Source organism: Camelina sativa, chromosome 15 (assembly GCF_030686135.1).
Source record: "Camelina sativa cultivar CO46 ecotype springtype chromosome 15, ASM3068613v1".
Classification (NCBI taxonomy): Eukaryota; Viridiplantae; Streptophyta; class Magnoliopsida; order Brassicales; family Brassicaceae; genus Camelina; species Camelina sativa.
The window spans coordinates 8100920-8161867 of NC_141894.1; the positions used below are offsets into that span (position 1 = coordinate 8100920).

General features: G+C 34.1%; 11 protein-coding genes, 1 long non-coding RNA gene, 2 other non-coding genes and 6 pseudogenes across 21 annotated transcripts; 8 read left to right on the forward strand and 12 right to left on the reverse strand.

Moving 5' to 3' along the window:
- Window positions 1-1651: 1651 nt before the first annotated feature.
- On the reverse strand, window positions 1652-2262 carry LOC104746040 (S-protein homolog 2 pseudogene; annotated as a pseudogene). Its single transcript, XR_015582797.1, has one exon. The product of XR_015582797.1 is annotated as an S-protein homolog 2 pseudogene (transcript).
- A 3001-nt stretch (window positions 2263-5263) lies between these two features.
- On the reverse strand, window positions 5264-5861 carry LOC147926381 (S-protein homolog 2 pseudogene; annotated as a pseudogene). Its single transcript, XR_015582796.1, has one exon. The product of XR_015582796.1 is annotated as an S-protein homolog 2 pseudogene (transcript).
- A 2233-nt stretch (window positions 5862-8094) lies between these two features.
- On the reverse strand, window positions 8095-8544 carry LOC104748244 (S-protein homolog 2 pseudogene; annotated as a pseudogene).
- A 3218-nt stretch (window positions 8545-11762) lies between these two features.
- Window positions 11763-12826, reverse strand: LOC104746042 (bifunctional TENA-E protein). Its single transcript, XM_010467426.3, has 3 exons — window positions 12613-12826; window positions 12289-12506; window positions 11763-12214 (listed from the first exon to the last, which is right to left on the reverse strand). The coding sequence occupies exons 1-3, from the start codon at window positions 12793-12795 to the stop codon at window positions 11899-11901; spliced, it is 717 nt and encodes a 238-aa protein (XP_010465728.1). The 5' UTR covers window positions 12796-12826; the 3' UTR covers window positions 11763-11898.
- Window positions 12827-13036: 210 nt separating this feature from the next.
- Window positions 13037-15646, forward strand: LOC104746043 (ubiquitin-conjugating enzyme E2 32). Its single transcript, XM_010467428.3, has 5 exons — window positions 13037-13359; window positions 13807-13938; window positions 14041-14125; window positions 14311-14474; window positions 14921-15646. Exons 1-5 carry the CDS (start codon window positions 13249-13251, stop codon window positions 15356-15358), a joined length of 930 nt encoding a protein of 309 aa, XP_010465730.1. The 5' UTR covers window positions 13037-13248; the 3' UTR covers window positions 15359-15646.
- A 583-nt stretch (window positions 15647-16229) lies between these two features.
- LOC147926382 (B3 domain-containing protein At3g17010-like) lies at window positions 16230-18278 on the forward strand. The gene is made up of 4 exons (XM_087489519.1): window positions 16230-16435; window positions 17083-17374; window positions 17477-17805; window positions 17896-18278. The coding sequence occupies exons 1-4, from the start codon at window positions 16337-16339 to the stop codon at window positions 18160-18162; spliced, it is 987 nt and encodes a 328-aa protein (XP_087345645.1). The 5' UTR covers window positions 16230-16336; the 3' UTR covers window positions 18163-18278.
- Window positions 18279-18552: 274 nt separating this feature from the next.
- Window positions 18553-20293, reverse strand: LOC104746045 (universal stress protein PHOS32). The gene is made up of 3 exons (XM_010467430.3): window positions 19836-20293; window positions 19336-19445; window positions 18553-18907 (listed from the first exon to the last, which is right to left on the reverse strand). Exons 1-3 carry the CDS (start codon window positions 20017-20019, stop codon window positions 18710-18712), a joined length of 492 nt encoding a protein of 163 aa, XP_010465732.1. The 5' UTR covers window positions 20020-20293; the 3' UTR covers window positions 18553-18709.
- Window positions 20294-20380: 87 nt separating this feature from the next.
- On the reverse strand, window positions 20381-24796 carry LOC147926383 (uncharacterized). 2 transcript variants are annotated; one of them, XR_015582798.1, is made up of 13 exons: window positions 24391-24796; window positions 23891-24077; window positions 23736-23808; window positions 23474-23621; window positions 23273-23382; window positions 22825-22965; window positions 22614-22755; window positions 22387-22512; window positions 21640-21811; window positions 21467-21541; window positions 21167-21308; window positions 20773-21072; window positions 20381-20679 (listed from the first exon to the last, which is right to left on the reverse strand). XR_015582798.1 is itself a non-coding variant. In XM_087489517.1 (13 exons), exons 1-13 carry the CDS (start codon window positions 24658-24660, stop codon window positions 20530-20532), a joined length of 2028 nt encoding a protein of 675 aa, XP_087345643.1. In that variant the 5' UTR covers window positions 24661-24796; the 3' UTR covers window positions 20381-20529. The 2 variants fall into 2 exon arrangements, 1 of the variants encoding a protein (XP_087345643.1); XM_087489517.1 differs by having other exon boundaries at window positions 21640-21803.
- A 136-nt stretch (window positions 24797-24932) lies between these two features.
- On the reverse strand, window positions 24933-25913 carry LOC147926384 (protein high chlorophyll fluorescent 107-like). The gene is made up of 3 exons (XM_087489518.1): window positions 25769-25913; window positions 25444-25620; window positions 24933-25360 (listed from the first exon to the last, which is right to left on the reverse strand). The coding sequence occupies exons 1-3, from the start codon at window positions 25865-25867 to the stop codon at window positions 25034-25036; spliced, it is 603 nt and encodes a 200-aa protein (XP_087345644.1). The 5' UTR covers window positions 25868-25913; the 3' UTR covers window positions 24933-25033.
- LOC147926385 (protein high chlorophyll fluorescent 107-like) lies at window positions 25862-28203 on the reverse strand (annotated as a pseudogene). The gene is made up of 5 exons (XR_015582799.1): window positions 27474-28203; window positions 27207-27350; window positions 26809-27114; window positions 26482-26541; window positions 25862-26350 (listed from the first exon to the last, which is right to left on the reverse strand). The product of XR_015582799.1 is annotated as a protein high chlorophyll fluorescent 107-like (transcript).
- A 418-nt stretch (window positions 28204-28621) lies between these two features.
- LOC104746048 (putative pectinesterase 67) lies at window positions 28622-30382 on the reverse strand. The gene is made up of 5 exons (XM_010467433.3): window positions 30075-30382; window positions 29752-29914; window positions 29457-29663; window positions 29132-29379; window positions 28622-29045 (listed from the first exon to the last, which is right to left on the reverse strand). The coding sequence occupies exons 1-5, from the start codon at window positions 30323-30325 to the stop codon at window positions 28880-28882; spliced, it is 1035 nt and encodes a 344-aa protein (XP_010465735.2). The 5' UTR covers window positions 30326-30382; the 3' UTR covers window positions 28622-28879.
- Window positions 30383-31757: 1375 nt separating this feature from the next.
- On the reverse strand, window positions 31758-33578 carry LOC147926386 (uncharacterized). Its single transcript, XR_015581313.1, has 3 exons — window positions 33424-33578; window positions 33173-33327; window positions 31758-33072 (listed from the first exon to the last, which is right to left on the reverse strand). It is a non-coding gene; the product is annotated as an uncharacterized LOC147926386 (long non-coding RNA).
- Window positions 33579-36779: 3201 nt separating this feature from the next.
- Window positions 36780-39104, forward strand: LOC104746049 (peroxidase 29). Its single transcript, XM_010467434.3, has 3 exons — window positions 36780-37179; window positions 38214-38574; window positions 38646-39104. Exons 1-3 carry the CDS (start codon window positions 36925-36927, stop codon window positions 39056-39058), a joined length of 1029 nt encoding a protein of 342 aa, XP_010465736.1. The 5' UTR covers window positions 36780-36924; the 3' UTR covers window positions 39059-39104.
- A 1444-nt stretch (window positions 39105-40548) lies between these two features.
- Window positions 40549-42624, forward strand: LOC104748245 (putative 3'(2'),5'-bisphosphate nucleotidase, mitochondrial; the record flags this gene model as incomplete). Its single annotated transcript, XM_010469918.2, has 6 exons — window positions 40549-40728; window positions 41067-41126; window positions 41417-41757; window positions 41925-42003; window positions 42117-42167; window positions 42356-42624. Coding segments are annotated over 6 exons (861 nt in total), but the record flags the coding sequence as incomplete, so codon positions are not given.
- Window positions 42625-44608: 1984 nt separating this feature from the next.
- On the forward strand, window positions 44609-45181 carry LOC104748246 (S-protein homolog 2 pseudogene; annotated as a pseudogene). The gene has a single exon (XR_015583018.1). The product of XR_015583018.1 is annotated as an S-protein homolog 2 pseudogene (transcript).
- Window positions 45182-46348: 1167 nt separating this feature from the next.
- LOC104748247 (S-protein homolog 2 pseudogene) lies at window positions 46349-46789 on the forward strand (annotated as a pseudogene).
- Window positions 46790-48658: 1869 nt separating this feature from the next.
- LOC104781873 (putative protein phosphatase 2C 42) lies at window positions 48659-51618 on the forward strand. Its single transcript, XM_087488765.1, has 4 exons — window positions 48659-49374; window positions 49840-50207; window positions 50758-50994; window positions 51233-51618. Exons 1-4 carry the CDS (start codon window positions 49047-49049, stop codon window positions 51455-51457), a joined length of 1158 nt encoding a protein of 385 aa, XP_087344891.1. The 5' UTR covers window positions 48659-49046; the 3' UTR covers window positions 51458-51618.
- A 485-nt stretch (window positions 51619-52103) lies between these two features.
- On the reverse strand, window positions 52104-52196 carry LOC147926387 (small nucleolar RNA snoR118). Its single transcript, XR_015583350.1, has one exon. It is a non-coding gene; the product is annotated as a small nucleolar RNA snoR118 (small nucleolar RNA).
- Window positions 52197-52279: 83 nt separating this feature from the next.
- LOC147926388 (small nucleolar RNA R66) lies at window positions 52280-52356 on the reverse strand. Its single transcript, XR_015583338.1, has one exon. It is a non-coding gene; the product is annotated as a small nucleolar RNA R66 (small nucleolar RNA).
- Window positions 52357-58500: 6144 nt separating this feature from the next.
- On the forward strand, window positions 58501-59799 carry LOC104746051 (transcription factor bHLH147). 3 transcript variants are annotated; one of them, XM_087489340.1, is made up of 2 exons: window positions 58501-58665; window positions 58762-59799. In XM_087489340.1, the coding sequence occupies exon 2, from the start codon at window positions 58817-58819 to the stop codon at window positions 59531-59533; it is 717 nt and encodes a 238-aa protein (XP_087345466.1). In that variant the 5' UTR covers window positions 58501-58665; window positions 58762-58816; the 3' UTR covers window positions 59534-59799. The 3 variants fall into 3 exon arrangements, with proteins under 3 accessions (XP_087345466.1, XP_087345468.1, XP_087345467.1); XM_087489342.1 differs by having other exon boundaries at window positions 58503-58665; window positions 58792-59799; XM_087489341.1 differs by having other exon boundaries at window positions 58531-58665; window positions 58739-59799.
- Window positions 59800-60948: the final 1149 nt, after the last annotated feature.

A 60948-nucleotide genomic window follows, 5' to 3' on the forward strand; every position in this document is an offset into this window, starting at 1 on the left:
GCACCATCCATTGCTTCACCTATGTACCACCTTTGTAAACGCTCCACTGCATATATTGCAAGAGCTATTGTTGATCACTTGTTGATCGAGGATGTCGCGGAGCTTGTCTTCAAAAGCGCTTCCACCATGGTCCCAACAAATCTTTCAAGCTTTGCTAGCCTCCCAAAGACTTGCATCTTCTTGGATAACTCATGGAACCAATATCTCTATATGCTTTGTAACCTTGTTAAGCTTTGTAACTTTATTTGCTTCTCTTTGTATGAACTCTCCTCTTTGAGGATTTAAGTTTTAATGAAAACTTGTTTGACAAAAAAAAAAAAAAAAAAAAAAAAAAAAAGACATTTTAACCGAATCAAATGACCACAGTAAATAGTTTTGCTGTATTAATTTATTGTTAGATAAACGGAGAGGTAGACAAATACATAGCAAATGTTTTAGTAATTGTTTCAAAACAATTGAGAATCCCAAGGGGGACAATGATCAATTTTTCCAGTCTTTTCGTTGATTTGGCAAGGTCCTTCTGGGCGTAACTTCCATTCGCATCTTTTGCAACCACAATCTCCAGATTCAAAACTGCAAGCGTACTTGGTATCTCTAGAGACACTTGGTAAGAATTCGAACGACCACGTTCCACCTGGCATCATTATCCTAGTTTTAAAAGAACTTGTAGCCTTCATAGTCATCATCAATTCAAATTTATTTTAATAGATATATAAAATATATCTAAAATCAACTTATTTGTAAATACTCTCTAAACACAAGATATGCAAGAAAATATCTTTAAAAAGATTTATGTAAATATATTTTGTAATCATAAATAAAAATAATATATATTTATGAAAATAAACTATTTCATGAATTACGTTTGTTGTTTAAGAAAAATTATCAAAAACACATTTTTTAAAAACAAAAAAAAAGAAGTAAAAAAATTTCAATTTATATTTGTATTTCTAAATAGTAATTACCCTAAAATAAGTATTTAAAACTCTAAAATTCTATAATTACAATTAGTTGACTATATTGTGTTACTATATATTTATGCAAAATTAAATATTAATAAGTAGCTTTTTAATTTTTTTACTATGAACAAATTTTCTTCTTCAGAAAGAAATAAATTATAAGTCCAAAAATGTGAAAAAGCATAAAATTTAGTTATGTTCTTATCCAAAAATTTTGGACAATAAAAATTAGACAAGTTAATTATTTAAAAGAGAACATTTATGGGACATAAAAATTTTTACGGGTAGGGATGAGATGAAACAGGACGGGACATGACAAGACGGGATGGGACGAAATATCTTTGTCATTCTAAAATAGTTGCGTGTAGGTTATATACTTGCAATACTCCATACTAAAACCAAATTAATATCTGATATTTGAATTGAACACCTTTAAGCATAATGTTACCATTCAAAGGATTAACGATGTCTAAACAACATACTCATCTAATTTTAACACCATGTAAGTAAACTTAATATACTACTCAACACTATTTAAAATTATAAAAACTTAAATAAACCAAAACATTTTATGCATTCAAAATATACATAAATTAATTACAATATATGTCATCCTGTGTTGTAGCACGGAGTATTACCTAGTTATATATTAAAGAAAACTTCATCACGGTTGTGTGTTGGTAAAAATAAAATAAAAATAAGAGTGTTTTCATTAAAAAATAATATGAAATACTTTTATTGATTATATTGTATATTAGTGAAATACAAGTACACGACATTGTTAAAATGTTATCAAAGCAACTAAGAATTCCAAGGTTGACAAACATCATACATGTTAGTTTCTTTGTTTAATTTGCAAGCTCCATTTTTTTGGATCTTCCAATGGCAATTCCTACATCCAAACTTGGCGAATTCTCTGTCTCTGCTCTGTTTGTAGATATCGAAGTAATGCATCTCATGTTCCCATCCAAACCTGCAAAAAAACAAAGTGCCCCCAAAAATACTGGGTTTGAATTTAAACGACCATGTTTCATTTGGTGGCATAACCGAGACTCCAAAATCATCGCTTTTTGATTTACAATGATACCACAACAGCAAAGAACCACCAAGATCATTGTGTATAAACAATGTTGTCCTTGGGTTGTCGAAACCGGTTGTAGGAATCCTAGCATTTTGAGCGTCACATATCAATACTACATTAACACACATAGTCGTAATGATTAAGAGAGCCGCAAGTTCTAGTAGAGAACCCATTTTTTTTTTTTGTAATATGAAAAGTATTATATATGGATAACTACTCTTTCACTCAATATTCACTTATATATACATTTTTCAAGTACATTGGGAAAAAAAAACCTTGGAGTTTGTAGTTATTTTCAACCAATGCCATTGACATTAAATATTAAGTCTATAATTAATATCAAAACAAGATCCCTTTTTTCTTAAACAGATTTCCCTTTATTGTATATGGATGACTCTTTCACTATGGCCATGATTGAAAATGCATATGAAGGAGTTTTTTTTTAGTTTTATCATCCAATCAACATTTATTAAAAGAGCATATAAGAGAGCATTTAGAAGAGATGCTATCATATGTCATTTGAAATATTTGCCAAACATTTACCTTTAAAATACTAATATTATTAAAATAGTTTTATATAATTAATTTATTTTGTAAAAGTGTCAAAAAATTGTGATTTCATAAAACATTAATTTATTTGTGATAAGATAATATTTATCAGTAACTTATTAATGTTATTATTTAAAATAATATAATAATTTATTTAATACATTAAAAATATTAATATTAAAATATAAATGTAGATATAACTTTATAATATAGTATTATTTTATTTTATTTTAATGTTGGAGTTTGTGGTTATTTTCAACCACTGCCATTAACATTAAATATTAAGTAGATAATTAATATCAAAACAAGATCCCTTTCTCTTAATCAGATTTCCCTTTATTGTATATGGATGACTCTTTCACTATGACCTTGATTGAAAATGCATATGAAGGATATTTTTTTTAATGTTATCATCCAATCAACATTTATTAAAAGAGCATATAAGAGAGCATTTAGAAGCTACAGATGCTCTCATATGTCATTTGAAGCATTTGTCAAACATTTACCTCTAAAATACTAATATTATTAATATAGTTTTTTATATAATTAATTATTTTGTAAAAAGTGTCAAAAAATTGTGATTACATGAAACATTAATTTATTTGTTATAAGATAATAATATTTAATAACCCCTCTTAAGATTTCCGAAATCTAAATTTACATTAGACTGAAATTGGATTAACACCTTTGACAAAAAAAAAAAATTGGATTAACACATGATTCACCATTTGACCTTCAATTCAATTTAGTAAGATATTTCCGTAGTAAGCGTTTTTTTTTGTTCTTTAAAAAAAAAATTAATGCAATTTAGTGTTTTGTATAATATGAGTAAAAGTAAAACTTATGTATAAAAGGAAACTTTATCATGGTTAGTAATACTTGGATATACATTAGAGCCATTTCTGGTATCGATTATGATTTATTTCAATATATGAAATATATGATGTAGTCAATAGACATCCTACTATATTAATTGGGAAATACAAATATGAAACTAATCTTAAAATGTGTACAAAATTACATTCAATTGTCATTAGAAAATTTTAATTAAGCTTAATTAATTAATTTAAATAAATATAATTAATTAAAAAATAAAATAAAAACTCACAGATCAAATATAACAAAAAATCTAGAAAAAAAATATTTTCTCTCTCTAATAAATTATGGACGAAATTACTAAATATTTTTTTTAAAAAAATATATAAACTAATCAGAATTTTAAAAACTAAGATTTTATATCCAAATTTACAATATAATTATTTTTAATAACTAAATTTCGAAAATTTTGTTAAGATTTCAAATTATGATTCTCCTATCATCTTTATTTTATTTTATTTACAAATTGTTTGGAATTTTCATTTAATACGTATGATTAATAAAGTACAGAATTTTTTATGCATATGTTGTGATTTGAATTTTTAAAAACGAAGATATATTAATCAATCTATAAAAAATATATGTTTTAATTTCCACATTCGCGGGTTGGTAAAACTAAATTTATATAGATGATAAATTAATAATTTTTATTTACTCTCAATTATAAAATTAAAATTACTACTTTATATTTCACAAAATAATGATGCAAATACAACAAACAAACAATATAAAACTGTAATATACGACAAAAATAAAATACTATAATATTCCAAAATACTTAGTATTCAAATAGACTAATAGATTTACAGAAAAATTAAAAATAAATATTATCTCAAATAAAATAACTTTTTAAAAAATATATAACAATAACTTTTATTATTATATTATAATTTTTTAAAAAAATTTTGATCCGTGCTTAAAGCACGGGATATCTCCTAGTTATATATTAAAGAATAAAATAAAAGTAACAGTGTTTTCATTAAAAGAAAATACGAAATATTTTTATTGATTATTGTTTATTAGAGAAATACAAGTAGACGACATTGTTAAATTGTTATCAAAGCAACATCTCCTTCAATGATAGCAGTTTTAAGTCCCTTAATAAAAGCCAATGTTTCCATAAGCAGAGCAAAATCTTTTCTTTTTCAAAATGAAACTATCATGTTATAGCAATTTCACAGGATGCTTAACTTAAAGTATAGGCCTTTTTAGTTGTTTTAGTAATAAGAAATTTCAACAGCGTGCAAAGCAGCACCATGGCCGCCAACTCCAGCTCCGATGATGATCAAATCGTAATCGAAAGATTTGGGAGAGGCACCGTTACCATTACCATTACTTGAAGCAGAAGCAGAGACTTGGAATCCGCTACTCTGAGTTCGGTTACTGCGCAAAGACAACTGATTCGACGGAGAGAAACCAAACGCTTCACGCCGGAGTCCGCAGAAACGGAGATTCTTGGGCGTAGAGAAAACGGAAGCAGTTGATCCGAGCACGTGGTTCGGTCTTGTAAACGACGACGTCTGTGAGAACGAAAGCGTCATAGCTGATTGTATTGTAAGAGACAGAGAGAGAGATCTAACAGAGGAAGACGCAGATGACAGAATTAAACTCGGCGGAGACAGAGTGAGTGTAATAGCTAACAACGGAGGCGGAGTTTTCAAAGCGCCTTCGTTTGTTTTGTTTGTTTAACCACTTTTTTTTTGTACACGTGGCATTTACGACTTTGCTTTTCATTTTTTCACTTTTGTCAAACCTGATTTTAACTTTTAAGACATATTTTAACCGAATCAAAAGGCCATAGTAAATAGTTTTGCTTTGTTAATTTATTGATAGATAAACGGAGAGGTAGACAAATACATAGCAAATGTTTTAGTAATTGTTTCAAAACAATTGAGAATCCCAAGGGGGACAATGATCAATTTTTCCAGTCTTTTCGTTGATTTGGCAAGGTCCTTCTGGGCGTAACCTCCATTCGCATCTTTTGCAACCATGATCTCCAGATACTTGGTCTCTGCTTTGCCAGTAGATACGGAATAAATGGTACTCGAGTCTCCAGGTAAAACTGCAAGCGTACTTTGTATCTCCAGAAACACTTGGTAAGAATTCGAACGACCACGTTCCACCTGGCATCATTATCCGACTTTTAAAATCAACGTCTAGTGACATACAATGGAACACCATTGGCACTGAACCTCCGTTATGTAACACCACTGTTGTATTTGGGTTGTCAGAACTTGGTGGAGCCGGAGCCGGAGCCATGGTGTTTTGAGCGAGGGTCATCGTTACACTTGTTGCACACATAATGATTATGAAGGCTACAAGTTCTTTTAGAGAACCCATATTGTTTTGTGTTTTTTTTTTTTTTCGTTGCAATGTGAAAGTATTGTGTATGGGATATGGATGACTCTTTCACTCAATACATTTGTGTATTTATTACCAAATTTTATTAATTATATTTCCGTAGTAAGTTTTTTTTGTTGACTTTTTTTAAAAAAATGAATGCAATTTAGTGTTTTGGATAATATGAGTCAAAGTAAAACTAATATATAAAAGGAAACTTCATCATGGTTAATAATATAGTAGAATCTCTATAAATTAATATTCGGTAAATTAATAATCTTTATAAATTAATAAATTTTTCCGGTCCCAAGTTGGAACTAGTGTAATTTTGGATACTATTCGATAATATAATAAAATAATATTTTTTTTGAAACTCCTTTATAAATATATTGTCCTATCAATAATATATGTTAATAATTATATAAAATTATCTAAATATATGTATATATCTACACATTAATTTTTATTGAAGTTTATTTTTAATATTTTTACTATATAAAATTTTTTGAGTGCTATCTTCAAAACATGATAATTGTTATTTTCATTGTAATTGATTTTATAAAAATATTAGTTATAAAGATTAAATCTTATTTTTAATAATTTTTACCAAATTAGGAAAGTCTTTCTATAAATTAATAATTATTAATTATCGATAAATTAAAACCTATATAAATTAATAAAATTTCATGGTCCCAACTTTATTAATTTATAGAGGTTTTATTGTACTTGGATATACATTAGAGCCATGTCTAATATCGTTTATGATTTGTTTCAATATATGAAATATATGATGTTATATTAAAGGAAACCTCATCACGGCTAATAAGTGTTCGTAAAAATAAAACAAAAAATAACAGTGTTTTCATTGGAAAAAAAAGGGTGTCTTCTAGTTTTAGTACGTTTTTATAAAGTAATCTGTTTTTTAGTACGTATACTATTTATAATAGGGAAAGTGGGTGGTGTGAGATTGTGAGAGAGTGTGTGAACGTGAGTGTTTGTGTGAGTGTGGTGAGATGGTGAGAAACAGTTAGAGAGAGTGTGAGTGCGTGTGTGAGTGTGAGAGAGTGAAAGAGTGTGAGAGCGAGCGTGTGTGTTGTGAGACAAAAATTATTTTTTTTTAATATTTTATTTTAAATATATTTTATACTAAAACTAATATATGCAATGGTTTTGTACTCTGTACACATTATTAACTGTAGATGTTTGTACAGATGTTTATACACATTTTGTTTTAGTAATTTCAAATATATTTTCATATCAATAATGATATATACAATGTGGTTCTGTACAATCATATGTACATATTATTAAGATGTAATTTGTTTATTTTTAGGTTTTAGATATCTGTACAGATATGTGTAGAGTTAATAAGCTGTACAGATACAAAATTTGTTGTATTTAACATTATCAAATATATTTTCATATCAAGTGATATATGTAATGGTTGTGTATAAATATTTACACACATTATTAAGTGTACAGATGTAATTTGTTTATTTTTTAGGTTTTTAGATATCTGTACAGTTAATAGGCTGTACGGATATAAAATTTGTAAAAAATATTAAATATTATCAAATAAAATCATCAAACAAAATGCATATCAAATTATAAAGAAAAAAGTATAGATTTTTTGTATCTGAAAAAAAATTAGAAAAAAAAATTTATATAATCAAGTATTTGAGTAATTAAACATAAGGGGTATGCCATTTAAAAAAAAAAAAAAAAAAAACTTAAAGTCTCGCATTGCTACAGTGAGAGACCGACTATTTTTATAATTGTGAATAGGAAACATACTAATTTCTTTATTACTTCCCAAAAACGTACTAAAAACACAAATATCCCAAAAAAAAAACGGAAACGATATCAAATGTTGGTTTCAAAGAAAATGAAGTCTAAGTCAAATGCCCATTGAAAGACTCGGTTACGGAAGTCTTGGTATCCGATAGTAATAGTTTCAGAACTTGTGATGGAAGCAATAGGTTTAATCATGCTGTGTGTAATTTGGAGATCAAGCCAAAAAAGCTATCCACTCACCCTATTAGCATCAGAGCGAGATCAAGAATAAAGGAGGAAATTCACTTCTTTTGTGTATCTTTCTTACTATATGGTACATATATCTGCTTATGTAATAATTTGTTTTCAAAGTTTCTGTATGACTTTGTAATTTTGATTTGATATCAATGAAATTAGAAGGAAAAAGAAAAAAAGAAAAAAACGAAATACTTTTATTGATTGTTGTCTATGAGAGAACTACAAGAAGACGACATTGTTAAACTGTTATCAAAGCAACTAAGAATTCCAAGGATGACAAACATCATACAAATTAGTGTCTTTGTTTAATTTGCAAGCTCCATTTTTGTGGATCTTCCAATGACAATTTTTACATCCAAATTTGGCGAATTCTCTGTCTCTGCTCTGTTTGTAGATATCGAAATAATGCATCTCATGTTCCCATCCAAAACTGCAAAAAAATAAAGTGCCTCCAAAAATACTGGGTTTGAAATCAAACGACCACATTCCATTTGGTGGCATAGTCGAGACTCCAAAATCATCGTTTTTTGATTTACAATGATACCACAACAAAGGACCACCAAGATCATTATGTATAAACACTGTTGTTTTTGGGTTGTCGAAACCAGTTGTACGAACCCTAGTATTTTGAGCGCCATATATCAATACTACATTAACACAAATAGTCGTGATGATTAAGAGAGCAGCAAATTCTAGTAGAGAACCCATTTTTTTTTCTTTGTAATATGAAAAAGAATTGTATATGAATGTGGATGACTACTCTTTCACTCAATATTCACTTATATATACAATTTTTCAAGTACATTTGGAAAAAAACCTTGGAGTGTGTAGTTATTTACAACCACAGCCATTGATATTAAATATTAAAATTATAATTAATTTAATTAATATTAAAATTCTTTTAGTCAGATTTCCGGAGGAAGATCTCAGCCGATATTTTCCATCTCAACACGTTGATTTCAAATTACTTTCCTCCTACAATATATGTTAAAAATTCAAATTAAAGAAACAAATTTAAACGCCAAAAGATAATCAAATTCCTAGCATATCTGCATATTCCAAGAAAAAACAGATTATAGTGATTTTCTTTCTAATTAGTTACTTAATTGGATTTCTTTCTAATTATCTCTACACACTCACTTTCTTTTCATCCTTTCATAGCTTAATAATATTACTTCTACTTTAATTTTATCTGTATTTTTGAACCAAAAAAAAAATTACTTATACTTTCTTCACTAATATCGTTTGTGTTTTTTTTTTTTCTACCTTAGATTGTTCGATCCATGCATCTCTCGAAATAGATTTCTGTGATTATAATTGTCTTCTTTATATATCAAGATCAATATTTTCTAAACATATTTACATTGATTTAGTGACTCAATAGTCAATATAATCAGTTTTTAGCTAAATCTTCAAGTTAAATATGTTAGCTTTGATAATTATGATCGCTACTAACATTTTTTTCATTTATGTGATGTATAAGAATCAAGTTAAGAGAACCATAAACTTAAGATTTCCGAAATCTAAATTACATTTGACTGAAATTGGATTAACACATGATTCACCATTTGACCTTCAATTAATCTGCTGGGATGTGTATTTGTCTCAATTCACATTCCAATTATTATAAATCCTAGCTCGGGAATGTTTTTAGTTTGAATCAGAAACAACAAAAAGCCAAGAGAGCTTCATGCAATTGGAAAACGAAATTCAGATAACCAAAAGCTCACATCTGTAACTGTAAAAATTTAGAGTACAGACCTGAGAGATTGTGAAATGTTGGTTGGTCTTTGCTGGCGTAAAGAAGAACATCATCACCGACCTGATAACGGAGAAGAATATTAGTATGTGGTCTGTGATCAAATCAAATTTAATAATGAAACTAGATATTCACCGGCGGTACATACACCGAAGGGCTATTTTTTAAATAAAAATAAAATGTTATTTGTTTTATAGATTAACTATATATATAACTAATATTTAATTTGTATTTTTTAAAATGTACAACCTTACAAATATATATATATATATATTAGTTAGTGTAGAAAGTATTTTGTTTGAGGTTTATTGTTTTATATTATAGGAACTATAACATACAATTAAATAAGTTGTGATTTATAGAAGGAAAATACTGTGTGTGTTTATAGAATTAATTTCTATTGTTTGTAAAATTGGAAACTTAATATTAATTAAATTAATCATAAACTTAATACTTAATATTAAAGGGAGTGGCTCCTATTGTTTTGGAAATTTTATTAAGATGGAAAATCTTGTTTTCCAAAATTGAAATTTAATATTAATTAATTAAATGAAAAACAAATTAATAATTAATGTCAATGGCATGCTTGTAAATAGGTATAAACTTCATGATTTATTTTATAAATGTCTCCAAAAATGTATATATAGATGTTATGATGGTTATCTTTTATAATAGATGAAAAATATATAGTCAAAAGTATAATCTTTCTGTGTAAATATATTTCTCATAGCAATAAAGCCTAATAAGTCAGGCCCAATAAGCTTAATTGAGAACTACCGTCCCGTCGGGAGATCACTACTATAGTACATACTCTGTTGTTGTTATACGAGAACGACGATCTCATCTTTTTCTTTTCCCAAACGAGCCCGCCAGATATTTTTCTTTGAGCCTCCTCTGATTCACTTCTCGACCTAAATTTTTCTCGACTGATTCAGCGAAGATGAGTACTATGAAGTTTTGCCGCGAATGGTAAAAAAGAAAAAAGCACTCGGCTCTCATCTCGTTAATGTAGTTTTTTTTGGAATTGCACCGTACCTTACTTAGGTTGTTTTTGTGCATTTATTGAAGTTTTTGTTATGATGTTTTTGCTTCCTCTATCGAACCGTCCATGGTTGTTGATTTCGCCTTAAAAGCTCTAACCTTTGTTCGAATTTTGTTTATGGGGTCGTCTTTGATTGTTGTTTTCTGTTTTGATTTTTTCGTTCAGTAATAACATTCTGTATCCTAAGGAGGACAAGGAGCAGAAGATCCTCCTCTACGTTTGCCGTAATTGTGATCACCAGGTTTATAAAGCTTTTTTTTTGTGTGTGTGGAAAAATTAGGGTTTTTTAGCATTCAATGAAGTGCACATAATGTGAGTGGGACTTATTGCACAATTAAGAAACTTTAGTGATTTGGGATTCCTTAGTTTTCACCAACTTCTCTATTTATCTTACTCCTTTAATTAAGGCTTATCAAGCAAGTTCGTTCTTATGGTTTTAGCTTTCTAGTGTTGTGTTCTGTATGAATACTTTGAAGGGACTCTTTAGCTTGTGGAAAGGATTAGCTTATTGATGATAACACAAACTGCATGCGTGTAGTTATTGACATTTATTTAAGCTGCATTTTGTCATCTTGTTGTTACAAATTATTAGATTGGAATTGTCCTCAACGATCATAATTTATACTTTTTTGGGGGCACTGGCTTGCAGGAAGTAGCTGATAATAGCTGTGTGTACAGAAACGAGGTTCATCACTCTGTAAGTGAACGAACTCAGATCCTAACGGATGTGGCTTCTGACCCTACTCTTCCCAGAACCAAGGCTGTGCGTTGTGCCAAGTGTCAGCATAGCGAGGCCGTCTTCTTCCAGGTATAACTATCTTATTTCGATAACTATTGGTTATATGCTACATCTTCTCTGTTTGTTCCCCAAAACGTATTCTCAAATTTTGTCTACCGCCCGAGAATTTTAACATAGCTATCATTGAATGTGCAGGCTACGGCTAGAGGGGAAGAAGGAATGACATTGTTCTTTGTCTGCTGCAACCCGAATTGTGGTCATCCCTGGAGAGAGTAGATAGCTTTTATAGCTTCAATTGTTCAATCATCCACCTATGCTTTGATAAGTTCTTATGAGTTTAGGATATTGATGTTAAAAGTAGTTACCAGTAAGTGTAAGATGTGGAATGATGGGAACAGCGCTACTTAGTCGTGTTATGAAATCATAATCCCAACTCGTGTCACACCAAACATAAAGATTGAAACTTGTTTCTCTTTGGGAACTAAAAACAAACGAGAAAAAAAACTGAACCCAAAACATTAGCTAATCTCCTCCACGGCTCATCTCCCAGAACGCGACCTCGTATTCAAGAACACGTACAAGCACATCTTCAGCTTCAGCCAGAGCTTCACCAGAGGCATTCTCCAGACACCGTTCAGCAATGCTCTTGACAGAAGAACAATACTGTTTAAACCCATCATTGCCCCACCGATGACAAGCACCTGTAAGCTCCACAGGGGTTTTGTTCCCGTCTTCTAAACAGTGAGCAAAGCTCTCTTGATACACTGCTTCAGTTGCCCAGAAAGCTGTCATCATCACTGAATACTTCACCTCATTACTCATCAGAGCTTCCAGAAACCTTGAATAAACAAAGCGAAACTTACTAGTCTCTGATTTCAATTTCAACTCAGGCAACAATATAAAATTCAGTACCTGAGATATTCTTGATTAGCCTTTTGAGGCACAACGGTCGAGAAGTCAACATCCCATTTCGATGCTTCTGTTTTAAACCATTCGATTTCACCGTTCAACGATGCCATACCACCAAGAACCACTTCCATATCGGAACTCTCGCCGGATTCTTTACCGGCTCTGATCAACACACTCGCTACAAACGGCACGAATCCTCTCACGAACAGATAATCTTGCCCCTGCAACACACACACACACACACAAAACAACGTCGTTTCAATTCAAAGTCTTCAGATTCTTGCTTTGTTTTCATCAGTAAATTACTAACTACAGTAATAACAGTACCAGCCAAGTTCTGAAGGACGAGAGATCAACGGATCCGTCGCGGATCGAGACGACGAAGGCATGACGTGTAGCCGCCGTGTAAATCGAACGGTGCTTATCAATCCACGTGTCGATCACCCCTCTCTTCTCCATTTGCAATTGCTTCTTCTTCTTCTCACTTCTTACAAGAATCTTTAAAGTCATCGGTCATCTTTTGTCAACGTTTTGACTTTTTATTGTAGTCTGTAACGTGCACGTTTTAATGGGCTTTAAAGAAATGGCCCAAGGCCTATTAAAGTCTCCCACAACGATAAGTTAATGATTTCTTCTAAATCAACGGTGATTAAAGACACGCTGGCCTATTCGTAGATGACGTGAGAAAATCTGAACCGTTAAGATGCTTGGGATGACTAATAAGTTTACTATTCAGCAGACAGCAATGGTCACGTCACTTATCCTATAGTTAAAGAGTGTGTGACGTGGATAATATTATTTTTCTAATTATATACTTCTGTTTTATTGTAAATCAATCTCTCACCTCCTCGAAGCTGTGTCCGAATTCTTAACTTCGTGTATTTATTATTTTTATCTGTAAAGACGAATTGGGCCGAGCGACGGATTTGCACTTTTCCGGCGAGATCTGTTGGGCGAGATAAGATGGCGGATGAGAGGTATAACCGGAAGAATCCGGCTGTGAAGAGAATTTTGCAGGAGGTTAAGGAGATGCAAGCAAATCCTTCTGATGATTTTATGTCTCTCCCTCTTGAGGTAAACAACGTTTTCTTATACTCACCTTATCTCCGGTTCGAGAATTTTTTGAGATCGGAGATTTTTATTTTTTTCTTCTGGAGAGAAGATCCCCCTCTCTTGATTCAGTTTCGTTTGTGTTTCTAATTCGAGATTAGGTTAACTGGAATTAGAAATTTGTAAATCTGCTCTGAAGCTTGATTAACTTGTTAAGCCTCATTAATTAATGTTTCGCTTTCGTACTTGGATTTGTGTTTCTATAGATCTAGGTATGGTGTGTTTGTGCTGTTTTGTATCGTATCATTGTGTATCTGTCAAGACTCGAGAGTGATGTTGTTCTGTTGCAGCTGTCATGCTAGTTCTGTGATCGATATAGATTGTGTGTGCAAATGTTATAGCTTTTATTTACAAGTTTTTGTGTTATACCAAATAGTTTTTACATGATTCATTTTTCTGTTCTAACCTCAGGAGAATATCTTTGAATGGCAATTCGCTATCCGTGGTCCTGGTGATACTGAATTTGAGGGCGGGATTTATCATGGGAGGATTCAGCTGCCTGCAGATTACCCTTTCAAACCTCCTTCATTCATGTTATTGACTGTAAGGATCTTTTTACTCTTTCTTTTACTCATAAACACACACATGTTGCAAGGGTAAAGGGAGAGTCTTTATCTAATGAATCTCTTTACTTTTGTTTTTCAGCCTAATGGTCGCTTTGAAACCAATACCAAGATTTGTTTGAGCATTTCAAATTACCACCCCGAGCATTGGCAACCTTCATGGAGTGGTAAAGTCATGGACTTTTTATATTTTTCATTGATCCTTACACCAACACCATGTCACAAGATAACTTATATCTTAACTGTTATGTTTTTTTTTTATACAAGACTACATAACACTTGTAATTTACACCATGTTGAACTGTATATCATCTCTTTGCTCTTATGATTTAGCTTTTTTTTTTCTTTGCAGTTCGTACTGCTTTGGTGGCTCTCATTGCATTCATGCCCACAAGTCCCAATGGAGCACTGGGCTCTGTAGATTATCCAAAGGAGGAGAGGCGTACACTAGCCATTAAATCACGTGAGGCACCTCCCAAGTATGGCTCTCCTGAACGGCAAAAAATTATTGATGAGGTATAGTTACTCAATCCCCACTCGAACACCCTTTTAAGTCTTGTGCTTATGCTTAATATTCTGGTGAAATTATATGAATTTGGCTATATGTTACTGTTTCCCCATTGTAAACCTTAGGCATAACTGTTGGTCAAAATTTAGGCTTGCATATCTCTAGCGGTTAAGGTCTAATGTTTGCTCAAAGAGTATCTGCTTAGTTTTTACCGCATCACAGCTGCTATTGTCTGCATACAATAAAATGTGGTGCGATTCTACTTAACTAAACAAGTAGCACCATTTTACAGACTACTATTGGTTTTAGACAAAGATAGTGTTAGCTAACTCCTTTTGGTTTAAGCTCTTGACCCTTTCTTCATGTATTTTGATATGACTTAAGTTTCCATCCTAAAGTCCATCTTCAGTTTTAGAAACAACTGAACTAATCATGTCCTTTTTAATAATCGCAGATTCATCACTACATCCTTAGCAAAGCAACCGTGGTTCCAAAAGCCATTCCTCTTGAATGTAACCAAACACCGTCTACTGATACAGTAGCTCAGTCCCAAACTGAGCCACAGGAAGCCATAACGGTAGTGGAAGAGCTATCCATCGCTACAACAGACACCATAGTTGCTGATCAAATCATAGAAGAGACACCTGAAGCAGTCACTGCAGCAGCTAATGTGGTTCCTGCTGCAGCAGCATTAACAGCGGTTGAAGTTGCAGACAGAGCTTCTGTAAGTGGTGAGCAAACAACGGTAACCAGAAGAGCAGCTCAGAAGCCAGTCGATGACAGACTATTCACGTGGGCTGCGGTTGGGCTCACAATCGCAATCGTGGTTCTTCTCCTGAAGAAGTTCATACGATCAAGTGGTTACGGTGCTGGGTTTATAGATCAGTCCTGAACTCTATAATGAACATCGTCGATCTAAAGGTAAAAGTCAAAGTTGATCGATGGATGAAAACATGAAAAGTTAATCCTGCTTTTGGGAAAAGGTACCGGTGGTGTTTAATGTATAAATATGATTTAAAAGTGCATAAAATTGGGTATATATGTGTGAAAATCGTCTTGCAATTTAGTTGATAGATTCGATTATTAACTTGTGAGTCACAAGTTGTGACAAAGTTAACAACAATATGTATTTTCGATTTGGACACCAACTACTTTAAATTATACAGCAAGCTTTTTGTTATTTGAAATCTGAATTATTTAATGTAGTCAGTCTATTGTGTGTATTTTTTACATTATAAGTTACAGAAGGATACGGTGGTGTGATTGATAGAGTGATCTCATCATGTACCGTAGTATTCACTTTTCTGTTTAGAAAAAGCTTTAACTTTTGACCTTTGACTGTGTAATAAAAAATAAGTTACCGAAGGTTGAATGTAAATAAATGTTCGTAAAACAAAAAATCAAATAGAAATTAACAATATAGATATCATCATAGGTACTGTGACAGTACTACTGTGGCAAAAACAACACACAAAAGTAGTAAGTTTGAAGTCTACGTCCTTTCTCCCCAGAGATTCTCAGGTACTAAAACCAGCAAAAACACTGCTTTTGCGTGTCTGTGAAGACAGTTTTAAAACAGCTCTCTTGTCTCTTCTATCTTATTACCCTTTTAACAAAATATAACAGAAATAATCACTTGGGGGTAATACATGAATGCTTTTTTCATCATCAACACCTTTGTTTTGTAGTAAATGAAAACAAGGCAAACTATACATATATTACTGACTTTGACCATTCCTAATATCTAAGTGAGTGAGAGAAAGAGAGAGAGATAGAAAGAAGTTAGAAAGTGAAGAGGTTTTGAGAGAGAGAGAAAGAAGTCGAAAGTGAGGAGGTTTTGAGCGAGATAGAAGGAGAAGAGATAAGAGAGATGGGTTGGAACACTGGTTTTGATCTGATTAAACAAGAAAGGAAGAACTTGGGTTTCTTCAAGATCTTTCAGAGTGCAGATTTGTCATCTGAGTACATGGTAACTTTGTTCTCAACCTCATATCATGCTTTTAACGTTGTTCTTGATAGCTTTCTTTTTTCTGAAGGGTGGAATGTTTTTGTTCGTTGTGTTTAATGGGGTTTCCACGGTTTTAGTCTTTTGGTTTTCTCTTTTCTTTAAAAGGTTTTAAGTCTGTTTATCCTCTGGATCTCTGGATCTCTGGATCTTTACACTTACTGAGTTTGAAACGTTGAATCTGTTGGTTCTTTGGTGTTTAATGTTTAAATCTTCATGTTCTGTGTTTGTAAAGTTAAATCTTGTTTTAGGTTGGTAGAATCTTTGGGCTCTCTTTGTTTAAAACGTTGAATCTGTTGGTTTTCTGCTTGTTTAATGGTTCTTAACGTTAAATCTTTACTGCTTGAAAAGTTGAATCTTGTTATCTTTTTGGATATTTTCACTAGCTTTTCACGTTAAGTAAGTTTCTCTTGTTCACCTCTTCACTCAAAAACATAAACCTTGTTGCTTCTCTGTCTGTATGCTCAGATCTATCTTCTTTGCTTTTCTCTATGCAAAGATTGTTTTATGATAAGACTGAAAGAGTGAAACTTTGGCCTCTTAAATTGTTTATGTAATTTGACAAAAGGATTGAACTGTTAGTAACATTCTTCGTTGTATGGTCAAAACAGAGAGCGTTTCCATACAACTTCATGAGCAAAATCTCTAAGAAAGACTTCTTTTACAAGATGGTGATAAGAGCGCAGTGGGGAAAGTCTTGGAATGTAGTAGTCTCCAAGAACACGAGATACTACTACATCGAGAAGCGTGGATGGGATCAGTTTGTGAGTGACAACTCTTTGGGAAGAAACGAGTTTATTACTTTCATTCACAAAGGGAAGATGATCTTTAATGTCTACATCTACGAGCAGAACTGCATGGAGATCCTCATACCTCGAAATCTCCTGTCAATGGACTCTTCTAGTAAGCTTTTGTGCTTTGTAAATCACTGCTTTATGAAACAGAGAAGTTCAAGAAGAAGAAGAAGAAGAAGACTAAATATTTTTGCTTTGTTGATGAAAACAGGTGGAGAAGGACAACGCAGCTACAAAGATGTGAAGAAGGAAAATGAGGAAATGGATGAATCTCCTGGACGAGTTGAGATCAAGATAAGTAAGAAGAAAACTGAAGAGACCAAAACATCCAAGAAGAAGATGTTGAATAAGAAAGTGAAGAATGGTACGGAAAGAGGTGAGTCTTCGAGAGGAGTTGAGCTTAAAGCTATGAAGAAGAAAGGTGAGGCTTCCATATCATCAAAGACTAAGAAGAAGAGAAAGAGCAAGAGCAACAAAAAGGTCATTGATGGTGTTCCAGAATTCGAAATCACCATTAAGAAATCATACCTCAAGTTCCTGGTAAGATTTTAAAAACAAAAGACTTGAATGAACAATACTATACCACACAGTTTTATGTATTGATATGTGAATCTCTGATTTTTATTTCAGGCAATCCCAAAACAGTTTGTGGATGATCATCTCCCACAGAAGTCTAAGATGTTCACGATTCGTCACCCAAATGGGAAGTCATGGAAGGTGCTTTGTTTGGTGAGGGAGGTTCGGACAATCTTCTCAGGTGGATACTCGAAACTGGCTAGGGAGTTCCCTATATCGGTTGGTGACAAATGCAACTTCAAGCTCATCGACACCTTCGAGTTTGTGCTAGATATCCCCAAGAAGACTAGAGAGGAGACCACTCACTGCATGATCATTTGAGGAATGAATGTTTTTTAAGTGTCTTTTGCTTTCTTATCTATGGAGACTGTTAGATCACTTTTATGTATTTATGACGGTTAAGCTTATTCTGTTCTGCTTTGTGTGTTTGTTGTTTCCTTGAGAGTACTCTTTAGCTTATAATTTATGTTGAACTACGATGTGATGAATTCTTAGGATTATTATGCAAATCTATATCAATCTTTATGCTTCAATCGTTTCCTTCAGCAGAGACAAGTGAAGGCATGCTTTGTCTTTAACAAATTTAACAAAGTGTGTTGTTGTAATTTGTAAACTAAGGTTGTCACTGGTCAAGTGTGATTCGTTTCTCTTACAAAAACAGAAATCATTAATTCATTATAATGAGAAAAACACATTTGACATGATTGAATCTGGTTCAAAACTCAAAAGAGTCTGTATTTATTAGAAGATGAAATGTTTTTTACCCATACAGATGAACAATACACCAGTCACACAACAGTTAACAATACAAATTCCGACCATGAACACAAATATACGGTGGTTATTTAGAAGAGTTCTCCGACCAAACTCAGATGTGACCCTTCACAACGGTCACAGGGCATGCAACATTGTTCACCACATGGTTGCTCACGCTTCCCATGATCATCCTCTTAAGGCCACCAAGGCCTCGGTTACCCATGACAAGACTTGAGAGGGGAATCTGTTCAGCTGCTGCACAAATCTTCTCACGAGGATCTCCCCAGTATATCTTCATCACTACTGTAATCTGTCCATGTTTCATAAAAGTTGGATCTTAGTTTAACAGGAAACTAACACTTGTTGTAAAGACATTCATATGGATTGGAATGCAGTTTTTCCAAATTTTACAAGGCAACAAAAAGCTTTCAAAGAACTTTTGAACAATACTATGATAGGTGTAACATATTATATGCCAGCACAGTTGCAGGTTATTCAATACGGTATAGACCTAACCACTCCTCAAATCATACGTATAAGAAGAGTAATAGAAGTCAGATTGATTAGTACAGAACATCAAGGATATAAACTGTTTCTTCCAAGTTATCGTTACTCTTAAGTTCAGGTCTTGTTATGTCAACATTAGCAAACAAACTACAAGTTTGAAAGGATAAAAGAGTTTCAAGCTGCAGATAGGGTTCATGGACTGTTCTTTTGAAAGAAGAAGAAGGAGCTTACAGATTTCTCCCTAGAGGCAGTGTTGAGAATGTCAAGGGTTTGAGCATCTGGCTTCACAGCATACTTCTTCATCACAGCAGCATCAGAGAATTCACTCAGCGGAATATAAGCTGAAAAAGTTACAAACACAAATACCAGAGTCAAAACAACAACAAGATTGAATACAGAGATGTGAAGAAAGGGTTCATACAACATGAATTCACGATCAACTTCTAATGAAACAGAGTCTTTTCCAAATTTAAACATGCAAAATCACACATAAACCAATTGTAAATCAAATGATGCATGGAGTAAAGCTCAGGTCAGGTTCTGTCAACACAAATTAACAAACAAGATCATCAGAAAAGGATCTAAACAAGTGTCATATCGTATACCTTAAAACCAAAAAAAAAAAAAAAAAATCATAAGTTAATCATCATCGATCACGATTTCTATCATGTCCAGGAAGCAACACTAAAAGGGGGAAAAAGGAAATTGAGAGAGATTGAGAAGGTACGTACGTGATCCAACGGTCTCCCAGAGCTGCATCTCGCCTTCCTCGTAATGCATATCGTGAGCTATGGTGATGAGGATGAGATGATCGCCATCACGAACCACGTTATCGATCGCCCAGCTCAAAGCCTTCTTGCTACAATCCGAGAAATCCACTGCTACTCCGATCCTCCGTCCACCACTCTCCGCCATAGTCTCTCTCTCTCTCTCTGTATACCTTTTTCTGTGAAAGCTGATTTGATTCTCTCTCTCTCACTCGAAGACAAAAATGAGTTATGAAGAGGAAGAAGATGGAACTACACTAAAGTAATATTGAAAAATCAACGATTTAATAATTATAATTATTCGCTGTAATGCTGTCCAACGATCTGGATACATCCTGACCGTTGGTTGGAGTCCACGACCGATCGCGGCCATAGGATTAAAACAGCTCACATAAACAGTGGGTGAATAGAAAAATATCTTCACGGAAGCAAAAAACTGTAACGGACAAAACAATGGTGGAGTCTGGGCCCACCATCTTTTCAAAACAACGGTCCAAAGCAAACCAAAAGTAAACTAACAACACTCAATCTAAGTCACCTTCTTAACTTAAAACAAATCTCTCCCACTCGTTTAAACACGGTCTTGTTTTAACAACTAATCATGATAATAATTTTTTTTTTTTTTTTTAAATAGATGTTACAAAAATAGGTAGAGCTTTTAAATCTTGAGAGCGCGCGTGATTTCCCAGCAAATCGCGTCCGTGTCATGAGACAACCGAAGGCCGGAGACCGAGTTCCGATTACCGCTGCTTGCTAATGTCACTAGGAACCACTCATTCTCCAATGACGGATACATTAGCTGATAATCCTGAGACAAGTTTTACATTGCTTTTATCTTACCGCCATAGATTAACAATTTTAAAATATACACAAACATAAGGAAAAGGAATTGTCTTGTTACCTCTGGGAGGTCATAGAATTCATCAGCAGATATCTGAAGTATAGCTGATGCTGATTGACCCGTACACCATGCGTATAGTTTGGTTTCCTCGTCTGCAAGTGTTATCGTTATGTGGAATGTTCTCACTACTTCCGATCCTGCGTTACTGTTGCAGCTTACTCCGCAGAAGCTACATCGCAGATTCCCTCCATGCGATGATGCTGATGATTCTTCATCTATGAAATGCCCACAAACGCTATGCCATAATCTGGTGTTGATGTTATGGCATTGGTCCATCTCTTTCAGCTTAACCCGACAAATCTGTCCCCCCAAAAAAAAAAACATATGAGTGACATGTTCAAAAGGAAACACATATAAGAGCTCTGTTGTGAACCATTTAGAAAGTGAGACGTACGTTTATTGCAGGTTTTCTCTGTTTTGAAATTTGGGAGAGCGTAGAGATTTTGCGAAGACAAGAAGAGGTCAGAAATGCAGGCAAGCAGCTAAGGTTGACGAATGCAGCTTTCTCGTCTTTCTCATGCCATAACAACTCAAGGCTGCTCAACCAAACAAGAATTCCTTTAATGTTTAAGCTAAATCAATAAAACCAATACATACTGAAACTTATTGACGAGTATTCCATTCAGGTTTGAGATAAATCAGTTTGTCAATAGTGATGGATAGCTCTCACTTTCAAAGCAAGAGAGACTCGTACCCATTCTCTTTTGTGACTTTGCAGGATAACCCAGACACGTACACGACATGACCAACCCCTAACCTTCCCAATGACCTGGAAACCATAAAAATAAACAGCTCATTAAACAGAATATTCGAGGCTCCAAATTGCTGTCCAGCTGAAATTTTGGAATTCACAGAACAGTTTGATACCAGTAACTAGTAAAATGGAGCTTTGCCCATATTGCACCAGTCGTGTCCTCAATTTTCAAAGAAAACACCACTCCTGTGGTATTTGGATCATAACATAATATATCTGTTACGACACCATAGAGACTGATGCCAGTGGTTTTGTCGCGAATGTCCGTTATAATCGTCTGCAGAACTTCAACCAAGGAGAGTAATATTAGCAGATGCAGCTAAGCAATAGAATCAAAAATAATGGCCAGAGCAGGCTTTACGTATGATCTAAAAACATATAGTCTCTTCGACCATTGGTTCTTTCCTTATGTTACTAGGCCTAAGAAGCAGTGAATTCCTAACAGAGATCATACTGTGCACACAAGTAAAAGACAAGCAAAAATGTAAACGTTATGAATGAAGTTTGATGTTGGAACGAAAACCAGTAAATGACATGCAAAGAATAGGATTTGTAGCGATATGGACTTAGATTCAGTGTGAAGTTGTGAACCATGGAATTGTGGAATAACCTACCCTGTTACATGATTTCTAAACAGAATGTGCACAGAAAAATAAGCCACCAATTAGACACAGGATTGATTGATATATATCTAAAAAGATACTGCCACACTTTCAATATAAAACATTCCAATCACCGCATGGGATTTTGAAAACTTTACAAAAACCTATTACCATACACCCATGAAGTTAAGCCTCTAGATCTATAAACCATCTGTTGATAGCATGCTTGAATATAATGGTATCTCAACTTCTACTCACCTGAAAAGGATAGTTACTATAGTCTATAGACCCCTCGGCATCACGAGGCAATGTCACCTGCGAAACTCCGCCTGAACCTAGCAGTTTAGATCCTTGACACTGATTTTGGGTAAATGCTACACAAACCTGAAGAAGAAGAAAAATACTCACTCATTGGTGACATAAAATTTCAACGTAAATATCTGACCCAGAAAAAGAGGAGTGACAAAAAAAAAAAGTTCACCCACCCGTTCCTCTTGTAAGGTTAACGGCACTAGATAAAGATGTGTTGCACTACCATATTCAAGGCAAAACTCATCCTTTCCGTCCACTGCACTCTCTTCGAGACTAGAAATATAAGGTCTCTCAAGCCCAAGCAAACTTCCCACACTGAAAACGAATCTGCAAGAAGGGGTTGGTAGAAAAAAATAAGGTAGAAGCAACCAGCCATGAGCTTACCTCAGAAGGTTTGCCAAAATGACCTGATCTCCCCACAAGACAAATTTTAACCTATCACCGTCACCATCTACAAGTTCAATTTGCCTTCTATGTGCAGTACTGAACTTGAGTTCAGATTCCAGAGGACCTATTGATTCAATCCTGCTCCCAAACCAAGAGAGGAAAATGCAATATTACTTTAGAATAAACAGCCAATAGAAGTTAAGTTCACTCAATCTCTTAAAACACATACTTTGTACACTGTACATCCTTTTTTAAGAGGTACTTTATGCGTCTTTTAACAATTTTACTGATATCAGTGATACTCGTTATTACTTCCAAAAGGTTTTCATCTGATAAATCTAATTACTGTAATAGTGTTTACAGTTTCTGGAAACTGTTTGCAACTAAGTACGTTACTTTTACAAAAATCAGTATTCAGTGATATCACACGCATATACTCTCTTACCTAGCATACAAAGAGTATGAAGTTCCATTGTTGAAAGCTTCAAGAGAAACAGATGAGAAAGAATCGGAACAAAATTGAGCTGCTATGAGGATTGCATCATCATCTTGGTCCTGCAGTATTTGAAAGTCAGGTAAAGACTAAACCATTCTTTTCTGTATAAAATTTCATACAGAAACTGTGATGTGTTAGCAGAAACCAAACCTCATCTAGCAAAATGACAAGATACTCTGTTGGAAGTAACCGTGGAGTGCCAAACCCTTCTCTCGCGGTACGAAGGTAGCACCCAGTGAGCAAAACCTCTCTGCCTTTCCCAAGAATCCCATTTGGTGTTTCCACCAACTCATAATACCTATACAAGAGGCATTAGATGCTTATAAGAATCTCTATACATGCATCAGAAACAAACAGTCAAACTCATCTCAATCCGATATGATGATAAATTATCTCTACCGAATAAGCATACCTGCGATGTAGATATAAATCAATGGTGTTGGAGCTCCAAAAATCCCCTAGTGTAAGCATGAATATGTTTGTACCTGAAATAGAATTTCTATTTAGATTGATAAACCACTTATTGGGGCAGAGGAAATGAAAATGCTGCCAGGATTTGATAGATACCAGGAAGAACATCGGCATTAATAATAACAGCTTCCAATACGCTGTTCATGGACAAAAAATTCTTCTCATAAATAGAGTCTATAGTCACAGTGTTAGCTAGTCTTCTTCTTCTGTGACTCTTCTTCAACTGAACAATGAGTTCCGGCTTCTTCTTTGACATTCCTGGTTTGTTTTGCTCCTGCCATGCCTACAAAAGAAAACACTCGAGAATTAAACGGATAAACATCCAGAATCAACTACCGAATCACACTACATAACAAGGCTCAATAACACTACATCCAGAATCAAAAGTCAAAGCTATATCTCATATAGTCATATTACACTGTTCAATCTCATTGGCCAAGCTGCGAAACGATTTCTCAAAAAAAAAAAAAAAAACAGACAAAAACGTTACAATGTTTACAATCACACAACCTTATCAAACCTAAGCTTCCCCCTACCACAAACCCCCAATCGAAAAGAATAAATCAAAATCGAAGTATGAGAGAGATTAGCAGCACCTGAGAGAGATCGGACAAGAGAATCGCGGCAGTGACACCGCTCGAATAAGCGGTACAGGTTTTCAGAATACGCGAGGCAACCCAGCCCCAACCCGGACCGCTAACCTCAGCCGTGGCTTTACTAGGATCCTTCTTGCTCTCACTTTCCTCATCGTCGTCTTCTTCCGATGAAATCACCGTTCTGGCGTAGTCGATGAACGCCAGAAATGGATCTACGACTTCTTCCTGGCCATCGATTTCAATGAACGATGCTCCGTTTGTATCCCCCATCGGAGCTCCGGTTCCAATTCAAAACCCTAGATTTGCCGTTACTGAAATTGCCCGGGTCTTCCAGGGATTCAGAACACCACTTGTTATACTTTCGCGGGGAAATTAATTTAAAACTAAAAAAAAAAATCAATTCGCCGGTAATTTCCGAAATCAGGTTAATCTTATATGTCATAAATTTAATTTTGTTTTTTTAACCAAAAAAGTCCTACTTTTAAACTCTTTACACATTTCACCACTATATTTTTATCTTTGATAATTTTGAAACCGGAGAATGAGACAATTGCTATATTATCATTCTTCTCAAAATTACACATTCGATCCTTTATCTTTACACCGCCCCAATAAATGTCCCTCATATTTTCTCAAGCACCATTTATTCTCTCCCTCTAGTGAATCTCTCTAACCTCTTAGAATCAAGATTAACGTCCAGCTTCGAAGGATCCAAAGACAGCTTCTCGCGTAAAAACGCATCAAGGTTAAACCCACTCCCAGTTTCAGTGTCCTCGCGTCCCACAGAGCTCTCGGTTTGCTGATTAGATTGGCTATCTTTGGTTCCGCCCATGTTTCTAAGAGTAGTAGTTAACCTGGTGTTGTCATTGTTCTGACCAAAGTTCAAGAGCCTTTTAACGGTGTCTAAAGCCGGGTCGATGATATCTAAGAATCCTGTGACCCACGAGGCATCATCAACAACCTCTGTCCGCTGTTTTGCAATGAAGAACAAGTGAATATAAAGTCTAAAGGAAGATTCTGCTATAATTCAAGAATATGTGTACAAGAGCTTACTTGTTGGAAGTAGAGGTTACGGATTTCTTCAGCACGTTCTGAGTCTCCTTGATCCTCCTCAAGTTGTGCCCATGTCATCCATGTAACGTAACTTTGTGAGTTAATGTTCAGTGAAGATCTGAATAATCTTCTTGCTGCTGATAAGTTTCCTGCTCTCTGTTCAAGAACTCCCCAAGCCTGTAGAGACAACGAATTTGTTTCAGCATCCTCCAATAACATGCTAATGTTTTAGCAAACTTGCCATATTGCCTCGTTTTTTCAATGCTTACGTTCATTCGCTGAGAGGACACATAAAGTTACAAATGAAATATTTTATTAGTTATACCTGTAGACAACGAGAAGCACTTTCGGTATTTGCATCAATGGAGAGAGCTCTTTGGTAAAGTTCTCTAGCTGTTGTTGTGTTTCCTTCTTTCCATTCCATCCAACCCCAAGCCTAAACCGGAATACACTTTCACCAATCATTTCCCCTTCCATACACAATTATAAAGACTCTTGAATTCGCTAGCCAGATAGAACTGGGTAAAACCAATGTCTACTAAGTAAATGGTTTAAGTTTTATTTACAACTTAAAAACCAATAGAAGCAAAACCTATTGACCAAAACTATTTGAGCAGATCGATCATGTAAAGAGCAATCAAGCTGAATCTTGTACACTTACAATCCAAACAGGTTGATGTCTAGGATCGAGCTCTGATGCTCTTCTTAGTAAAGCCCGGGCAAGATTAGCAGATGAGTGTTTGTACTCCAGTAAGCCAAGAGACTGAAGGAGAACAGGGTCTCTAGGATTGAGCGCATGACCTATCTTCAGGAGCTTTCTTCCACGCTCAACATTACCTACTCCAGCTTCAAACACCCCCCACACGTGCCACGCAAATCTATTCTTGGGGCTTGCCTGGACAGCTCTCTATGGGAAAAAAGTGTGATTAGAGCCTGAAGCTTTCACATGTAGTAAGTCATTCCTGGATAAATATACAGCCTTTGCTGCTTTGACCTCATTGTGAATGGGATATATAAAAAAAACGATGTAGCAGTTACCTCAAAAAGCTTTCTAGCAGCTGGGTATCTTTCCTGCTGTATCTCCAATTGAGCCCATGCCTGTTCATAAGAATGAACATTAGTGAGAAAAGAGAAGCTCATTCATTGTTAACATCTAGATACAAGCAACCTTTTGAAACTAAATCATGTGACTGATAAGGAGAAGACAGGGGAGGCCAGAATTAGGTGTCATGAATATGGCACTAGCACAGTAGCATTCTCTTTTTACACAATTATCAAAGAGGATTAATCCTAGGGTGAAACTTATTCGAATGGCATTGTCCTATCAGCTCTTATCACAGTCATCTGATGATGCAAAACACTTACCAACCAACTGGCACAGCTCTTCGAATTGCATATAGTGGCCTGCTTGAACAGGTACCTTGCCTGTTCATACCGACCAGCTTTGGCTTCCAACAAGGCAAGTGTTTGGTAGATATACTCGTTTCGGCCACAAAACTTGAGGCCTTTGGCTAACAAATTCCTAGCTTTACTGATATTTCCTTGTTTTATCTCTAGATTTGCCCATCCATGCCAAGCTGCTACATGCTTCTTGTCAGCCACCGTAGCTGCATCAAACAATTCTCTCGCTCTTCTTACATTTCCCAACTTTTTTTCCAGGACAGCCCAACACTGTTCCAAAAGAAAAAGGTATATGATATGCATGAGAAACAGAAAGCTGCCTTCAAGTCTTATAAGCAAACTGCTTTAAAACCATGTAGCACCTGCCAAATGTATGCATTCTCTCCTTGTGTAGATTGACACCCTTTCTCATACACGATCCGAGCTTCCGCTAACTTGGATTGTTTGCTCAGTATCTTCCCTAACGCCACGTATGGTCTCCCATCCTCCGGCCAGTAAGCTATGCACTTAAAACCCAACAACACAGGATTAGTTTTAGTAGACGTCTTACTCCTTACATTAAACCTCTCTAAACTATACAAAGAGTCACTAAACTCGAGAACCAGAATTGAATGATAAAGCGATGTTACCTTCTCCAGTATCTTCTCAGCGTCTCTGTATCTGAAATTCCTAGCCAGAACCTTTGCTCTGTACAGAGATAAGTCCAAATTCACCGCAAGTGGCTTCTCTTGAGCCCTAGCAGCAGCCGCGGCTGAAGATGAAGACGACGACTCCGATCTCTCCGGCTCAAACATGGGCATCTTCTTCGCTATATTACTCAGACCAGCATCGATCCTCGCTGGATACTTTTTTCCCTCTTCGTCACTAGATTCCTTATCGGAATTCTCCAACAACGGCCGTCGAACTACCAACACTCCCTCCGTGTTAGATTCATCTCCCTCTCCCTCGCCGTTCGCAAATTCCTTTTGTTGCGATGATGATACACCTGAAGAAGACCTGTCGACGACTGCACACAGAGACGTGTTCTTAGATGAGTACGGAGGATGCGTGAGAAACGATTGACCGGAGATTCCATGGGTTCCGATATGGATCTTTGCCGGTAATTTACAGAGATTCTCGGGAATTTGAGAAGGAGCGAGAAACAAGAGAGAGAACGAAGAAGTATTCGCTTGAGAAGGTGATGAGGACGATGAAGTCGGGACGAAGAAGAAGTGCATTGTTTTAAAAAATCTTTTAACCGATAAAACCGTTTGCGCGAGCTTTCATGGAGGAGAGACTCAGACGGAGAAGGAAGCTAAGGCGGGCTCGGGGAAGAAGAAGATGATTCTTTAAATGACGAAGCTACCCCTAAAGTAACATAAGCTTTCGTGTATCTTGCATTGTTACATTAAGGGTGATTCGGGCATTGTTTGGAAGATACTACTGTGCAATATCCGGCCACGTTTACTAAAGTTTTGGATGGCTTTAGCTGAACTGGATTTCAGTGACACGTGGTCACATATTATTGGGTTGAAGCTGTGAGGGAGATTCTTAGCCAGAGAGAACCTATACACTCTGGTGCGGTCAAGTACATGATTAAGTTCGTAGTCATCCAATCATATCTCGTCTTAGATAAGACCAAAACAAAGAGGTCATGACATGGTCTGCTCTGCTCACTAATGAAAAAAAAGTTAAAATCATTTTCTAATATTCAGTTTCTTTTGAAAAAAGTTAATCTACAACCATTAAAATATTTCAATTTGGAATTATTTGTTTTAATTTTAGGTTCCATAAATTATTAAAATGGAAACTATCTTATATATTAATGTGTGCAAATAACACAAGAGTTTCCGATAACTCTACAACATTTTAGAGTAGAACAGAAAAAGAAAAGAAAAAAAAAACAAAAAAAGAGAGAAAACTGTCTCGTATAAAATACCGTCGAAGAAATTAAAGATGAAGTCTTCTTTCTTCATATATGTTTGTTTTGTTTTTGTTTTCCAAGCCACACCAAAATGCGATACGCCAGAAGCCAAATGGGACAGCATAATGAACTCTAAGACTTGTGCTGAAGCCAAACAGGGAGCCAAGAAGTTCCATCAATAAAATCAATGGACAAGAAAGACTCAACTTCTTGTTTTGTAAGCTCTTTGGCCCAATCAGATCTTTGTTGCCTCTCAGCTCCTGGTCCATGACACTTATACTCTCCATGGTATAGATTCCTGATAAATCTCAAGAATATTAATACATTAACTAAATATTGTACTCGTCGAAATTAGGTAAAAAGTTAATTAATCGAAAGACTAACTCGGTAGAGCCGTCGTAACTCCAGTTGGTCCAACCATGAGGGACAACGGTCTTGGACAAGTAAGTTTTGGCAAAGATGACTCGAGAATAAGGTCCTTTAGCCCGGCCCAAGTAAACCTCATCAATTCCATACACTTTGCCTCTTATGAACACATAACCCGTATGTTCATCTGCGCTTTCCCTATGGTGAGCTGTGATTGACCCGTACGGTTTCACCCTCTTGTCCGATATCACAAATATCTCACAATTCTGTAACGATATCAGAAATTAATTTTCTATTAGATACGCTATGATTTAGATAATATGTATAGTGAGGAGAAACATACGTTGAAAATGGAAGTTGCACGACCAAAGATGAAGTCGATGGAGCCTTGGATGTAACACTGATGGTAGTAATGTCTACCTTTGTTATCAAACAAAGTGTTGTGCAAGCTGTAGAACGCACAATGGTAAAACGCTACTTTGTCAGCAGCCACAAACGCTGCAACCGATTGGTTCTCAGACGTGAATGCCATTCCGACGGGTGCATCATTCTATACATTCATAACATGCACGAATGTTATTATTTGACGTAATTGAAAAGAAAAACAAATTTCAAATATCTACAATTGTTATACGTACTCTGATGCTGATACCAAAAGCGACAAAGTGATTAGCTTCAACTTTGAAAGTGGCTGAAGCAACATTGTCGTTCGAACTTTGCGAAGATTCGATCACCGTTTTGCCTTTTCCATTACCCCTCATGAATATGAAGGGCTTGTTCTCCGGAATGTGCACTCTCTCCCTTTTTCCCAAAAAAAAAATACGAAATCAGAAATGTTCTATTAGTTAGTATATATTGGATTTCTCTGACTTGGTCATATATATGCATATATAGCAAGTTTTTGGGCATATCAAAAACTTTTAAATGGTTAAACCTCTTAAAAGTAGATATATATACATACTTGTAGATTCCTTTACGGACATGGACGATAATCCAATTGGAGTTACCAACAGGGACAGCATCAATAGCCTTTTGAACCGAAGTGTAGTCTCCTTTGCCTTCAATATCGACAATTATCGATCTGTTTGTTGCGATTTTTTCAGTTAGAAGTGGCGCATCGAATTTAGTCATTTGCATTGCTGATGCGTCCGAACCCCATACAGACATTACAACTAGGGTTAGGACAAGGATCATTGCTATTCGATGATCCATATTTTCTTTTTTCTTTTTTGTCGTTTTTCTTGGGGTTTCTAATTTTCTTTTTAGAATGGAGATGTGAGAAAGATATTATATGGGTGAAAGAAGAGGTTTAATTTAAGAAAACAAGTTTTTAAATTTAGGTTTGTTCGTTGTGTTTGTTTAGTTTTGGGAGGTAAGGGATTTTGGAGGAAGAAATTGGTTTTTACTTAGAATGTTTTGTTTTTATTTTTAGACATTTATTATTGATTAATGGACGATAAATACTTTGAAGTATATTTCTATCTTTGGTATTTAGAATGAAGGAAGATTGTGATTGTTGTGTGTAATGATGATACACTGTATAAACCGCTCATTCATTAACGTAATCAAAAGAAGTACCTCACTCAGGACTCAGGAGCCATTAAAATCTCAAGAGAAACGGTCCTCATTGCTTATACCCTACAAAACATCCAACTGAATTTATATTTGGCATTACAAGATACTAGGAAAGCGACCGTGCGTTGTCGCACGGGGAGGTGAAATCCTAAATTGAAATTTAACACTTGTAATTCATTTTAAATTCTTTCTTTTCTCAATCAATTTGATCATTTTCACTTCTTACTATTGCTTTCTGCTGATTAAAAAGCCAAAGGTTCATTTCAATGTTATTATATTTTATGTTGTCACACACAAAAGTGAGCCTTTTTTAGAGTTTGATTTACTATGAACATTACTTTTAACCATATATAAAATTTTACTTATGTTTGTCTCCGACCATATGGTGCTATATATTGGTATCCTTTCTTAATTCGCTATTAGAAATTGTCTTTGTTGTTGATCATTATCAATCAAAATACATATGAGGCTGCTTCTCTCTTGGTTTATTTACTATATCGAGAAAATACTAAATGCCACTTGTCGAAGGAAGGTCGAAGATTGAGATCAGAGTAGATGGCTGGATTGAGTTTCGTTTCCCCTTCACTTTGATACGCGATTTCTCTTTCCATAGATTACTGATTCACAAATCACAATCAATATTCCGATGTTGTAAGCAAGTGGAGTTTGTATACAAATGATTTACTATGAACATTACTTTTAACCATATATAAAATTTCACTTATGCTTGTGGATGTTTTTTTCTCTCACTTTTAGATATGTACAAAACCGAGTTTTATATGACGGACCAATCAAACCTAATTGGTTAGTATAGAGTAACTCACATTCTTCAGCTACAACTTTTAGAGATATATATTTGGCTATAATGCTTTCCACAGTTACATGCATATTGGTCTCACGTTTTCCCTCAAAAGACCCCCTTCTTTCCTCCCTTTTAATGGGTTAATCTTGATTGCCTTATTTCCTACTAACACATTTGATACATGGATTTGTAATATTTTCTTCAAATCACATATTCCTCTTTGGAAAAGAAAAAAATCCAAGACGTAACAGACTAAGAATGCATATAGACAAAAACTTGTACACTCATCAACTATTCAATCAAAGTAATTCAATTAAACTAAAAAAGTCAGAAAATTAATAAAATATAGAACATAGGATTTTATGTTGGTCTCTCCCAATCCATCCCATTCCACCGTGTCGACTGCTCTCCATCCAGGCTGCATCCCCCTCTATTTGATTTCCCACTTATGTCTATGAATCGGTACCATCATGTTCTTCAATAAACGACAGCGAAAACAAAGTCGATGTGGTGAAACAGGTGATAATAATATCTCACCTTTTGATGTTCTCTTCTTTAGGCTAAACACTAATTTTATAAATTTCTTGCATTTTTTTTTTTTTGGCAGATTCCATATCACTCTGTGACAACCCGTCCTGCGGACCCCACTAGCCCACCGCTAGCTGCCCCAACGGACCGTCTGTTGACCCTGCTAGCCCACTGCTAGCCGGCCCAACAGACTCCAAGCTGGCCCTGCAGGGCATCGATCATAACCCTTCACCGGGCAAATGGAACTATTCATCCAAATCCACAGTAGGTTATTGGTGCGCCAGGCGTTCCTCGAACCCTGGTCCCCACCCTTTAACAATCTTCCCACAAGACAAGCTGTCACCAATTGACCTTAGCCATATTCTCTCACCAGACGAGACCACGATCTCAGTTACAATCCCCGATGGTTCCAACTCGCGTCTGAGAAAACGTGTCTCACGAAATTAAAACAACCGGACCCGTTTTTTTTTTAAATAAGTACAATACATAATTAAGCATCTCATACTACTTAATTAAACCACCCAAACCACAATTCCTCATTAAACCGATAACAACCAATATGCACAGCGGAAACATACCAACATACAGAACCAACACATCATCAATGCAATAACATTCCTAAGCATTCTATCCATCAACCTAGCATAACTCTATCCAAGGTTCCAACATAAACAATATAACCAAGTCCAACAACACACAACCGAGACCCTAGATCATCCTCCTCCTCATCGCCACACTACACAATACCTACACCACAAACATAATGAGATGCGTGAGTATTACCAGAAATACCCAGTGAGACGATCCTCCCATCTACGAGCTATAAACACAAGCAAATCAAGAGTACAACCACAAATAAAACATAACAAACCAGACATTGAACAGAACATCCAATAACACCTTCATCACACCTACACAACTTCACACAAAACAAGTTATACAACCCAATCGCTTAGATAAGCTCATGGTCACGCACTCACCTTATCAAACTGATTATAACAACGAATATAACCAGTTGAGACTCTCTTAACGTCTGAAACAGCCCAGCAATTCCCTACAACAAGCCACACAACCAAAAACGACTTATAGCGAAACTGGACAGAAACATTAGAAAAGAACAGTCTTAAAGACGAAACCCTAAAATAAAAACCAACCGTTAACTATCAAATCCCTCCGATGAAAAGCTAGTCCGAGACGTCACGAAGCTTCTCACAAAATCTCGTGCCGATCAGAAACCAGACGAGACCACGATCTCAGTTACAATCCCCGATGGTTCCAACTCGCGTCTGAGAAAACGTGTCTCACGAAACTGCACATAACTCATCGAGTTTAAATCCAAAGCCACTTCTGTAAAAAGGAGAATGACGATGAAAGGCTTGAGAATAACACTACCAAATTTAGTTACCTTTGACAACGATTTGATATATCGAAACTGTTTCTTCCCAAACCCTAACAATTCTGCTCCTTCTCCTTTAATCTCCTTCACACCACAATAGGCTCTCTCCTCTCTCTATATCTCTTTCTTCCTCTCAACACAAGTATTGAATAACAGCCACGACCAAATAGAGAGAAGAGGCGTCCATTTCATTATAAATATATCACTTAGGGTTTCCCAAAACCTGCTCTAAACCGGGTGAACTTAAACCAAACCAGGCAATTTCATGATTTCACATAAATTGATCGGTTCTTCCACTTTTCTTTGGGACACGGGCGTTACACACTCTAAAAGTGACTGTTATACATTATGTTTTTAAAAAGTTGTATATACAGATTAGAAAGTCATCAAAGACTAAATAAGTTACCTTTAGTAGATCTTTTCTTTCTAACTTGACTTGTCATTTGGTCGTGCTTACGCTTTATAGAATTTGATTTTGTGTTGTCACAAGCTCTCTATTTCCATGCTCATTTGTAATATTTCAATATATTATCAAAATGTTTGATACCCAGAAAGTATAAGAAATTATAATTCAACTAAAATTTTTAAAAACTTTATTTACAAAAAATGCAAACTAACCTGGATCATGAACATCTAATGGAAAAAAATAAACATTTATACCATGTTTGTTAGAAAAAAATAGGTTAAAATAAGAACATATATAAAATTATAATTATACCATGTTTGTTAAAAAAATTTGGCTTATCCGTAGCTCCAGCATCACTGCATATCATCATGCCTCTCGTATCTTGGTATTGGTTTTTCCAAAAAGTCAAAAAATAAAATCTGCACATTGAGAATCAAAAACATTAGCCATGCAAAAAATATGGCACACGTACTTAATAACATTAGCCATGCAAAAACATAAAAACCGGAAAGGCTAAAAATTTTGAAGAGACTAAAAGTTAACAAAAATAAGATTAATGTATGAACTTAATAGTGTCGACTAACAGTAATAATAATCTAACCGAGAAACACTACAGGTCATTTGCAGCAAAAATATTAAATTACCTTGAATTAGAGATTGATGCTTGAAAGTTAAAAAAATACTTAAATAATACAATTCTTTAGTACTCAGAATTTTTTTTTTCGAAACTTGTTTATGTAGTCAAGAAAAGTTTATATATAATAAACAAAGAGGTGTAAGACATAGAGGTGTGAAATGTAAAGGTGTAAAAAATAATAGATGTGAAACATGGAGGTACAACAAAGAGGTGTAACACATAGAGGTGTGAAATTAAAAGGTGTAAAAATTAATGGATGTGATTTTTGAAACCAGGAGGTACAACAAAGAGATGCAAAGACTAAGGATGTGTGATTTAAAAGGTGTAAAATTTAATGGATGTGATTTTTGAAACCAGGAGGTATAACAAAGAGATGCAAAGACTAAAATGTGTAATTTAAAAGGTGTAAAAATTAATGGATGTGATTTTTGAAACCAGGAGGTACAACAAAGAGATGCAAAGACTAAGATGTGTGATTTAAAAGGTGTAAAATTAATGGATGTGATTTTTGAAACCAGGAGGTACATCAAAGAGATGCAAAGACTAAGAGGTGTGATTTAAAAGATGTAAAAATTAATGGATGTGATTTTTGAAACCAGGAGGTGCAACAAAGAGATGCAAAGACTAAGAGGTGTGATTTAAAAGGTGTAAAAATTAATGGATGTAATTTTTGAAACCAGGAGGTACAACAAAGAGATGCAAAGACTAAGAGGTGTGATTTAAAAGGTGTAAAAAATAATGGATGTGATTTTTGAAACCAAGAGGTACAACAAAGAGATGCAAAGACTAAGATGTGTGACTTTTCAAAGATGGGAGTGCAACGAAAAGACACGATTAATAATTTTAAACTGTTGGATTAAAACTGTAACTAATTTCATCCGTTGGATTAAAAGTTGACACAAAAAAGTGGGTTTGCTATTATATATAGATTAATGGTAAAAAAAAAATGACATAGAAAATGAGTTCTGCCGACTTTTTATGAGACTTTGGTACATATGGAAAATCATTTTTAAATAAATAAAAGGAATAGTCCGAAAAAGCCAACGTAGTATCTAGCGTTCCGTACGTCTTGAATTAAGGAGTCTGATCTTTTGCAAATGTGTTCGATTAATCAATAATCTTAAAATGTACTGCATGGTTCACACCCGATGTACGTATTAGTGGATTCCAACGTATGATGCAATATTTTAAAGTGGCAAAATATATGTATTTGTATAGGCATATAGCTGTGATATAAAATGCCTCATCTCGTATCTATAGGATATATTTTTTTGTCCTCGACGAATCCAGAAACCTCAAACTTGATGAGGAATGGGAAGCGGGGACATAGGATAAGGAATCTATAGCTTTGATGCTACTTGTGAAAGTTTACTACATGACTCTAGTCGACAATAAATTAAATTGAAGTAATTTCTTTCTCAGTAGATAGTTAATTACAGTGTCATATATAGATAGAGTTTCACAGAAGCATTTACGTTTTCTAAATCACCACAACTACTATTAATGAATACTCTCATACACTTGTGGACCTAATTTGTATTAATAACCAATGTTTTGCGAGATAATTACAGAGAAGAAAAAAGTAATACTAGAAGAGTTTAAGGATATATGACGAAGGGGGATATAGTGAAGTCACAGTGTTGATCCTACTTTAGGAAAACAGCTAATATGGACATTAATTTCACCGCAAATTCATATTAACGAGTTCCACCATATTACCATCTGTCTTGGGTGTCTCTAGAATCTACTAGCTCGTCGTTTACTACTAACCCTAATCTACTCGACTTTTTCTACTAACCTTACATGTGTGTATATAGAGTTATAGACTATAGTGGATTAAAAGATACTATAAACGCTTATAATTACGTGAAAATTTACCTAACAGTTCACATTATTCATACATGTTCTTTTTACCCATTTCTATGTCTTGTCTCAATCAACTGTTACCTATAACCATTTATTGAATCAAACCGGTTCGCTACTTTTTATCTTCTTTTGGTTCGCTCTACTTTCTGTAAAGCAAATGCGTGATTTCAATTCCCAGATAGTCAGGTACCACCAAAACCAAACAAAAATCACGAAAAAATGCGATGTGGTTGGCTTACGAACTATTTCTATACAATCAAAAAAAAAATGTATATATATATATATACTTTATTTAACATCACATTAATATTGATATATTCGGTTTTGAAACTTTTACCCAGACTTAACCGGAAAATATTATTAACTTTAATCAATACTGCCAATTTTCGGGCGTTACACTTCAGCAAAAAAAATGATAAATCACGTTCCTCAGTCACTTTCTTTTTAAATTGATCTACCAAAATATTATTAATATCACGGACACTTGCTTTCTTCAACTTCCTATTTATACATACACTTCCAAGTGAAAATAACAAGTCATCTTCTCATTAGCTATCGATATTAATTACCTCGAATTCTGTACCCCCCCAAAAAAAAGGTGATGAAACCAAAGAGCAAAGTTGCAGAAGCTGCAGCTGCATCATGTGTTCTTGTCATCATGAGCTTGTTATGTACCTGTATTAATGGTGATCAAATGGAGACTAATTACGAAGGGGCGTTATCTTATAGTTACTACGAGAAGACTTGTCCCAGAGTCGAAGAGATCGTGAGATCTTCACTTTCGTCAATGTTTATTCTTGATCCTACTTCTCCTGCAGCCTTGCTAAGGCTTATGTTTCATGACTGCCAAGTTCAGGTTCTCTATCTCTAGCTAAATCATTCTCTCTTTCTCGTTCTACGAAAATTTCTCAATATATGTTTTCAACTTACTGAAAAAAAAAAAATATGTTTTCAACTTAATGGGTTCTGCTTTAACGTTGACCAAAAAAAAGGTTCTGCTTTAACAAAAAAACCAAAAGAAAAAAAAAATTTTGATACATAGGGTTTGGTTTAACAAGTGTTTTCTCAATTATGTCAAGGATTCGGATTTATATATTTTACGTGAATAAACATATCAGCATGTCATGAATCTGATCGTTATTAATTATGTTTAATATGATCATTTCAGACTTAAAAATTGCCAAAAGTGGACGTTCGTACATGATATCTAGTTTATAATGATTTTTTTCTAACACGTATCTGAGCTTTCGTTTTATTTTTCTTTTAATTTGTTTATATATTAATATACAAGCCAAACACACATATATATGCTTTTGCTAACTATGTAATATATATAATGCATGTGATCGATAAATTTAGAAAATAAATAAATAAATTTAGAAGACAACAGTACACGAAAAATTTGCTAAGACGAGTAGACGACCACTTTAATTAGTTAAACATGTCACGGTCCAGTGTGTGGACTATATGTAGGAAGAATGACGTATTTTTCCATATCAGTGCGCATCGTGATCACTTACGACGACATAGTGTCGTGAGTAAAAAAGCTTGTGTGTTACCAACAAAATAAAAGCAAAAACTATTTTCATTTATCGGATTTGGATACATACGTCAGTCTGAGACTCGGAATTGATACAATTTAGGAATAATTTTACGAAAAATAATGTACATGCATGAAAATCCAGTGTTTTCTATTATATAAGTCACAATTTTTTTATATTTTCTTAATTAATAGAAAAATTAAAAGTTGTTGAAAAAAGTAACAATTTTTCGTATCTAAAATATTTGCAAGAGATGGAGAAAAACTCGAATAGATCATTGTTCTTCGTATTTATTTCAATTCATCCATCATCATTAATTGTGGGGAACAAAAACATGTGGCTTATATAGGGCTGTGACGCATCGATCCTACTCGAGCCAAGCGGGGACCAACAGTTCACGGAGATTGATTCAGTCAAGAACTTCGGAATTAGAAAGAGAGACCTTATTGGCTCAATCAAAACCTCACTAGAGACGGAGTGTCCCAAGCAAGTCTCATGCTCTGATGTAATCATCCTCGCCGCCAGAGAAGCCGTGGCTCTCTCGGGAGGCCCACTCATCGCAGTGCCACTAGGAAGAAAAGACTCTCTCTCCACTTACAGCAAACACGTGGCAGACTCTGAGCTCCCTCCTTCCACTGCTGACGTGGACACCACCTTAAGTCTCTTTGCCAGCAGAGGCATGACCGTCGAAGAGTCCGTGGCCATCATGGGTATATTCTTAATTTTTTTTATTTTTATGTGCATACAAAATTCATATAATAAGACTTGCTCTCTCGTATAGGTTCACATACAATAGGAGTGACACACTGCAACAACGTACTATCACGTTTCGGTGATAACGCAAACGCGACGAGCGAGAACATGGATCCACGTTTCCAAACGTTTCTTCGTGTTGCTTGTCCAGAGCTTTCTCCAACCTCACAAGCCGCGGAAGCCACATTTGTTCCCAACGATCAAACTGCGGTGGTGTTTGATACAGCTTACTACGATGAAGCCATCGCGGGACGTGGCAATCTCAGGATTGATTCGGAGATTGGAGCTGACCCACGCACACGTCCGTTTGCTGAAGCGTTTGTGGCTGATCAAGACCGTTTCTTCAACGCCTTCTCTTCTGCGTTTGTAAAATTGTCGTCTTACAAAGTGTTAACCGGGAATGAAGGAGTAGTTAGAAGCGTGTGTGACAAAATAGATTGATCTATATTATAATTATCAAATGTTAAATGACAAAATTATTATACAATCCGTAACAAACTTAGATGGTTTAAAGCATAGTATCAAATATTAAATTAAACCTACTGAAACGTTTTTGCAATATTCATCACACAACAGGACTTAGCGCAAACCGGTTACCAAAAAGGTTAACCGTCAAGGCGTCAACTGTTTAATTTTAATTATTAAAACAAAAAACAAAAAAAGAGAAGCAAATGTGCTTGAAAGCTTGCACTCTTTGCTTGAAATGGCACGAAGTTCATACAAGACAAAAGCCCAATTTTAAATTTTTGCATAAAAGATGCGACAACAGTTCAAAACAGACAACACTGATTCAACGATCAACTTATGGGCCCTCAATCGTTTCGTGGCCAATAATTAGTCTATCTTCTTGGAGCAATTGTGTAAATAATTTTTTTCAATAACAACAAAATTATTTAAACTAAAAATAAAAAAGAACAAGTAAATGAATGAATATATGGATCGACAAAGCTGCTGAACAAGGAATTCATATATCTCTGTCCAGATAATATGGATCAAATTATAAACTTTATGGTAACAAAGACTATGCATATATTTTAATTAGGAAATTACCTAGAATATTGCATAAAAGTAGGTTTATTACTAGACTAACACGTTGAGATTTCTGTTTTACTAGAATAACACATAAAAGTTTGCAAATTACTTTTATATCTGAATTGTGTGTTTTATTACGATTTATGTCATTTATAATTAAATTTGTTCTGAAAAAAAACTTGAGATCTTATGCTCTTGCTCTTGTTTCCCTGTTTTTGTTTCTTTTTGAATCGATGTTTGTTTGATTTTTTGTCAAATCCTCCTTTACTCTGATAAATTCCCGGATGCAAGAAAAGAAGCTTCACTTCTCCACCAAATAAAGTTTCAATTTTTTTTCTTTTAGGGTTTCCTCTCTCTCTTTTCTTTGGGAGATGTCAATCAAAGGAGAGATTTCAACCTTAAAGGTTTCAATTTTTTTTTTTCAGTCTTTCACTTTCTTCGCCGACGTTTCTCTTTTGACCGGAGGAGTGTGACTATATCTTCTCTTCTGTTCTGTTCTTGATTTACAGGTTTTTACCTTCTTTCTTTCTTGTGCACACTTTTCGTTTCTATCTCAGTTCGTAACAGTTCAAGATTTATCGATTAAGATTTCTGAAAGTATTGGTTTTTAAAATAGTGATTTAGACAAAGTTTGAATCTTTGTTATGATTACGTATTGGGTTTGATCAGTCTTTGTTTCGTTTTGATGAATTAAAACCCTTAATTGCAATTTTCACAGGAAGCAAAAAGCTAAAAAATATGGACTTTGATGATGAACCCAAGCCAAAGGAGGTTGCTAAAACCCGTAGATTCGCACCTGGCCGTGCTGGGAAGACTAAACCGAAACCTAAACCGGAACCCCCTACAGCTAAACCGGAGCAGCCGGCGTCGTCACAAACTGAGTCTGTGAGCAAGAATGAGCAGCCGGCGTCGTCAAACCGTCTATTGATGCTAATAACCTCGTAAGCTCTGTGGTAAGTGAAGTCAAATCAAAAACAAGCATTGGAGACAGTGATTTGTCTGACGCTGATGTACTAGAAGCAATTGACAGAGGTGGCAAAGATGCCTATGCGTTTTGCAACAAACCAGCTACTTATTGGGTATGTTATACGTAGCATAGTTTGAAGGTTTCTCTAAGTTTCGTATGTTGTGGTCTTACATAATATCTTCAAAAGATAAGACCATATCATCTTCCGCCATTAGCTTTTTTTGTCAAAGGTAATCTCAGTAGATTAGATATTTACCATCCACAGTTGATTGTCATTTTGAAGTTTGTAAATCTTGGAATGTTAGACTTGAACTAAGAAATGTGTAATACTCGATTTATGTGTCTTTGCGAAGTCGAAGAATGGAAAATGATGCACATATATCTTTTGTGCCTAGATGATACGATAATTTTCCATACTGTCTGCAACTCACTTCCATTGATTTTCTGTAGGCTTTGGATCCAATTGATGGCACAAGGGGGTTTCTTAAAGGAGATGAAGCTTTATATGTGGTATCTCTCGTATGACATACCTCTGTGCTTTTCATTTCCTTTCAGAGTCTTAAAAAAGTTCCGTGTGAGAGTTACAGAAACCATCTTTTGGGATTGATAATTTGATATATCCTCAAAAAACTTTCTTGCTTAGCTTTACTTACTTTCTTTTTGCAAAAGCACGGCTGAGCAATGAACAAGATATATATTTCTCTTATGCATATATATGAGTTGGATATGAGGTTTCATGTTGTTTTGTTCTGTTTCTGATATCTCTTCTTCGTCATAAATTTTATATGCATAAATCTCAGGTAGGATTGGCCCTTGTTGTAGATAATGAAATTGTGCTAGGAGTTATGGGATGTCCAAACTGGCCAGGAGATTTATCAGATCAATCCACCGGAACTCTAATGATCTCGCATATTGGCTGTGGAACGTGGACCAAGGGGTTACAAAATATCTCTGGCAAAGTAAGCGGTGATTGGACAAGGTGTTTTGTTGATTCCTGTGATTTAGTGAACAAAGCAAGGTATTGTATACAAGAAAGCCAAACCTGGGAATCAATTCCTCTCTCTGGTTTCTTCGCTGCAAATATAGCTTCATATGACTTACAACATGAAGATATCATTTTGGTGCCCACATGTTGTGGAAGGTATCTACTAATTTTCTATCTACTAAAACACACATTAAAGTTCTTCATACAAAAAAAAATAGTAATGAACAATTTTACCTCTTTAGAGCTGAAACTATCTATGAGTTGCTTGTATGCAAATTTTTAACATTTCCCACTCAGTTAACTTTCCCTATTTGTGTGTACAGTTTGGGCAAGTATATGGTGGTAGCTTCAGGCAGAGCATCGCTTTTCCTTCTCCGAACCAAAACTCAGCGAACAATAAAGGTACTCAGATTGTTTGATCCGGATCTACGCACAGCAAAATCTCTTTCTTATGTTGTTGTATCGAGTATTATTTATCTCTCTTTCTCTTAAGAGATTGTCTTGAAAACATGTAGTCTTGGGATCATGCTGTTGGGATGATATGTGTTCATGAAGCCGGAGGAAAGGTTGGTGAAATCTTTATACACTGTGTCTCGAAGCCATTCTTGTTACCATATCATTTCATCAATAAAGAGTTCTTAAAAATCGGCAAATAACAAGATAGAGCTTGCCTAGGAATCTAACAAAGCCCTAAGTCTAATGATCATGATCTCTTTTTAAAGTTTATTGAGAGAACGAGTCTCTATCTTCTCAGGTAACAGATTGGGAAGGAGATGAAATCAATTTGGAGGAAGATCAATCTGAAAGAAGGATCATTTTCCCCGCGGGTGGTGTTCTAGTTAGCAACGGACGTTTACATAATCAGCTTCTTGAGATGACATCTTCTGCTTCACCAGCTCTTTGATTCATATGATTCATAATCAGATTCTTGAGATGATCTCCATTCTTGTTCTACTTCGGAGTATGTTTGTTTATATATTGTATTATTGAAAGTACTGTATATCTAGTTGGTTTTCGTTTATCCAAAAGATTGGTCTTCATTTAGAAACGCCTCTTCTCTAATCTCTCTTTCTCTCCCAATAGCACTGAAAAATCAAAATCAGCACGGTCTTGTCCGATTAGAATATAGTTGAATGATTCTTGTTGTGTTCTCATATTGACATATAGAATCTACTATAACCCTTGTATAGTTTAGGAGGAAAAGAAAAAGAAAAAAACAAAATTTCACAATTCAGATCTTCAACTTTTTTAGTAATATCTCGACGAAGAAATATGTCATTATAGCATCACCTCTATAATGGAACGTAACGAACGAACATCCAAGAATAGAAACCACTACTTTTTAAATAATTCAAATGTATATTATAATAGATACTAACTAAATACTTTTACTAATTAATAATATTAACTATAACGTGGATGTAATTTTGTATGGTTATTGTTCATTACCTCTCGAAAATATGATAAATAAACAATTACGAATTACATAGGTTGTTCTAGTAACATCTCTTACTTTTTCTAGTAACATCTCTTACTTGTTCCATTTCCGGTGAACAACAACGACAATATTAGCTAGGGTTATAGAAGAAGATATGTTGAAGATGACTACAAAATTACAATAATATTGTTCATTAAAACGGATTTATGGACCTACACTAAGCAAAAGAACTTTATGTACGTACTCTAATCTCAAGAACATTATGTACGTATGCGTTCATATGTACGTACACGTTTATATGTACGTACACGTTCGATTTTAGGTTTAATGAACCCGAAATTACCAGAATATCCTCGTCTTCTACCTCTAACATACGACTGAAAACCCTAATTTTCCCTGCCTCACTTTATTTTTTCACGACTTATGTTTATTTTTTTGGTTTCACTTGTGGGTTTTTTACTCAACTATTATAGATTTTCATCTCAACATCTGATTTCTAAATTAAAAACCTATAAAAAGTGAGTTATATAGATTTTCGAACAGATATCTAGCTCTTCCATGGATGAACCCAGAGGAAAGATTAACGAAACAGAGTAGGAAAAAGACGTTTGCTCCAGCCAACAAACAGAATACGATTGATGAATCTGCTACAAACGTTATTACATGAACACCATAGATCGGAAGAACAGCAAACGTGTTTAGATCTACCTCCAATAAGTCTATCGCAACGCTAGACTGTCTTTGACAGCTCAAACAAATTCGTGTTATTCTGGTAAGACTTTACAGCTGTCAGAAATGCTTACTAAATCTACCACGGACAAGAAACCTACCATCACACTCCGAAAACTATTTCAAAAAAACAAACAAGTATACCAAAAATATCTGTAAGGAGAGAAGGCTGTCGCAAAAATCTGTCGCAACAGGCCATTAGTCTACCATAAATATCTTCCCACCCTTTTACGTTTGCCGCTACACGCGCTAAAAACAAAAGTCTATCATCAAAGGGAAATTCCTCTACCAACTTAATCTACCGAATCGATTTCATGTACGTCCACCGATAAGTGTACCAACACTACAACTAAGTGTACCATCTACAGTGACCGATAAGTGTACCAAGACTACAACTAAGTGTACCAAAAATATCTGACGTACACCTTTAATCAGTCCACGTGTATAAATCTACCATCAAAGGATCGGTAGACTTAGTCCCAACTTCAAATGTTTTTTTTTTCTAATGGCATTAGCCGTAATTACGTTTTTTCTCAACACTAGTTTCAGGGGTAGTATAGGTACAATGTGTTAGTTTAGTAATTACGAACAATTGTATGTTACTTTTGTAATAAAGAAGTTTTTATGCAATATTCTAGTAACTCACCCATTTTAATTTGGAAAGTGAATGGTCAAATGAGTAAAGTGTTGATTTAACATTTTTTTTTTTTGGTCAACAAGTGTTGATTTAACATATTAATGAAAGATTCTTACCAAAAAAAAATGAAAGATTATTACAATATTAAATAATAAGTTTGATTGAAGTAGTCATCAACCATAAACTTCGATATTGACAACAACAAAAAAAAAAAAAAAAAAAAGTTGGAAGAATCATCATGGGTGGTATGAAAACATTCATAGCGTTCTTTGTTATGACTATGCTCATAAGTGCAACTATATCTCGAGCCCAGAAAACGACGACAGTGGTAATTCGTAATGATCTTGGAGGTGGTTTGACGTTATGGTACCGTTGCAAATCAGGGGATGATGAGGTTGGATTCGGGAGTTTAGCACCAGGTGGATCGTGGTCGTTTGGATTTAAACCGCATATATTCGGCCGGACTTTGTATTTCTGTAACTTTAGTTGGGGAAATGGAAGTCATTATTTTGATATCTACAAACAGAGTAGAGACAAAGAGTATAAAGAGTTTGGATGCAGAAGATGCGAATGGAAAATACGGAAGAATGGACCTTGCAAGGTAATAAACAAGGCGCCCTTTGATCTTTGCTTTCATTGGACATAAATATTTCCAAATTTTTTTAGAGCAGAATAACAAACATTAATTGTAACGTATGAAGAACATTGTAGTAGTCTGAGCTACAACGAGTTTTTTTTTTCATACTTACAATTCGCATACCGTTTTTTATCTGTCATATACTATAGGACTAAAGTTCAGCTATGAAAAAAAAAATTATAAACAGAGAACAAGTTATTGATCGAATGAATGGTGCACACACTTTTTTCTAATTTTGCAACAGAAAAAAAAATGTAAACATCAATTTAATCGATCTCCGTTCGGACTGAACTGATCAGGACTCGCATTGTATATAAGCTTATTTCTTCGGGCATCGGTTGTGCTATAATATACGTTTAGATGTATATATTGCAATTAAATCAGTACGTGGACACATTAAATCACGTATAATATAATATAAGGCAAAGATTTGTTCAAATCATTCTGAGGTCTATACAATCGTAATGTCGAGAAAACATATGTATGTGATGTGTATAGTGTGGCCACTATAATACGAACACTCGGGTCTTTGTAATGTTTTCCACCAATGACGTGTCAGATGAATTCATAGGCTTTAAAAAATTAGAGTCCCATTCCATATTGTAGACATATTACACATATGTGTCTTAGTTAACAACAAACGCATATCGATTAGAGTACAATTTCATGAGCCCAAAACTGAGTGAGTCAAAACGTAGTGCAGAATCTAGCGGTAATAGATTCGGACATAACAACCAATATCAAAGTTAACCGCATCCGCATGCTAGGTGAATGGAAATAAACTAGTCCCCGCGTGGGAAGGCTTTTGCCGTTTATTACCGGACTAAGTGGAAGTGAAAACTTTATTTAATCTTTCTGTGGCCAACAATTGTTTATCTTCTTGGAACAATTGTGTAAATGATTTTTGTCAATAACAACAAAAGTATTAAAAAGAAAAATAAAAAAAACCAAAGAAAGAACAGAACATTCAAGAGTCAAGAGTAATGTGTGTTCGAGAAGTATGAATAAAATAAAATATAAAAGAAATATGAATATAAAAAAATATAAAAAAATTAGAAGTTTTATAGTCAAATTAGAAAATTTATGGTAAACAAAAAAACTATGCATAGAATTTAATTTGGGAAAGAAAGTGTATGGTCAAAAGAGTAAAGTGTTGATTTAACATGTTACGGAAATATAACGAAAGATTATTACAGTATCAATACTAAATTATAAGTTTGATTGAAGTTAGTCATCATCAACATAAACTTCGATATTGACAAACAAACAAAAAATTGGACGAATCATCATCATCATGGGTGGTGGTATGAAAACATTCTTAGCGTTCTTTGTAATGATTATCTTCATAAGTGCAACTATATCTCAAGCCCAAAAAACGACGACAGTGGTGATTCGTAATGATCTTGGAGGTGGTTCGACGACGCTACAATACCATTGCAAATAAAAGGATGATGATCTTGGATACCGGAGTTTAGCACCAGGTAGATCATGGTCGTTTAGATTTAAACTGAATATATTTGGTCGGACTTTGTTTTTCTGTAAGTTTAGTTGAGATAACGAAAGTCATTATTTTGATATCTACAAACAGAGTAGAAATAAAAAATTCAAACAATTTGGATGCAAAAGATGCCAATAGAAAATACAGAAGAGCGGACCTTGCAAGCTAGTTAACAAGACGGTCATCATCTATGATTTTTGTTTTCCTTGGAACATTAGGATATCAAAAAATTTTGGAGCAAAATATTAAAAAATATATTAATAATATTGTAAAGTGAAACGAGCTTATTTCTTTCATAATTACATTTACATATCTTTTTATCATATAAAAATTGTTATATAGAGTAGTAGGAAACTTTAATATAAAAAAGGAATAGAGGAAAGTGTATTTAATTAAGTGGTTACAGCACCATCTTTGCGATCGATCCTACCGGAGTTTGACTCCACTAAATCGCGTATGAATTGATTCCACTAAGTCGCGTACGAATGGTTTGGCTATGAATCAGGCCTTGTCGATTCATTGATGAAAAGAAAAACAAAACAAAATGGTAGAGAACAAATTAATTGATCAAATGAATCGTACACACTAATTTACTATGGCCACATAAAAAAAATGACAACATCAGTTTAATCGATATTGGAGACTGAACTCACTCAACTCAGGACTCATTGTACTATATTCGACACGACGACACCAGTTGTGCTATATACATTAAGATGTAATTCAATTAAATCAGTACGAAGATACATTTACGTACTACAATATAAGGCAAACATTTCTTTAAAATATATTTCGGAGGATCTATTCAAGAGTTAATTATGAGATTGGCATTTTTTTCATGAGTATTGTAGGATAAGGATTTTCTATCCATACTTATAGATTTAAGTTTTTTTAGATTGTACAAAGACAATTTTGTCCTCAATTTTCTTTCTTCGATTGTTCAACCTAAACAAAACTTATACTATGTGATATCAACAACAATTTGTGGAGATGATGGAATCTGGTGAATGTGAGGATGATGAAATCAAGTGAACCCGAAAGTAGTAACGATCATAAGATCATTAACGATGGTAAAATCCGGTGATGATGGTGAGATCCGGTGACGACAAGGAGAGATACGAAAAGACTGACGTTGAAAATGAGACGGTGGTGATGATGAGATCCAGTGATAACGGCGGTTTGTGTGATGGACCGGTGGTGAGAAGAAAGTAGTAGAAATTGGTGCTAAGATCTTAATTTACAGAATGACTAAATTTCAATCTCGACTTTATGAACAGCGGCGATGACGATTGTGAGCCTCGCCTTGATAATGGTGACTTCATCGCTGTTAAACGCTTCAATCATCTTCTTCGGATCCAACCTATATAGTTCTTGTAGCCATTCTCTTTATTAATTGTATACATGTAATTTTTTAATTTGGTTTAGATGTGAAGATGAATTGGAAGTTTTAATTGGTACCTTTGGGTTCACTAGATAGTATCCTATTAGGGTTTAGTTTTCTTTATTAAAAATTAAGAATTGTCGCCGGAAAATCAGATTGTATCACCGTATGAACAAAACAAAACAAAAAGTTCAGAAAAGCTCAGAAAATCAGATTGGATCACGGTTGTCCTCGACAAGGAGGGTATACTCGTTATTTTGCCCATCAGAAAAGCCTAATCCTATAAGTACAGGTAAAACTACCCAATTTAAAAGTTTTGGCTGCACAAAGGCCCATATAGACAAACACCCCATCTATTCAATCTTAATATTAATAATAATAAAAAATGATATAACACGTACATTCCATAGGCTTTAAAAAAATAGTCCAATGTCGAAAGAAGCAATGTCATAGTTAAAACGCATCTTGGGTGAATGGGAATAAACTAGTCCCCCCCGCATGGGAAGGCTTTTATATCGAGTAGTGGAAGTGAAACCATATACTTGTAAATATGAGAATGGCGAAGATTTTTTACTTGCAATATTGGTCAAAAATAAAATACTCTTATTAGACATAGAAGAATACACACATTGTAGTACGTAAATTATCTTATGAAACTTTTTATAAGCTATAGTTTTAATTATTTTGTTTGGAGGGGATAAGGTAATAGTAACAGTAACAGTTGTAAATAGTAAATAGGGGGTTAAGGAAATGGTCGGGACAGCTAAGAAAGATCGCTCTCTCTCGTCATCAGACAAAAAATTACAAGCGAGAATTTCTTTGTTCCTCTACGACCGGACAAGACACGTCCGTCGTCTTCTTCTTCTAACATACGCCTCCCTTCTTATCCTACGCTTCACATCTTATCCTACGCATCTTCCCTTCCATTAAGACCTAGGGTTTTCTCTCTTTTCTCTCTCTCTTTCTCTCCCATCATCATTCTCCCTCCCTCTCTCCCTCCCCCGATCTATATCCAAATCCTTTACCCTTCCAATTTTGAATCGAAACCCTTTAAAAAAAAAACCCCAATTTGAATATTTACGGTTCTGAGAGGAGTTTAGGGGGGGGGTTTTCGAGAGATGTTGAATGTCAGGTTCATTGATGAATCTGTTTTCTCTCTGCTTCAAGCCATTCGGGCACATCTGCGATAATTCCGAGGCTGGATCGGGTGGTGGTGGTGGTGGTGGAAACGACGGTGGTGCTGAAGGCAAAGACGGGTTGCTTTGGTTTCGTGATCTCGGTAGATACTACGGCGGCGAATTCTCCATGGCTGTGATTCAAGCCAATCAGGTTCTTGAAGATCAGAGCCAGATCGAATCCGGTAATTTCGGTACTTTCGTTGGTGTTTACGATGGTCATGGTGGTCCTGAAGCTGCTCGTTACGTCTGCGATCATCTCTTTAACCATTTCCGACGTGAGTTCCCACTGTGATGATTCCTTGATTTTTTTTTTGACATTTTAGAGCTTTTGGGTCTTTTTGTGGGAATTTACATATAAATTTTAGATGAATCCGTTGACTTAAATTCTCAAGCTTTTTTTTTTTGGGTTCAAGTCTTGTGGTGATGAAGATTGTGATTGGTCAACAAAGTTAGGTACTTTGACTTTCTTTTTAATCTCTTTTGAGGGATATAATTAGGTTTCCCATTGAAGCTCAACACAAGTTTAAAGCTACAGTCTTTAGCCCATTTTAGTCTTTTACTTTTACAACTTCATCATCCCTGTGTTTATTGTTCTTTGCTGTGCTTTGCTTTGTTGTCATTAGCTTTTAGTTAAGGGTTTTGATAGTGGAGTGTGTCCCTAGGAGTGTACTGTTACATTTTATGAAAAGGAGGTTGAGCCTCTCTTATGTTGGGATTGCTCAGGCTTTACGATTATGCAGAAATATCAGCGGAGACGCAAGGAGTTGTGACTAGAGAGACTATACAAAGAGCCTTTCATGCGACTGAAGAAGGATTTGCTTCCATTGTATCAGAGCTGTGGCAAGAGATACCGAATTTGGCAACTGTTGGCACTTGTTGTTTAGTTGGAGTGATATATCAAAATACTCTTTTCGTGGCAAGCCTTGGAGATTCAAGGGTTGTTCTTGGAAAGAAAGGTAACGGTGGCGGACTCTCTGCTATCCAGCTGTCTACTGAACACAATGCCAACAATGAGGATATTCGTTGGGAACTTAAGGACTTACATCCTGATGACCAGCAGATTGTTGTGTTTAGGCATGGAGTTTGGAGAGTTAAAGGCATTATTCAGGTAGTTTCTCATTCTCTTTCTGTTAGTTTCTCAAAAACAGAACGCAAATTTAGGGATAATTAGGTTGCAGAATAGCAGAATTCAGTGTGTTGCATTGGTTTTACTTCCTCCTTTCTCTGACACTCTGCCATGGAATCATGTTGTTGTGCTTTTATTTTTCCATACAGTCATACTTTTGGTTAGAGCTTGTTTCTGGTTTTTCTTTGAATTTTTATTGGTGGTACCTCTGGCTTCTCATGCTCTTTTGGGAAGAGATAAACTGGTTAATTTTTCTTTCTTAGTAATTGAGTGGCTTGTCCCGTTTTTATATAAGCTATAGAAAAAGTCCATTAGGGATCTAAGAAGTCCAAATCCTTATGATGAAGTAGTGAAGTAGTTTATGAGCAGGGTTTATGATGAACTTCCATAGTTCCATTCCCATACATACCCACTGAAAAAAGCTAATCTTGGTGATGTCTAGTAACCAATAATTAGTCAGCTTAACCAAACAGCTCTTCGGATTTTGTGTCCCGGTTTTAGTGATCAGCATTGATTTAATGTTTATATATAGGTTTCGAGGTCTATAGGAGACATGTACATGAAGCGACCCGAATTTAACAAGGAGCCAATCAGTCAGAAGTTCAGAATTGCAGAGCCAATGAAGAGACCATTGATGTCTGCAACACCGACTATACTCGCTCATCCTCTGCACCCTAATGATTCGTTTCTCATTTTTGCATCTGATGGTCTTTGGGAACATTTGACAAACGAAAAAGCAGTTGAGATTGTTCATAACCATCCCCGTGCTGTAAGTTTCTAATTTAAATATCTCCTTTAGATGACTTGCCATGATTAGTAGTTTGCACTTAGTGTTTGTTATATTCTTCCCCTCATTAAACATCCGTATGGCTTTTTTGGTCTGGATAAGTTTTAGATTACCGTGCAAGTGAGAGTTAAGTCATTAGAATCCCTGATTATTACAAGTAAAAGATCATGTCTTGAGCTGATAAGTTTTATGATTGATTTGTTGCAATCTGTCGCTTCAGGGAAGCGCAAAGAGACTGATAAAGGCGGCTCTTCACGAGGCAGCGAGGAAACGTGAGATGAGATATTCAGATCTAAGGAAGATTGACAAGAAAGTGAGGCGCCATTTTCACGATGACATCACGGTTATAGTGGTGTTCTTGAATCATGACCTCATATCCAGAGGTCACTACAACTCAACAACACAAGACTCGCAAGTCTCTATACGGAGTGCTCTTGAACACTGAAAAGCAAAAAACATTTTACAACAATGTTTCTTCTTACTTGGGTTATATGACTTTTTTGCCTAGAACGCAATAAAAGAAAACTGGGCAACATCTAAAAAACAAAAAGGAAAATTGGAAAACATTGTAATGAGTTCTCTTGTATTAAGCGGCAATGTTTGACTGTGGTGTTGTTTCTCTTCAAGTCTTTGCATAGTTCCGTCCTGATGAGTCACCACCAACCAAGCCTTTCGTCAAAAAAGACTACATGCCGTATTTTCTGGTTTTTCATCTCTTTTATCACACCTGTAACTGTAAGTCTGTACTGTGTAACATAGTCGTGTTATATAAGTAACAATACCATTCTCGAATGTAACATCAAGTTTTTTTATTCTTTTAGTTTTTGTAAATCAAGTACCTAATCAGAATTGCTAACTTCACATTTCGGTAGGCAACTGTGATTGCTCGTCAGTAAAGTTGGTTATTATCGTTTTCAAATTAACTCAGTCAAATATCAACAAGCTATGACTTGGAGAGCTCATGTCTTAGATATGCGCCTTACACGACTTGATTCTAGATGATATAACTGAGAAATAAGAATTCAAGTTTTCAATATTGTCAAAACTATTGCGAACTAGATATCAAAAGAAAAAGAATAAGGTAATAAGAGAAATCAGATAAAGCTTTCAAGGCTGCATTATCCATCAAAAAGAAGTCGAATGTCAATCAACTCCTCAGAGCCCAGTGCATAATCATCATCTTTCCCCACATTACATTAATAAAGATTACTCAAAAACCAAATTTTGATACACAAAAAAAAAAAGAACAGACAAAAATATTATTAGGATCCTCAGAGTAAAAAATGCTTATAGCGTTTCATCAATAATAAAATCAGGTCTCAAAGATTTCATGCCATCATAGGATCCTTTTTACTAACAAAAACTTTTTTTAAAAAAACGAATCAAAAAGGATGATTAAAAGATATAGCACGAGCTTATTCGCTATGCCTGGTAAAACATAAGCGAAGCGACTCAACGCCCCTGCAATATAATCTATCGCCTCTCAATTGGATGAAAGAATCATCCCATAAATACTGAAAACTCTATAGGAAAAATCAATCTGAGAGGCGAATCCAATCAGTTTTCTAAAAAAAAAAAACATTTTTAAGATCACAAACATAGAAAAACACAAACACACCAAACCTAAACTAGCGACGAGAGGAGAGATCGAGACTGTTTTTAGGTTTTGCCGGAAGTGTTGTTATTTATACATATGAATTTTTAGGTTTAGGGTTTTTTTTTTATCCGGCCGCAAAAATTTCACAAAATGGGCCTTGATGGTAGAATAATGGGCTTTTTATTTCATTATAAGCATGTCTCAGAGGAATAAAAAAAACCCATATCCTTTGTATATATGTCCAGTTGGCAAATCATCTTTTGGTCCGTCTCTTTTTCAAACAATCATTCCTAATTTTCTTATAAGCATTCTGATTTAAAAACTTTTGAAAATGAAATCAGAAGATAAAATTTGACAGATTATGGATCTTTACAAGAAACATGTTTTGAACCTATTACAAGAACAAGAAGTCAAGAACTGAATCAGACATAAAGGTATAACATCATCACGTTTGTTGTATGATATATGAAACAAAGACAAGAGTGAAATTTTCTTTTATGAGTCATAATATAAAATGGCAAATTGATTTACAATAATTTTGTTAAACAAAATCAAAAACCAATAATATTTTTTATTAAAAGGGCTTCGTTACATTTTAAAAATTTGACATTGTTCTTATTTTTTTTTTCAGATTTCTTTTCACTACTATATTCTTTTAGGACTTGGTGGTAGTGGTGGTGAAGGTGGACGACGACATCTGTTTTTCTTATCACATCCCCGATGATACGGACTCGTTTGCTGATCGGGTGGACATTTGCCATGACTGCATCCTCGTTGGGGATCGCCACGCCCTATCGCTGGATAGCCAATATATTTTGCAACTGCTACATTTATGTTACTTATAACCACGAATGCTATAAATATCACCACGAGCATGAACCTTTGTGTTCCTTTCAAAATACCCATGATGATGACTTGTGTGTGTGTGTGTCTTTTTTTCTTATACAAAAGATGTGTATTTGTTTATCAAATAGCTAATTTTAGATGAGTGATAAAAAGGGTTTCACTTTGTCGTATTATATAGTGAATACAAATTTTAAAAGTCAAATCTATACATATCAAAATAGATACCATACTATAAAAGAAATTTAGGAAATTTCATTTATATCAATCTTTAGATTCATTGTGTATCATATTATTAGTTGCTCTATTTTTTAAAAAATTTTATTTTACGTAGAAAGAGATCGACAAAGAAGGAAGAATTTATAAACTTGATAGGTAGAAAATATACAGATCAATTTTTCCATATAAACTACTAAATATATAAATGCCAAAATAGTTAATATCCAGTAAGTTACTTCTATATACATACTATATTAGGTGTCATATTTATCCACTGCGTGAAGGTGGAAAAAAAAGCATGTTCATTTGCCTGTTGCCAGCGATAAAAATATAACTATATATAGTTATTAAAATTAAACTAAATCTAATAAAACAAAATAACAAATTAATTTGGATATATTTAAATAAAATTATGAAAAAAATCAGTTATAAACAAATTAACTTTAAAAATATTAAAATAAAAATTCAAATAAATTATTTAAATATGTAAATATGTTTTTAATTTATTTTCATGTGTATTTGTAATTTATACTTATAAAAAAATATAAATTATCAAAAAATTAAATTTTATTAATTTAAAATATATATATAGTAATTAGTCGCAGCGACGGGCAAACGAACAACTCAGTAACAGTTTCTAGCGACAGTCGCTACAGTCACTAGTGATAGACAAACAAACAACATATGTTGTCGCTGGAATCTGTCGCTTATCACTGATCGCTAAATCCAGCGACAGGCAAACGAACAGGGCCAAAATACTAATTTTGTTATAGTTATATGCAAAACTAGTGAATATTGATGATTGATGAGGTGTCATATTTTAGCTTGTTGGACTCTACTACTAACATCTACACGTCCAACAGTCCAATACTTGGGTTCATCAGCCAAATCATTTTATTCACCTCCTTATAAAATAAGAAAACGAAATTTGTATACATCATTATGAAATAAACAATCTAAACTATTCTTTTATAAAGCAAACTGATATATAATTTCGTTTTAATTATAAAATTTAAACTCTAGCCACCTTATTTGTAAACCGAAACCGATATTTAACTTTGTTGTAATTGTAAAATCTAAATCCAACCACTTTATTTGTAGAACAATTCTTAGGTTCACTCCTAAGGTGAACCCCTTTGTTTACTTCTCATTATTTTAGCCAATGAAAATCTGACATGTCATAATGCATTTAAGAGCCTATTCATTCACCTTCTTATAAAGTAAGGAAACAAAATCTGTAAAATTAAAAACTTAAACTGCTTATTTATAACTCACACCGATATATAATTTCATTCTAATTGTAAAATCTAAACCCTAACTATCTCATTTGTAAACCCAAACCGACATATAATTTCATTCTAATTGTAAAATCTAAACCCTAACCATCTCATTTGTAAACCCAAACCGACATATAATTTTATTATAATTATAAAATCTAAACTCTAATAATCTCATTTGCAAACCCAAACCGACATATAATTTCGTTTTAATTGTAAAATCTAAACCCTAACCACTTCATTTGTAAACCCAAACCGACATATAATTTCGTTTTAATTGTAAAATCTAAATCCTAACCACTTCATTTGTAAACCCAAACCGACATATAATTTTGTTTGAATTGTAAAATCTAAACCCTAATCACTTTATTTGTAAACCCAAACCGATACATCATTTCATTCTAATTGTAAAATCTAAACCAAGCCAATATTTAACTTTCCTTAAGAAAATTTATACAGAATTAGTTTCCCTAATCTGTTTTGCTTTTTAATTTACTTTTGATTTATTCTTTTAAATAAAATAATATATAGAAGGTTCACTATAGGAGTGAACCTAAGTATTATTTTTTTTTGTAAACTCAAACCTACTTGTAATTTCGTTTTAATTGTGTAATCTCCTTAATCACTTTATTTAGAAACTCAAACCTAATTTCGTTTTAATTATAAATCTACACTCTAATTCTCATTTATAAACTCAAACCGATATACATTAAAAGTTCTATAAATTAATACTCTATAAATTAATAAACACTATAAATTAATAAATTTTGCTAGTCCCAAGTCAGACCAATGTAAAAATAACAAAATTCAATAAAGTAATAAAATAATAATTTTTTGAAATACCCATATAAAATAAGGTCCCAATAATATCATATATTAATAATCATGTAAACTTACATATATATATATGCTCATATAATATTGTTTTTTTCTCCTAAATCTCATATCTAGAAAACAAATGTTATGTCGTATTTTCAAACTATAATAATACAAAATATTCTTTAACATGTCATAAAAATAGCTAAATCTTTTGACGTTATCAATTTCTAGATATCCATCATTTAAATTTTGATAGTTTGATTAACTATTAAAATACAACAATTGATATTATTATTCATAAATTTAAATTTATGTATGTCATGTATATAAGTAAATTTTTCTATTGTATTTGTAATTTATTGTTAATAATGTTTTCTATATATTACAAATTCAGTTTCAATACCATAAAAAATACAAAAACAAAAAGTCTAATCTTATTTTTCTAAACTTGTCTCAATTCATAATTTTTAATATTTAAAAAATTAAAAATATATCTATTAATTAATAATTATTAATTTACACTATAAAATAATAATTTTTAATTTTTATAGATAAATTAGCATCACTATAAATTAATAAAATGTCTTGGTCCCAAAATTATTAATTTATAGAAGTTTTACTGTATAACTTCGTTTAACTTTAAAATCTAAATCATACCAATATTTAACTTTCCTTGATTAAAACAAATATACAGAATTTGATTCATTAATTTTTTTTGCTTTTTAAATTTAATTTTTATTTATATTTTTAAATAAAATATTAGATAGAAAATTTTGATTGGTTGAGAGCAAAGGATGTGAATACAAATTATGTTTTATAAGATAATATATGTTAAACTATATTGTATTGCAATAAGTTATGTTTTATAGATAAATTCATATTTACCGTGTTAAGTCACATATTCATAAAAAGAAAACGAATTATATATATATTAAACCCTACTATATAATTATGAATGATATATATATATATATGATTCTAAAATTTTGTTATTTCTCATCAAAATCTAAATTAAGCTATACAGAAAGAAAAAAATAACTAAATTATCAAAATAAAGTTCTTTAAAAGAATGTATTACAACTACATCATAAATCAAAATTATAAAATCAGGCAGATATTTCGTAACTTTAATTTTAGGGGCATTCTCAAAAATACCCTTTTTTCAATTCCCTTTTTAAAAATACCCTTTCATGTTGACCATTTTTAAAACTACCCTTCTTTTTGAACAAAATGACCAAATTACCCTTTCTTTAAATGACAACAAGAATGTACAGTCACCAAAATCAAAAAAAAATTTCCCGCCAAAAATAAAAAATTTTCCCGCCAAAAAAAATTTTCCGCCAAAATCAAAAATTTTCTCGTAAAAAAAAAAAATTGCCGCCACAAAAAAAAATTTTCCCGCCAAAATCGAAAATTTTTCCCGCCAAAAAAATTGAAATTTATACCTTATAAAAACATTGTAAATCCTTTTAAACACCTTGTAAAACCTTGTAAAAGTATTTACAAGGTGTTTAACAACCTTTTAAAAGCGTTTACAAGGTGTTTAAAAACCTTTTAAAAGCGTTTACAAGGTGTTTAAAAATCTTTTAAAAGCTTTTAGAAGGTTTTTAAACACCTTTGAAAGTGTTTACAAGGTGTTTAAAAACCTTTTAAAAGCGTTTAAAAGGTGTTTAAAAACCTTTTAAAAGAGTTTACAAGGTGTTTAAAAACCTTTTAAAAGCGTTTACAAGGTGTTTAAAAACCTTATAAAAACATTTTAAAAGCATTTACAAGGTGTTTAAAAACCTTTTTAAAAACATTTTGAAAACCTTTTAAAAACCTTGTAAAAGCGTTTACGAGATGTTTAAAAAACCTTTTAAAAACCTATTAAAACCTTTTAAAATTCTTTTAAAAATCTTGTAAAAGCGTTTAAAAGGTGTTTATGGTTTTTATAAGGTTTCTTCTACCTTATAAAACCTTTTAAAAACCTTGTAAATTTTTTTTGGCGGGAAAATTTTTATGTCGAAAATTTTTATCAAAATTTTTTGGACAAAAAAATTTTTGGCGGGAAAATTTTTTCGAAAATTTTTTGGCGGGAAAATATGTCGGAAATTTTTTGGCAGAAAAATTTTGTTTTTCTTTTTATTGAATAAAATATTTTTCATTTAAGGGTAAAATGGTCATTAAAAATTAATGGAGGGCAAAAATAAAAATTGCCAGAAAAAAGGATATTTTTGAAAAGGGGTATATCAAAAGAGGTATTTTTAACAAATTCTCTTAATTTTACCGTAATACATTAAAATTATTTTTTCATAGTTAACAATTAAACATTAAATTTCTTAAAAAATCAGTAAGTCAAACAAAAATAGAAAAAATTTATGTAAAAAACAAGTGTAGTACTATAACTATAACTATAACTTAAAATGATCTGTTACTCTTTTTTTTTTTGTAATCGTTTACAAATGCACTCACTCACTCTCAAATTTGAATCTAATCTATAACAAGACAGTGACCTCACAAAAATCACTAGTTTTGTTATATATATTAACAAAAGGGATTTTTAGCACCAAAAGAAAAATGATTTGGCTAAAAATAGAGAGTGTTATTATTAGTTGTATTAACTATTAAGAAAAGTAAGGATTTAACAATAATTTAATCAACAGAATGATAGTGCACATCACATGGGATAGAAGCAAAGGAACCCAACCCACAGTAAAAAATAATAATAATATTTTGGTTCATGTGTATAAAAATGCGATTCTTTGCTTCTTCATTCCCTTTCTTATTAAAAAAAAAAAAAAAAAAAAAGGAATCGTCTTCTCTTCCTTTTGCCTTCCACAACCTTCGTGACACCTCATCATCATCTCTCTCTCTCTCTCCCACCTTCTCCGTCCCGTTCCGTTCTCCTCCCTAAAACAGGTAATTATTAATCCCCTTAATCTCTCTCTCTCTAATCCTCTTTCCCGTTTCTTCATCTCTTAATATTTAACAGATCCTCTGATTCTGATCCAACAGTTTCGGATTTCTTGATTCTGATCTGATCAGAAATATTTGATCGGCGAGGCGATTTATGGAGTCTATATCTCCCGTATCGAATCAAGTTACTCAACCAACAACAACAACGACCTCTACTTCCGATCGTTCCCGTCGTAAGCGGAGGAAGAAATCTCAACCATCAACGGTTGATTCATCATCTCAGTCGTCTCAATCAACATCGTTGGAGAAATGGAGATCGGAGAAGCAGCAACAGATCTACTCAACGAAACTAGTCCGTGCTTTAAGAGAGCTACGAATCAGTCAACAACCGTCGTCGTCTTCATCGAATCCACGTGGCGGTGGTGGTGGTAGAGCCGTACGCGAAGTCGCGGACAGAGCTTTAGCAGTTGCGGCGAGAGGTAAAACACTTTGGAGTCGAGCGATATTATCGAAAGCCGTTAAACTCAAATTCAGGAAACAGAAACGGCAGAGAGTCTCGAACCCGACGACGACGAACACGAGGACGACGTTGTTAACGACCGGGAGTATCAGGTCGAAGAAACAGAGAGCGACGGTTTTGAGGCTAAAGGCAAAAGGATTGCCAGCTGTACAGAGGAAAGTGAAAGTTCTGAGCCGGTTAGTTCCCGGTTGCCGTAAACAAACCTTACCGGTGGTTTTAGAAGAAACTACTGATTATATTGCTGCCATGGAGATGCAGATTCGTGCTATGACTGCTATTCTCTCCGCCGTCACCTCTCCTCCGCCGCCGCCGCCAGGTCATGATGGGGGACATTCACACATGCTTGGTTAGTTGGCCAAACTGTCTTTTTTTTTTTTTTTTTTTTTAATGTTTTGTTTTCTTCATATTATTATTCTTCTCATCTCACTGTATTGTTTGGTGTTTGAATATTTTTACTTTTATTCAACTTTTTTATTTACTATTTTCATCATTTATGTATATCCTTTTCTTTCTTCTTGAATCTCTATGTTTACCAAAAATAGTGCCGGAAAAAAAGAACAGGACAGTGATTGGTTTCTGTAATAATAATCGTAATAAATTTTTCAGTTTCTTGATAATCGTGGAAGCACATTTGAGTTTGTGAACTGTGATTACAATACTTTATGGTTAAGATAACTAGACGTAATGACTTAATGGTTTTTTAAGTGTTTGGTGAAATTAATGATATGGCCAAATGCAACAATGGAGAGAGTATAATTTAGTTTTTTTTGTTTTGTTATGTTTGTAAGTTAGGTTTGGTTGATTGGGATTGAATTCTCTTTGTTGAAAATATTTGTTATGCCAACACTGCTTATTATTACGCTTGTTTCTTCTTTTGTATATGGTATTTTGGTTTATTTTGGTAATGTGGTTAGATTTTGGAGATGCAGAAAAAGGTAAAAAAAAATCTAGAGAGTTTAACACAATCACATGGTTGAGAAAGACATAAAGACATGAACATGATGATGAGTGACTCACATGCTCCAGTCTGAGCAGAGGCCAGAGGGGTATATTTCTTTTCTTCTTCTGTTAAAAAAGCCTTAAAAGGTGAACACTGAAATAGAGAGATAAATCGCATCACTCTATAGTTTTGGCCAACTTTTTTTTTTTTTTTTTTTTGATACTCCTAAGAAATGTTACTCGGAAATCTAAATTGAAAATAAAAGTTGAATAAAAAAGGCACGAAAATCTTAAACTTTGTTTTTGGTCGGCCAAAAGGCACTGATTTTGGTGAAACTGTTAGTATTTTTGGAGGGATGAATAGTAATGCCAAAAAAAATAAGAAGCAAATTCATGAAAATTAATGTTTTCTGACACATGTCATGTGGGATTTTACATTATCTCAAACTTTTTCTCAATACTACTTGTACAAAACCCTTAAACCCCACCCAACACTTATATTTTTGTTGCACATGTGATGTGCATTCAATTGGGTAGACAATAAAAATCTTTGAATAGATCATATGCTTCAGAAGATATGTAGTAGATCATTCGGGTTAATTGTGTATCAGTGTAATTTGACTACATTTAAAGAAGAAGAAATAATCGCGTGGAATGTGTGTGGTATACTAAGCCCTAAAATGTTTGCGTAGCTCGAGGTAAGTACTGAAACCTAATTTTGAGTTTAATCTTGAAATTGATGTAATAGTAAAAATTAGTCGTAGTAATACGATGGAAAAGACAACCATGTGTTCATCAAAGTAAATACTTGTCGAACTAACAGAATG

Excerpts from the sequence above, each read along its gene's own strand:
- LOC104746042 (XM_010467426.3), bottom strand. The coding sequence starts at position 12,795 with ATGACTTTAAAGATTCTTGTAAGAAGTGAGAAGAAGAAGAAGCAATTG. Across the intron at positions 12,507-12,612 it reads CGTCCTTCAGAACTTGGCTG|GGGCAAGATTATCTGTTCGT; the intron begins GTACTGTTATTA and ends TGTGTGTTGCAG. Across the intron at positions 12,215-12,288 it reads GCTAATCAAGAATATCTCAG|GTTTCTGGAAGCTCTGATGA; the intron begins GTACTGAATTTT and ends TGTTTATTCAAG.
- LOC104746043 (XM_010467428.3), top strand. The coding sequence starts at position 13,249 with ATGGCGGATGAGAGGTATAACCGGAAGAATCCGGCTGTGAAGAGAATT. Across the intron at positions 13,360-13,806 it reads TTATGTCTCTCCCTCTTGAG|GAGAATATCTTTGAATGGCA; the intron begins GTAAACAACGTT and ends TTCTAACCTCAG. Across the intron at positions 14,475-14,920 it reads GGCAAAAAATTATTGATGAG|ATTCATCACTACATCCTTAG; the intron begins GTATAGTTACTC and ends TAATAATCGCAG.
- LOC147926382 (XM_087489519.1), top strand. The coding sequence starts at position 16,337 with ATGGGTTGGAACACTGGTTTTGATCTGATTAAACAAGAAAGGAAGAAC. Across the intron at positions 16,436-17,082 it reads ATTTGTCATCTGAGTACATG|AGAGCGTTTCCATACAACTT; the intron begins GTAACTTTGTTC and ends TGGTCAAAACAG. Across the intron at positions 17,375-17,476 it reads CCTGTCAATGGACTCTTCTA|GTGGAGAAGGACAACGCAGC; the intron begins GTAAGCTTTTGT and ends TGATGAAAACAG.
- LOC104746045 (XM_010467430.3), bottom strand. The coding sequence starts at position 20,019 with ATGGCGGAGAGTGGTGGACGGAGGATCGGAGTAGCAGTGGATTTCTCG. Across the intron at positions 19,446-19,835 it reads CTGGGAGACCGTTGGATCAC|CTTATATTCCGCTGAGTGAA; the intron begins GTACGTACCTTC and ends TAACTTTTTCAG. Across the intron at positions 18,908-19,335 it reads CTGCCTCTAGGGAGAAATCT|ATTACAGTAGTGATGAAGAT; the intron begins GTAAGCTCCTTC and ends AAACATGGACAG.
- LOC147926383 (XM_087489517.1), bottom strand. The coding sequence starts at position 24,660 with ATGGGGGATACAAACGGAGCATCGTTCATTGAAATCGATGGCCAGGAA. Across the intron at positions 22,756-22,824 it reads ATTTTGGCAAACCTTCTGAG|TGTGGGAAGTTTGCTTGGGC; the intron begins GTAAGCTCATGG and ends ATTCGTTTTCAG. Across the intron at positions 20,680-20,772 it reads AATTCTATGACCTCCCAGAG|GATTATCAGCTAATGTATCC; the intron begins GTAACAAGACAA and ends AACTTGTCTCAG.
- LOC147926384 (XM_087489518.1), bottom strand. The coding sequence starts at position 25,867 with ATGGAATGGAAAGAAGGAAACACAACAACAGCTAGAGAACTTTACCAA. Across the intron at positions 25,621-25,768 it reads GTGCTTCTCGTTGTCTACAG|GCTTGGGGAGTTCTTGAACA; the intron begins GTATAACTAATA and ends TTGTCTCTACAG. Across the intron at positions 25,361-25,443 it reads GTAACCTCTACTTCCAACAA|CGGACAGAGGTTGTTGATGA; the intron begins GTAAGCTCTTGT and ends ATTGCAAAACAG.
- LOC104746048 (XM_010467433.3), bottom strand. The coding sequence starts at position 30,325 with ATGGATCATCGAATAGCAATGATCCTTGTCCTAACCCTAGTTGTAATG. Across the intron at positions 29,915-30,074 it reads GTCCGTAAAGGAATCTACAA|GGAGAGAGTGCACATTCCGG; the intron begins GTATGTATATAT and ends TTTGGGAAAAAG. Across the intron at positions 29,380-29,456 it reads GTGCAACTTCCATTTTCAAC|AATTGTGAGATATTTGTGAT; the intron begins GTATGTTTCTCC and ends ATATCGTTACAG.
- LOC104746049 (XM_010467434.3), top strand. The coding sequence starts at position 36,925 with ATGAAACCAAAGAGCAAAGTTGCAGAAGCTGCAGCTGCATCATGTGTT. Across the intron at positions 37,180-38,213 it reads TTCATGACTGCCAAGTTCAG|GGCTGTGACGCATCGATCCT; the intron begins GTTCTCTATCTC and ends TGGCTTATATAG. Across the intron at positions 38,575-38,645 it reads AGAGTCCGTGGCCATCATGG|GTTCACATACAATAGGAGTG; the intron begins GTATATTCTTAA and ends TCTCTCGTATAG.
- LOC104781873 (XM_087488765.1), top strand. The coding sequence starts at position 49,047 with ATGTCAGGTTCATTGATGAATCTGTTTTCTCTCTGCTTCAAGCCATTC. Across the intron at positions 49,375-49,839 it reads TCTCTTTAACCATTTCCGAC|AAATATCAGCGGAGACGCAA; the intron begins GTGAGTTCCCAC and ends ACGATTATGCAG. Across the intron at positions 50,208-50,757 it reads GAGTTAAAGGCATTATTCAG|GTTTCGAGGTCTATAGGAGA; the intron begins GTAGTTTCTCAT and ends GTTTATATATAG.
- LOC104746051 (XM_087489340.1), top strand. The coding sequence starts at position 58,817 with ATGGAGTCTATATCTCCCGTATCGAATCAAGTTACTCAACCAACAACA.